This window comes from Rana temporaria, chromosome 6, assembly GCF_905171775.1.
Source record: "Rana temporaria chromosome 6, aRanTem1.1, whole genome shotgun sequence".
NCBI classification, from domain to species: Eukaryota; Metazoa; Chordata; class Amphibia; order Anura; family Ranidae; genus Rana; species Rana temporaria.
In genome coordinates, this window is record NC_053494.1 from 59,658,846 (window position 1) to 59,730,052 (window position 71,207).

At 44.5% G+C, this 71,207-nt stretch overlaps 1 protein-coding gene across 1 annotated transcript; it reads left to right on the plus strand.

Moving 5' to 3' along the window:
- Window positions 1-5,319: 5,319 nt before the first annotated feature.
- On the plus strand, window positions 5,320-48,787 carry GDE1 (glycerophosphodiester phosphodiesterase 1). Its single transcript, XM_040356888.1, has 6 exons — window positions 5,320-5,767; window positions 10,580-10,755; window positions 13,350-13,455; window positions 37,092-37,184; window positions 38,363-38,574; window positions 48,505-48,787. The coding sequence occupies exons 1-6, from the start codon at window positions 5,516-5,518 to the stop codon at window positions 48,650-48,652; spliced, it is 987 nt and encodes a 328-aa protein (XP_040212822.1). The 5' UTR covers window positions 5,320-5,515; the 3' UTR covers window positions 48,653-48,787.
- Window positions 48,788-71,207: the final 22,420 nt, after the last annotated feature.

A 71,207-nucleotide genomic window follows, 5' to 3' on the forward strand; every position in this document is an offset into this window, starting at 1 on the left:
TACGCCAGTCTTACGCCTTGCGGAAACAGCGTATATTAATATGCCGGGCGCAAGTACGTTTGTGAATCAGCGTATCTAGGTCATTTGCATATTTATAATGGGAACGCCGAATGCGTCCAGCATAACTATGCGCCTACGATACGCCGGCGTAGGCAAGTTACGTCGGACAGCTGAAGCCATGTTTTTGTACGTATTTTTCTTTGTGAATCGGCGTAAAGATGCGATGGCGCACATTTGAAATTACGGCGGCGTATCTGGAGATACGCCGACGTAAATGCTTTATGAATCTGGCCCAATGAGTTTAAAACATTTGTGTGTTATATTCTAATGTCATTGGAAAATGTTAACAGTGGCCCAGATTCAAGAAGCACTTGCGCCCGCGCAACCATAGGTTACGCAGCGCAAGTGCTTACTTGCTCCGGTGTAACGAGTGCTCCTGATTCAGGAACCTCGTTACACCGACTGCAGGCTAAAATCTGCGCGGCATAAGGCTCTTATGCCTCGGAGATTTTAGGCTGCATTCTTGCGGGGGCCGCTCCCATTGTGTATCAGCGTGTAGTATGCAAATTGCATACTACCACTGATTCACAAGCTTGCGCGGGCCCCACGCAAGCCAGGTACGGAGTTTCCGTACGGCTACTTTTAGCGCAAGGCTGCCCCTTCTAATAGTAGGGGCAGCCAATGCTAAAGTATAACCGGCCTTCCCGCGCCGTGAAATTTGAATTTCACGGCGTTTGCGTAAGTGAAACGTGAATGGCGCTGGACGCCATTCACGTTCACTTAGAAGCAAATGACGTCCTTGCGACGTCATTTGCCGCAATGCACATCGGGAAAGTTTCCCGACGGAGCATGCGCTGTACGCTCGGCGCGGGAGCGCGCCTAATTTAAATGATTCCCGCCCCCGGCAGGATCATTTAACTTGCGCGCGCTTACGCCGGGCAAATTTGCCGGCGCGCCCTCGCAATTCACGGAGCTACTGCTCCGTGAATCGAGGGCAGCGCAAAATATTTGCGGGGGCGCAGGGCAAAATCGTTGCCCTGCTCCCCCGCAAATATCGCGCAATTCTACTTGAATCTGGGCCACTATGTATATAGATGGTTGACCTCAAAGCTGTCAACCTACTTAGGGCCTTTTCTGATCCTAATACCGATCTGCACTGACTTGCTATAAAGGTATACTAACAGTGGGCTGAAGGGATATTTGCAAGGATAAAATTCAATCTATACAATGTGTTCATTTCCACCTACCACCTAATATAAAACAAATGTTATATGTGGGAGTTTGGTTACCAGGCTGAATAGAACAGTGAGTCATTTCTGAAACCTTTGTTCCATGGCCCATGATAAAAGCAGCAATGTCTTACTCATTGCTGGGAAGAAATTATAGATCACTTGTCCTTACCAATACAAAATACAGTTGAACCTCGGATTACGAGCATAATCCGTTCCAGGAGTATGCTCGTAATCCAAAGTACTCGCATATCAAAGTGAGTTTTCCCATTGAAGTCAATGGAAACGAAAATAATTAGTCCCGCATTGACTTCAATGGGATGCAATAACTAATGCGGCCAGAGGTGGGGGGCGCCAGAGAGCAGCAAAAACGTCCGAAAAGGCCTGAGGAAACTTTGGCTTGTTTCCTGCGCCCCCGTACCTCAGGCCAAATGAGGTACTGCAGGCCAATGTTCGGCTTTTCTCGGCTCCTGCGCCCCTGTACCTCAGGCCAAATTAGGTACTGCAGGCCTATTTAGCTTGAATTCTGCTCATCTTGCGAGTCAACACTCGCAAACCGAGTCAGAATTAAAAAAAAAATGTTGCTCTCAAATCAAAATGCTCTCAAACCAAGTTACTCTTAAACCGAAGTTCCACTGTAATGTCTAATGTAGAAGAGGGTCATAGACAAAACAATATGACTTAGTGGACATTACGTACTAAGGCAAAGCAGATTCTCTAAAGTTCAGAGAGGAAAATTGGCGTTCTCTTTTATAAGGCTATATTGTTCGGCATCCTTACTGCCAGTTTTAACCCTGTAAATGCTGCTTCACTGTGCCCCAACTGTGTGCATTAATCGTGATTGCATTGTGGTTGCTGCATGGCCCCATTCACTTTATTGAGTTGCATTTGGCGGTGGCTTGCCAAAAGTGCCAGGGGGTATAATTTTTGACCTGAAGCAAAGTATCGTATACCCACGGCAGTTGGAAGGGTGGTAAAAATGTGACTCAGCCGCCTGTTTTTACCGCCCATATCCACAAGTGTAAATGAGCCCCAAACCAAAATATTCTGCAGGCACAGTGGAATACTATATTATAGATTATTGCAAATAGCTTTGTATGAATTAAACAAGCAGGTAGAAGCAACAGTGATTTTACTGCAAAGGGAAAAGAAGGTTCATTAATAACTACCCTTCAATGCTCTTCACTTGCTGTTAGGGCAGATGTCAGGGTGTCATGTGATATGCATGTGTAGCGCCATCCCATTGAATATGCGCTTTAATGTTAAATTCTAGTTGCCTGAGCTGTAATTTAGCTCAGAATAATAATGCTAAATTGTTGGTTCTGTTTCAGTTCAGCTGGGTTGCACAGGTCAAGGTTGGAAAGGCAGCAGGCTGGATGCATTGGGTATCTCTTTCCCAGAAGCAGCTCAGGGGGCATGGTCAACCCGCTGTGCATTCTGGGGAGGGGTACTTAAGGGATAGACGCCATTTTGGTGGGGTTCGTTTTGCCAAGGCAGCATGGATGGCCACTGATAAGATGGCACTGATGGGCCCTGGTATAATGTGTGCAGAGTTCTCCTCTCCCCTGGTATAATGTGTGCAGAGTTCTCCTCTCCCCTGGTATAATGTGTGCAGAGTTCTCCTCTCCCCTGGTATAATGTGTTCAGAGTTCTCCTCTCCCCTGGTGTGATGTGTGCAGAGTTCTCCTCTCCCCTGGTATAATGTGTGCAGAGTTCTCCTCTCCCCTGGTGTGATGTGTGCAGAGTTCTCCTCTTCCCTGGTATAATGTGTGCAGAGTTCTCCTCTCCCCTGGTATAATGTGTGCAGAGTTCTCCTCTCCCCTGGTGTGATGTGTGCAGAGTTCTCCTTTCCCTCTGGTGTGATGTGTACAGAGTTCTCCTCTCCCCTGGTATGTGTACAGAGTTCTCCTCTCCCCTGGTATAATGTGTGCAGAGTTCTCCTCTGCCCTGGTATGATGTGTGCAGAGTTCTCCTCTCCCCTGGTATGATGTGTGCAGAGTTCTCCTCTTCCCTGGTATAATGTGTGCGGAGTTCTCCTCTCCCCTGGTATGATGTGTGCAGAGTTCTCCTCTTCCCTGGTATAATGTGTGCGGAGTTCTCCTCTCCCCTGGTATAATGTGTGCAGAGTTCTCCTCTCCCCTGGTATAATGTGTGCAGAGTTCTCCTCTCCCCTGGTATAATGTGTGCAGAGTTCTCCTCTCCCCTGGTATGATGTGTGCAGAGTTCTCCTCTCCCCTGGTATAATGTGTGCAGAGTTCTCCTCTTCCCTGGTATAATGTGTGCGGAGTTCTCCTCTCCCCTGGTATAATGTGTGCAGAGTTCTCCTCTCCCCTGGTATAATGTGTGCAGAGTTCTCCTCTCCCCTGGTATAATGTGTGCAGAGTTCTCCTCTCCCCTGGTATGATGTGTACAGAGTTCTCCTCTCCCCTGGTATGATGTGTACAGAGTTCTCCTCTCCCCTGGTGTGATGTGTACAGAGTTCTCCTCTCCCCTGGTATAATGTGTACAGAGTTCTCCTCTCCCCTGGTATAATGTGTGCAGAGTTTCCTCTCCCCTGGTATAATGTGTGCAGAGTTCTCCTCTCCCCTGGTATGATGTGTGCAGAGTACTCCTCTCTCCTGGTATAATGTGTGCAGAGTTCTCCTCCCCCCTGGTATAATGTGTGCAGAGTTCTCCTCTCCCCTGGTATAATGTGTGCAGAGTTCTCCTCTCCCCTGGTGTAATGTGTGCAGAGTTCTCCTCTCCCCTGGTATGATGTGTGCAGAGTTCTCCTCTCCCGTGGTATAATGTGTGCAGAGTTCTCCTCTCCCCTGGTATAATGTGTGCAGAGTTCTCCTCTCCCCTGGTGTGATGTGTGCAGAGTTCTCCTTTCCTAGTATAATGTGTGCAGAGTTCTCTCCCCTGGTATAATGTGTGCGGAGTTCTCCTCTCCCCTGGTATAATGTGTGCAGAGTTCTCCTCTCCCCTGGTATAATGTGTGCAGAGTTCTCCTCTCCCCTGGTGTGATGTGTGCAGAGTTCTCCTCTCCCCTGGTATAATGTGTGCAGAGTTCTCCTCTCCCCTGGTATAATGTGTGCAGAGTTCTCCTCTCCCCTGGTATAATGTGTGCAGAGTTCTCCTCTCCCCTGGTATAATGTGTGCAGAGTTCTCCTCTCCCCTGGTATAATGTGTGCAGAGTTCTCCTCTCCCCTGGTGTGATGTGTGCAGAGTTCTCCTCTCCCCTGGTATAATGTGTGCAGAGTTCTCCTCTCCCCTGGTATAATGTGTGCAGAGTTCTCCTCTCCCCTGGTATGATGTGTGCAGAGTTCTCCTCTCCCCTGGTATAATGTGTGCAGAGTTCTCCTCTCCCCTGGTATAATGTGTGCAGAGTTCTCCTCTCCCCTGGTATGATGTGTGCAGAGTTCTCCTCTCCCCTGGTATAATGTGTGCAGAGTTCTCCTCTCCCCTGGTATAATGTGTGCAGAGTTCTCCTCTCCTCTGGTATAATGTGTGCAGAGTTCTCTCCCCTGGTGTAATGTGTGCAGAGTTCTCCTCTCCCCTGGTATGATGTGTGCAGAGTTCTCCTCTCCCCTGGTATAATGTGTGCAGAGTTCTCCTCTCCCCTGGTATAATGTGTGCAGAGTTCTCCTCTCCCCTGGTATGATGTGTGCAGAGTTCTCTTCCATGATGTGTGCAGAGTTCTCCTCTCCCCTGGTATAATGTGTGCAGAGTTCTCCTCTCCCCTGGTATGATGTGTGCAGAGTTCTCCTCTCCCCTGGTATGATGTGTACAGAGTTCTCCTCTCCCCTGGTATAATGTGTGCAGAGTTCTCCTCTCCCCTGGTATGGTGTGTGCAGAGTTCTCCTCTCCCCTGGTAATCTCCTCTCCCCTGGTATGATGTGTGCAGAGTTCTCCTCTCCCCTGGTATAATGTGTGCAGAGTTCTCCTCTCCCCTGGTATGATGTGTGCAGAGTTCTCCTCTCCTGGTATAATGTGTGCAGAGTTCTCCTCTCCCCTGGTATGTGTGCTCCCTCCACCTGACATAACACACACATGTATACATCTCTGCAGTGACATCAGCGTCCGTGCGCTCCTCTCCCCGCCTCACTCTCATCACAGGACAGGGAAGAGCCGAACTGGGAGGACTGTGGCGGCCTGAGTGCGGGGGGCAGTATAGGGCGGACTAGGCCGGGCTGTGTCCAGGGGGCAGACTAGGCCGTTGGGTAGGCCGTTGTGGGCAGAGGAGGCCGGGCTGTGTACAGGGGGCACACTAGGCCGTTGGAGGGCTCACTAGGCCGGGCTGAGCCATGCTGTGGGGTGAGGGCCTGTTGCTGTCCTTCTCGGTTCTCTTCGTGTCATGTTTGCTTCTCTCCCGCAGTCCTCTCCTCTCCTGTCTCCTGTCCAGCGGCCTCTACCTCGTCCTACTCTTCTGCCGCTTCCCCCCCGTCCCCGAGTCCCGGGCCTCTCATGTCCTCAGACCCGGGGGGAAGGTGTCAGTCATCGCCCACAGAGGAGGAGCCCATGACGGTCCTGAGAACACCCTGGCTGCCATTCGCCTGGTCAGTACCCTGTGACCTCAGAATGCCGCGCTGTCTGTGTCTTGTTCTATGATATTCTATGAGGTGATATCATGGGAGCTGGAGGGTCCCATTCATACTCTATGGCCTATTTATGAAGGTGACCCGCCTGTGGCTATGGCCGTATAAGTGCAAGTTTATGCAAGCCGTGGTGTAAACTCTACTATAATTGTATATAGCCATTTATTGTATTAGGGGGCTGAGTACTGCACCCCGGATATTTGTGCCCCATGCACGCTCTGCGCCCTCTTGTGGCTGTGTACATGAAGCCTAAAGTGCTCCTTTAGGCCTCATTCACACGAGGCGGACTCCGTCGCTACGGAGTCCGCCTGCTCCCGCCAGCTAAGCGGGAGATCAGGCCGCAGATCTCCGCTGAGCTGGTGGATGACAAGCTTTTCTCTGCTCACTGAGCGGGGAGGGGCTTGTGCAGCGCCGCTGATTCCTATGGAGCGATCTGATGAAAACGGACAGCATGTCCGTTTTCATCAGATCTCACCCGATCCGCCATGGATGGATATGGACGTATCGCCATATTGTCGGATGTCAGCGGACATGTCTGCTGACATGCGACGCTCCATAGGACTGCATGCAGCGGCCGTTCAGGTCCGCCGTCAAAACTGACAGGCGGATCTGAACGGTCCGTCCGTGTGAATGGGGCCTTAGGGCTCGTTCACATGGGGCGCTTTACTGCATCCCTGTGTTGGCACCCTATTTATTTCTAATCAGACACACAGCTGCACGGTCCTAATATGATGTGGGCGCAGGTCCCCCGCATACATGGTGTCATATTAGGAGACATTGGCTGTGCCACGTGTCCCGTGGAGAAATGAATGGTACTCCGGCACAAGGATGCATGCAACAGCTGTATATCCTCATGCCAGGAAAACAAAGACCTGCAGTATAGCCCCCCATGTAAACAAACCATTACGGTCCCCCGCCCGTCAGTTATTTCACACGGGCGGTCTGTCTGACAGACTCTGCTTGCTCAGCGGGAATTGATCCTCTCATCCCCCGCTGGGCAGGTGGATGACAAGTCCATCGCTCGCTCACTGTGCTGAGATGGACCTGTCAGAGCCCTGCTCTGCTCTATGGGGAGATCGGATGTAAACGGATCGCCTGTCTGTTTTCATCCGATCCTCCAGACGGATGGAAAATCGAGTCACCATCCGCCTGGATTTCACGGATCTTATAGCGGCGGATGTCAGTGGACAAGTCACCGCTGACATCCGCCGCTCCATTGAGGTGAATGGAGTGTCCGATCAGTTCCGCCTGAAAAACTGACAGACGGACCTGATCGGAAAGCCCACGGGAAAAAGGCCAAAAGTGGAACTAATACCAGATTTCTTACCCTTTGCTTTAGTGGTTCAGTGCCAGTGTCTTCTCCCCGGGTTATTCCGGGCAGCAGTCTTCGGTCATCCTGGTTGGCCAGAGTGGCATTGGATGATGTCATACATGTTCAGTCATCTTGGTACACAGGCACCGTGCCAGAATGTAAACAGAACATGTAGCTGACAGTAGAAAACAGCTTAAAAAAAATGCACCCAAGCCACACAAACGCATTTAGGTGCATCAAGTGCGTTCATTTCATTGGCCAGAAGATTCATTTATTTAGCCATTGAAATTAATAAATATTCAATCGCTAATAGCTAGATTCAGAGAGAGTTACGCCGGCGTATCAGTAGATACGCTGACGTAACTCGGAATCTGCGCCGTCGTAAGTTTAAGTGTATGCTCAAACTGAGATACACTTAAACCTAGCTAAGATACGACAGCCTGCGCCGTCGTATCTTAGGGTGCAATTTTTCCGCTGGCCGCTAGGTGGCGCTTCCGTTGAGTTCGGCGTAGAATATGTAAATGCCTAGATACGCCGATTCACGAACGTACGTGCGCCTGTCGCAGTAAAGATACGCCGTTTACGTAAGGCGTTTTCCGGCGTAAAGGTATTCCAACAAATAGCTGGCCTAGTCAATGTTAAGTATGGCCGTCGTTGCCGCGTCGAAATTTGAAAATTTTACGTTGTTTGCGTAAGTCGTCCGTGAATGGGGCTGGACGTAATTTACGTTCACGTCGAAACCAATACGTCCTTGCGGCGTACTTTGGAGCAATGCACACTGGGATATGTACACGGATGGCGCATGCGCCGTTCGTAAAAAAAACGTCAATCACGTCGGGTCACCAAACATTTACATAAAACACGCCCCCCCATCGTCATTTGAATTAGGCGCACTTACGCCGGCCCCATTTACGCTACGCCGCCGTAAGTTAGGAGGCAAGTGCTTTGTGAATACAGTACTTGCCTCTCTGACTTAAGGCGGCGTAGCGTAAATACGATACGCTACGCCGCCTTAAAGATGCGGCAATCTACCTGAATCTAGCTATAAATGTGCCTATTGCTTAGGCACGTTTTACGCATGTATGGGCAATTAATACTACTAATGCATTAATTTTTTTTTTTACTTTAGAACCAAAGCAGAAGCATATCTCTTCTGCAATAAAAAGCCTGCCTGCTCGCATTTTATTTTTATACTATAATATAAATGTATACTTTAATTCCAATAATTACATCGTTGAACACCCCCCACCCCTTCCCCATAATTGGATATTCATTTTCCCTATTGATTTTCTTTAGGGACATTTCCTTGCAGCTATTTCGCCTGGGCAAGAATGAAGTCCCAGTTGCCTGCGTCCTCCTGGGATGTGCGACATCAGTATCACCTCTGGCTTCTCTACCACACACGGGCCCTTGCACATCATCAGGGGGCTAGCTATCTAATCAGACTTTTAATGAATTTATTCCATTTTGGAATAAGGCTGTAAGGTAACAAAATATGGAAAAAGTGAAGCACCGTGAATACTTTTTGGATACACTGTATCACAAGTGCGTTTTGCAGTGCTGTATGTATGTGTGTGTGTTGGATTGCCATTCATTTTGAATGGTTCTATCACTGGATTCACACTATAGTTTAATAACAATACTGCATATTTAATAATAAAAACGGATTCAAAATGCTGAAATGTACAGTGCAGAAAACAGATCTGTGCAAATAATGCAGCAATCTTAAAATGCTATCGTGCTAAACGATAAGTTCACTTTAAAAAAATAAAATAAATGCACAATTTTTTTGCAGGTAATAAAAATGTGCATTTACTATAGTTATTTTTATTTTTTTATTAGCCTGGAAAAGCTGTTTGCTGATACCATGCGGGTCTCATGCAGACTGTGGGCCAGATCCTCGTACCTTTGCGCCTGGCGCAGCGTACCTACGATACACTACGCCGCCGTAACTTATTTATTTTATTTCGAATCCTCAAAGAATTCGCGCCGTAAGTTACGGCGGCGTAGTGTATCTCTGGCGGCGTAAGGACGCGGAATTCAAATGGATGTAATGGGGGCGTGTTTTATGTAAATACGTCGTGACCCGACGTAAACAACGTTTTTTTTTAACTGCGCATGCGCCGTCCATGGGGGTATCCCAGTGCGCATGCTCGAAATTAAACCGGAACCAGCCAATACTTACGACGGTGACGTCATTCTACGCAAATTCCTATTCGCAAACAACGTAAAAAATTCAAAATTGGATGCAGGAACGTCGGCCATACTTAACATTGAGTACGCCTCAGAATAGCAGCTTTAACTATACGCCGGAAAAAGCCGCACGCAAACGACGTAAAAACAATGCGCCGGACGTACGTTCGTGGATCGCCGTAACTAGCTAATTTGCATACTCGATGCGGAATTCGACGGAAACGCCACCTAGTGGCCGCCGAAAAATTGCAGCTTAGATCCGACGGCGTACTAAGACGTACGCCTGTCGGATCTAGCCGAGATGCCGTCGTATCTTGTTTTGAGGATTCAAAACAAAGATGTGACGCGGGAAATTTCAAATTACGCCGGCGTATCAATAGATACACAGGCGTAATACCTTTGTGAATCTGACCCTGTCAGTGTAAGCTGTCTTGCCCGCAGGCAGTTTCACACTGACAGGAAGAATCAATGAACTACAGCACCGTGGTAGTTCATTGAGAACTACATGCCGATCTCGGTACTTGGCTGTGGAATGACTTGGCTGTGTGGGTGGAGCCATGCACGGCCGCGCTCTTTTCAATAAGTGACAGCTGGTAAATGGAACTTCTTCCTGTACTGCTGTCACACAGAGGGCTTGGATTGCCTAGCGACTGCAGGAGTGGGAATTTGTTACATGTTCCCGAAGGTAAACGTATCCTTTAATTCAGCCTATAAAACATACAGGAGACCATTTGGTGCAGCAAAATTGTGCCCTTTCATCCGGTGGCTGCTCCCATGGGCAGGCATTGACAGCTATTGGTGGCTTTATATACTCGCCATGATCATCAGAGTTCACCACAGGAAACAATCCATGTTAGCATGTGGACTGGTGTCTGATGTGTATGGGCAGTGTTTTTTGGGTTTTACAATGCAAAACGCATTTTTGTTTTATTTTGCTTTATTGAAATGTCACAAATGACATTTCATTAGAGACCAAATGTTGACTTTAGGTGAGCTGCATAGTGCATTGTGGAAAATGCAATCCACCTCAATGCAGTATTTTGGTGTGAACATGCAGACTAGCAAAGGTCACTGCACATTGTGTGTGAATAAGCCCTTACGCCCTGTAAAAGCGAGATGCCTACATTCTTTCATACTTTATGCTCTTTGGGTCAGACATATGTGTATTTGTCTCTAGGTTTTTATTGCTGGGGAGATTTTTCATCACTTCCTGACTTGACCACTGTAACGCAAGCAATTTGTTAAACTTGGGCCATTGTTTCTTCCAGGCTGCAAAGAATGGTGCAACTGGGGTAGAGCTGGACCTGGAGTTTACTAAAGATGGAGTTCCTATTCTCATGCATGATGACACTGTGGACAGAACAACAGATGGTACTGGCAGTCTAAGGGACCTTACATTTGCAGAGATCAGAAAGCTCAATCCTGCTGCTAAACACAGATTACGGTGAGTGTTGTAGGTTATCACAGAGTGCTGATGATTTGTCACTTTGTGGTGCCTGTTACCTACTAGAAACCTTTTTTTTTGTTTTGTTTACTGTAAGTTTACTTTGAGCTTCTAGAACAGTGCCTCTTCTGCATTTATTTCCAATAGTTCTCAGCAGCAGAAACTTCTCACCATTAATAATTTTATTTGTTGGAATCCAGAAATAAACCCGTATTGCTGGTCTAGAATTAAAAGAGAAGTAGGGGTTAGGGTATTTTTTTTAAATGATAAATCTAGGTGCAGCATTAATCTGACGCTGCATCTGTCCCCTGCCATCACTAAGGCCGCGTACAGACAAGCATACATGTACGATGAAACCGGTCCGCCGGACCATTTTCACCGTACATGTCTGCCCGGGGATTTCTGTATGGTGGCTGTACTCACCATCATACAGAAATCCGTGCGTAAACAATACGCGGGGCGTGTCCGCGCCGGCGACGTGGGCGGCCCTGCCAGTTCAATGCTTCCACGCATGCGTCAAAGTCATTCGACGCATGCGAGGGATGGCGGGCGCTCGGTAGGTCTGTACAGACGACCAAACATGTCCGAGCGGGCAGGATTTCAGCGGGCTGTTTTAAAACAAGTCCAGAAATATTTGCCCGCTGGAAAAAGGCCCGGCGGGCAAATGTATGCTGGAATCCTGTCCGCTCGGGCCTACACACGACCGAACATGTCTGCTGAAACTGGTCCGCGTGTGTACGCGTGGTATAAGGGTGAGAACTGAGCAATCAAACACCGCTGGTCACTCAGTTCTCTCCACCGCTCTGAACTGTCAGTCACCACTGTTGGCTGTGCTTTTATAGATTAGAGCAGCCTTTCTCAACCCTTTTTTTTTTTTTTTTTTTCATAATTTTTAAGTTACCGTTATCACCATTTGCAAAATTGCAGCCAACAGCATAATCCAGTGACACAGTGCTTCAGAAGGGTCCAGAGGCCTGTAGTGAGAATAAACAAACAGGAAATAACGATCTTGTCTGACTAATTCAGTTGAACAGTGTCCTTTCTCAACCTTATTAACATGGAGGAACCCTTTAAATACAGTAACAAGCTCAGGAATCCCCTGCTAATAATTACAATATCTACAGCTTGAGGTACATTAGTGTAATGGCCAGGGGGGTGCTGTGTACATTTGTGGTCATTTGAAAGAATCCCCCTTCAGATGGCAATATGGAAGCCTCCACCTTTCACTCATGACTGGCTTACTTTAAAGGCTAAGTACACCTTTAAAAATAAAAATATATACAATTTTTCTGCATGTAAAAAAAAAAAAAATGTGCATTTATTACTTAGGAGCCTGTAAAGCAGGGGTGTCAAACTGGTGGCCCTCCAGCTGTTCCGAAACTACAAGTCCCATCATGCCTCTGCCTGTGAGAGTCATGCTTGTAACTGTTAGCCTTGCAATGCCTCATGGGACTTGTAGTTTTGCAACAGCTGGAGGGCCGCCAGTTTGACACCCCTGCTGTAAAGCATTGCCTCTGCGACGTATCTGGGCTTTCCAAGCGGGGGGAATGCACCTAAATTAATATTGCATGGGCTTAGATGCCTGTGTGCAAGAGACCCTAGCTCAGGGGTTGACAAATTTGCTTGGAATCTAGGAGCCAGCTAAAAAAGTTAGGAGCCAGAAAACGCGCCCCATCCCGACGAGCTTGCGTGCAGAAGCGAACACGTACGTGAGCAGCAACCGCATATGTAAATGGTGTTCAAACCACACATGTGAGGTATCGCCGCGATTGGTAGAGCGAGAGCAATACTTCTAGCCCTAGACCTCCTCTGTAACTCAAAACATGCAACCTGTAGAGTTTTTTAAACGTCGCCTATGGAGATTTTAAAGGGTAAAAGTTTGACGCCATTCCACGAGCGGACGTAATTTTGAAGCGTGACATGTTGGGTATCAATTTACTCGGCGTAACATTTATCTTTCATAATATTAAAAAAAATGGAAATAACTTTACTGTTGTCTTATGCGCAAATACGGCGTGACAGAAAGTATTGCAACGATCGCCATTTTATTCTCTAGGGTGTTGGGATAAAAAATATATATAATGTTTGGGGGTTCTAATTAGAGGGAAGAAGATGGCAGTGAAAATAGTGAAAAATTACATTAGAATTGCTGTTTAACTTGTAATGCTTAACTTGTAATACCAACGGCCACCACCAGATGGCGCCAGCTTACACATCTGGTGGTAATAACTTGTAATACCAACGGCTCACTACCAGATGGCGCCAGCTCACAATTTGCCCCCCCTTCCAAGCCAAGTCGCCAGGACCCTATTTCTAGTCGCCATGGCGACCTGGCGCCCGGGATTTGTCGAGCCCTGCCCTAGCTGATTGGTTTGTTTTAACCTACTGGGACACCCTGTCTTCATGGTCACTTTATTAGAAAAGATGTTCCAGAAGTGAAATAACCTTTTAAGTTTTTTATTTAGAGGACCAAGTTTTTTAATTCAAATTAAACAGAGTTTTGCATTATTTATGATAAAAAGTAGCATTGCTTTGATATTAAAACTCTCCACTTTTGATGTAATGTTTTATATAATTTCTGTCTCTCACTACAGGCACCTGTATAATAATGAAAAGGTTCCTACACTGGAGGAGGCAATTAAAGAATGTATACATCACAATCTGGTGATTTACTTTGATGTCAAAGGCCATGCCACTCAGGTAATGACAGCATGATCTGACAGGTAGCAAGTAGAGGTGGGTCTGGGTCAGTGTTTGGTTTTCCTTATATTGAGTGTCAATGATCATGCAATGACACAAATGTGCCACGCAGAACAGAGATGTGCTCATATGTAAAGAGTGTTTGCTGTAACAAATGGTCAAACTGCAGCTGTCATTTTTATATTCTAGGAAATAAAAAGAAAAGCTAATTTCATAAAGAAACACACACATGCACAATCAATACATACGTTGCATAAATCTAGTAACCAAAAAAGCTAGAACCTGCTATTCATATATCTGTAGTTTATACTTTTGTCACAAACAAAATTGTTAGTCATCCAAAATATATAATTTTATTTAAAGTCCTTAAAATACGATGGAAAATAATATATAACAAATATACAGTATATCCAACATAGTAATCCTAAGTATGTATGCAGCTACTGTTGTTTTAAGAGAATTTTATGTTTTATATATACACTGTAGTGACCAAAGAATTACATATATAAATATAGTACCATGTTCATAAGAATATACCACCAACAAAGTGCAGTTAGGGGGAGAAGAGTAAGACTTTGTTAAAAAATAGTTTTAGTTTGTAGAAGAGCAGCGTGTATAGTAAGAGTTTGCAAAGATTAAAGCAAGTTCAGGATGCTTTGTTGAAGCTTTTAACCACTTTACCCCCGAGCCTGTTTTTCAGATTTGGCGTTTACAAGACTAAAACTGTTTTTTTTGCTAGAAAATTACTTAAAACCCCCAAAAATTATATATATATTTTTTTCTAACACCCTAGAGAATAAAATGGCGGTCATTGCAATACTTTTTGTCACACCGTATTTGCGCAGCGGTCTTACAAGCACACTTTTTTTGGAAAAAATTCACTTTTTTTAATTAAAAAATAAGACAACAATAAATTTCGCCCAATTTTTTTATATATTGTGAAAGATAATGTTACGCCGAATAAAATGATACCCAACATGTCACGCTTAAAAATTGCGCCCGCTCGTGGCATTATGTCATACTTTTACCCATAAAAATCTTGATAGGCGACGTTTAAAAAATTCTATAGGTTGCATTTTTTGAGCTACAGAGTAGGTCTAGGGCTAGAATTATTGCTCTCGCTCTAACGATCGCGGCGATACCTCACTTGTGTGGTTTGAACACCGTTTTCATATGCGGGCACTACTCGCGTATGCGTTTGCTTCTGCGCGCGAGCTCGTCGGGACAGGGCGCTTTAAAAAAATGTTTTTTTGTTTTCTTATTTATTATTATTGATTTTATATATTTTTACACTGAAATAAAAAAAAAAAAATGTATCACTTTTATTCCTATTACGAGGAATGTAAACATCCCTTGTAATAGAATCAAGGATTCCAAGCGATCCGGCAAAGAAGGCTGCCTTGCTATCAGCCTTGGATCGTCTTCTAGATCAAAGGGTAATCATAGAGGTACCCGTTCAGGGGCACAAGCTAGGCTTTTACTCCAATCTGTTTATCGTTCCGAAACCCAATGGCGATGTAAGGCCCATCCTGGATCTAAAAATTCTAAACTCTTACCTGAGGATCCAGTCCTTTCGGATGGAATCCATACGCTCTGCCGCCGCAGCGTTGCAGCCGAACGATTTTTTGGCCTCAATAGACATAAAGGATGCATATCTTCATGTTCCAGTTTTCCAAGGGCATCAAAAGTTCCTACGTTTTGCTGTCGCGGGGTGCCACTATCAATTTGTGGCTCTTCCTTTCGGGTTGGCTACGGCCCCCCGTGTGTTTACGAAAGTCCTGGCCCCCATCTTGGCCAGTCTAAGGACCCAGGGAGTCTTGATCCTGGCCTATTTGGACGACCTCCTGGTCATAGATCACTCTGCTTCAGACCTGAGTCGAGCAGTAGCCCTGGCGGTTCAGTACCTCAAGGTATTTGGTTGGGTTCTAAACCAAGAAAAATCGGCTTTGCAGCCTGCAAGGCGATTAGAATACCTCGGCATGCTGCTAGACACAAAGCAGCAAAGGGTGTTTCTCCCCGTAGAGAAATTCAGGGGGATCAAACAATTGATCCAGTTAGTGCTAAGCAAAAGGCAGCCCACTATCCGTTTGTGCATGAGATTACTAGGAAAGATGGTGGCCACCTTCGAGGCGGTGCCATATGCTCAGGCCCACACTCGTATCCTGCAGACAACCATCCTGTCAGCCTGGAACAAAGATCCACAAGCCCTGGATCTTCCGTTGACCCTTCCATCAAAGGTCCGGCAAAGTCTCTGCTGGTGGTTAAAACCTCTGAACCTCCTAAAGGGAAAATCGTTCAGTCCCATCATCTGGAAGTTGATAACCACAGATGCCAGCCTGAAAGGCTGGGGAGCGGTCTTGGATGGGCAGATCCAGCAGGGGATTTGGGCAGAGTCGGAAAGACGGCTGCCAATCAATGTCTTGGAGATCAGGGCGGCACGCCTAGCTTTAAAAGCCTGGACATCCAAGCTGCAAGGGTCTCCAGTGAGAGTGCAGTCCGACAATGCCACGGCGGTGGCATATATAAACCACCAAGGGGGCACGAAGAGTCGAGCCGCCCAAAGGGAAGTGAGCTTAATTTTTCTATGGGCAGAAGCGCATGTACCATGCATCTCGGCGGTTTTTATCCCAGGGGTGGATAATTTACAGGCAGACTTCTTGAGTCGCCAGCAGCTGATTTCAGGGGAGTGGTCTCTCCATCCCCAAGTCTTTCAGGAAATCTGCCAGAAATGGGGATTTCCGGATGTGGACATCATGGCATCTAGGTTCAACAGGAAGCTGAACAAGTTCGTGTCCCGATCTAGGGACCCTCTGGCCTGTGGAACCGATGCATTGGTTTGTCCTTGGCATCCGTTTAGTCTGCTGTACGCCTTTCCCCCGTTACAGATGCTGCCCCGCCTGCTGCGCAGGATCAGGGCGGAGAGTAGACCTGTCATTCTGATAGCCCCAGCATGGCCTCGGAGGTCGTGGTACTCACTGATCGTGAGAATGTCAGTAGGGGAACCTTGGACCCTCCCACTTCGTCCAGACCTACTCTCTCAGGGTCCGATACTCCACCCTGCCTTACGGCATCTAAATTTGACGGCTTGGCGGCTGAATCCCTGATCCTCAGGGGTAGGGGCCTGTCTAGCCAGGTTATTTCTACTCTGATTAAGGCTAGTAAACCAGTCTCCAGAGTAATTTATTACAGGGTCGGGAGGGCCTACGGAAGCTGGTATGGCTCCCAGAGATAACTTCCACGCAAATACACCATTGCCGTGGTATTGCGTTTTTTCTCCAGATAAGAATAGATGAGGATTTGACCTTGGAATGCTATTAAAGGACAGATTTCTGCCTTATCAGTATGGTTTTGTTGGTCGTTGGCCACGCACTTTTTGGTTAAAGCCTTTTTCAGGGGATCCTATGCATTAATCCCCCCATCTAATCTCTGGTTTGTCCGTGGGATTTGAATCTTGTGTTGTCAGCTCTGCAAAGCAGCCCTTTGAGCCTCTGGCGGAGGTTCCGTTGGTTTTACTGACTCGGAAGTTGGTAATTTTTTGGTTGCTAGGGCTTCCGCTAGAACAAGATCAGAGCTGGCAGCCTTGTCTTGTAAGAACATGCCTCAATTTGCATAAAGACAGGGTGGTTCTTCGGCCGCATCCGTATTTTCTGTCTAGGGTGGTGTCCAGTTTTCTCTGGAATCAGGATTTGATTTTCCCATCCTTTTTTTTTCCAGAAGCACACTTCTAGAAGGGAAGGCTTGCTGCACACCTTGGATATTGTCAGGGCCATGAAGGTCTACCTGAAAACTACAGAAAGACTCATAGGACGGATACATTGTTCATCCTGCCGGAAGGACCCTAAAGGGTCAGGCTACGGCAAGAGCTACCATCACTAGATGGATTAAGCAGTTAATTAGTCAGGCCTATGGCTTGAAGGGATTGCCCCCTCCTTTTTCAGTTAAGGCCCATTCTACTAGGGCCATCAGCGCCTCCTGGGCAGCACACCACCAGATCTCTATGGCTCAGGTTGCAAGGCAGCAACCTGATCATCGGTCCACGCGTTCACAAGATTTTACTAATTGAACGTAAGAAGAAGGGCCGGCACAGCCTTCGGACAAACAGTGCTGCAGGCTGCGATTTAAGATCCTCGAGATCCGGGGCACCCTTGGTTAATTAATGAATGAATTGAATTAATCAGATTAATTAATTTTTTGTTGGATTTAATTTGGATTTATTATGATTTAAAGAATACTTTCTGAATTAGATCTCCTGCTTGAGATGTCTCCCTCCCCTCATTGTAAGCATTGCTTTGGGACATCCCACATAGTAATGAATATGCCGCTCTGTGTCCCGTGATGTACGATAAAGAAAAAGGGATTTTTTAATACAGCTTACCTGTAAAATCCTTTTCTTGGAGTACATCACGGGACACAGAGCTCCCACCCCTCTTATGGGAAACATTTTGGGAGGCATACTGCTTGCTACAAAACTGAGGGACTCCGCATGGACTCTGCTTGGTCCCGGAAATGGCCCCCCATGTTGAACCCACGCCCGATTTTTGATGTTAAGCGGGGGGTGGGGGAAGGCAACCAACCCTTGTAGGCCACATGCACATACACAGTATGAGGAGGCCCCCGGGCCGGTTGGAGATTGGCGCTCCCCTGCTGAGGAAACTGGTCCTCTCACCCTTATGCCCCCGTTGGGGGGACGGGTGCTCCCTCGTACTCCCACCCCGCGGGGGGGTCGTGAAATGACTCGCCCATGTGGATAACGGGTCATGTGGACACCACACAACAGTCTCCCCTTCAGTGACACTTGAAGCTGCTTCCCGGTGGGGGGGGGGGGATGGGGGTTCCCCGCCTTCGGACCAACGGGTATGCAGAGACGTAGCTGAGCCCTCTAGGGGCCTGGGCGATAGCCATACGGGGGTGAGCTGGGGGGACCTGAGGGATGAGAGGGGGACACAATGGCACCGGGGAACGCTCGGAAGCTGGGAGAGGGAATGCTGAGCGGCTGCTCGAGTTGGTGGGGGAATCTTTCACTGGGGGAGAATACCTCGGTGGTCTCCCTGTGCCTTATTGGACGGGACGAGGAGAGAAGGAGAGGTAGTGTTATTTAAAATAAAGGGGGGGGGGGTGGCATGGATCACCACCACTATGCCAGTTCTAGTTAGAAACAGCACCATGTACATAGAGCACACCAGAGGGGCCCCCCTCACAAGGGGATTAATATCACTTCGTGCTGAGGATTGGAATACAATGCCCTGTTATCTTTGAATTGCTATGATCCATGTGGTGCTGTGTTGCTCCGTTATGCTTGGTTATAATATATTATGAATACTCTGTTGTTATATTGCACCTGAAATGTTTGATGACTTCGATTGCACTGTCAACTTGGGCCCCAACAACAACTATGGTCGGGGGGGGGGGGGGGACGGGGACTCGGGAGCTCGCCTCTACAGACCCTGTCCTACCCACCTACCCACTTAGGCCTGCGCTCGATTCCCAGTCTTCTTTTAGCTGGAGAGCGCCTTTAGCTGTTTAAGCTAACTTAGACTCTTTCTCTTTAGCCACACACTCTGTTGGTGGCCTCCTAACTTGAATCTTCCCTTTCCCCTACTCCCCCCCACCCTCACTGTACTCCTTTACACCCTACCCCCCTATACCAGAGGGGACACACCCCCCACCCCACATCTTCCTACCCCCCGTAGACCCAGGGGGACACACCCCCCTCCGAGTTCGCGAGCATGGACAGGCTGACAGTGGTGTCACTAAACGCCAAAGGCCTGAACATCCCAGAAAAGAGGAGAATGCTCCTAGGTGATATGCGTCGCTTAGGCGCAGACGTGGTATTGTTACAGGAGACGCATTTTAAGGAAGGGAACGTACCTATACTAAAAAGCAGGCAATATCCAACTGTGTACCACTCAAAATATGCGGCAGCAAAATCCAGGGGAGTCTCCATAATGCTCTCAGCTAGAGTTCCCTGGTCGTATGAAGATGCTAAATTAGACACGGAGGGACGATTTCTGTTCCTGAAGGGCAGAATTGGGCAGGTTCAGGTCACTATAGCGAACCTCTACGCCCCAAACGAGCGCCAAGATACTTTCCTATCCAGACAACTAAAACAGTTAATGAGATTCGCAGAGGGACAAATAATTATAGGAGGCGACCTTAACATTCCTTTAATTCCTGAAGAGGACACCTCGACGGGACTCTCCTCTGCCTCCAGGGACTCCCGTAAACGCATACACACGACGCTACACTCGGCACAGCTGGTGGACGCCTGGCGCCTTCTCCACCCTGGAGAGAAGGACTATACCTTCTACTCCAAACCCCATACATCCTATTCCAGGATTGACTACTTCCTGATACCCCACAGACATCTTTCGGCGGTGGAGGAGGTGTCGATAGGATCGATAACTTGGTCCGATCACGCACCGGTCACGCTAGTATATGCCCTGACAGACGCACAGACGGCCCAGACACGTCCCTGGCGACTTAATGAGAGCCTGCTACAGGACGCTGATACCATGACAGAGGTAGTGGAGGAGATGAGACATTATTTTGACTCTAACACCACACGAGACAGTGATGCGGGAGTGATCTGGGAAGCCCACAAGGCGGTCGTAAGGGGGATTTTAATCAAACATGGGGCCAGACTGAAGAGACAGAGAACAGACCAACTCAACAAACTGCTCGATAAGTTAAAGCTACTAGAAATCCGACATAAGCAGTCCCAGACACCCCAAACGAACTCGGAACTAAACACCACTCGCACACAGATCACGGATCTGCTACATTTCAAGGCCAAAGCGGCGATACAGATATGTAGGCGACATGGCTACGAATCGGGCGATAAATGCGGGAGAATGTTGGCGCGAGCGCTCCGTACACAAAATGCAACATCATACATACCGCACATAGTTACACGCGAAGGTCGGAAGGTCTCCACCCCTCAACAGATTACCCAGGAATTTAAAAATTTTTACACAAACCTATATAACCTCCCAGGCCCAATCCCAGAACTTGACCCGAACCAGACGAGGGAGTATTTGAACTCCTCCAGCATGCCGACCTTAACAACAGAAATGAGGGAAGAGCTGGAGGAGCCAATTACCCTATCAGAGATACAGATAGCACTAAAATCCTCCAAACCAGGGAAGGCCCCGGGCCCAGACGGCCTTACGGCCACATACTACAAGACCCTGCTGCCATCTCTGGGGAACCATTTGGTGAGCCTGTTCAATACCTTGGGGACAGAGAGCGCGTTCCATATTTCCACTCTGCAGGCGCAAATAGCAGTGATCCATAAAGAGGGTAAAGACCCGGGTCAATGCGGCAGTTATCGACCCATTTCACTGCTGAACACTGACATAAAGCTATTCACAAAAGTGATCGCCACGAGAATTCAGAAGTATCTCCCTGGTCTTGTTCACCTGGATCAAGTGGGATTCGTCCCAACCAGGGAGGCCAGGGACAATACGACCAAGGTATTGAACCTACTCCACGTAGCTAATAAAACAAAAGTCCCCTGTGTCTTTGTAGGAACAGACGCCGAAAAGGCATTCGACCGGGTGAGCTGGAGCTTCTTGTTCGCCACCTTGGGTCACGTAGGGATAGGTCAGAAAATGATGGGATGGATCACAGCGGCCTATACAAAACCAACGGCCAGGGTAAGAGCAAATGGAACGCAGTCGGACCCGTTTCCGATCACGAATGGGACCAGACAGGGATGCCCGCTGTCACCCCTTCTATTCGCCCTGACGCTGGAACCCTTCCTACGGCAAATACGGCGGAACCCAAATATCACGGGAATAGAGATTGGAAACAACCAATACAAAGTCTCAGCCTATGCTGATGACATGCTGTTCTCCCTGACTAACCCGTCGACGTCCCTTCCAAATTTGATGCGTGAATTTGAATCATATGGCAAGCTGTCGAACCTAAAAATTAACCTGTCAAAGTCAGAGGCGATGGGGGTGGGAATTTCTCAACCACTACTGACCCGACTTAAACAAAGCTTTCACCTAAAATGGACGGACACAGCACTAACGTATTTAGGAACAAGGATCCCGCCACGACTATCTAACATATTCCAACTTAATTTCCCTCCTTTACTTAAGACAGTCCAACAACTGTTGAACCGCTGGACCGTTGGATTACATTCCTGGTTCGGCAGGTGCAACATTCTGAAGATGTCCATTCTGCCCAAATTTGTGTACTTATTGCAAGCCCTACCTGTGCATGTCCCCTCAGAGTTTTTTAAGCAAACACAGGCCGCGTTTGGGACTTTCTTGTGGGCAGGGAAGCGCTCCCGAGTAAACGAAGCTGTCCTCTCATTACCTAAATTATGTGGTGGCCTAGCCATGCCAAACATACGTACGTATTATCATGCAGCACAGTTAAACCGTCTTATAGACTGGAACCGACACAGCTCGCTCAAACTGTGGCCACAATTAGAGCAGGCACAAAGTAGCATCATGCTACGACGTGCTCCGTGGTGCCGTGCCCAACAACAAACTGACATACAGCATCATCCACTGATAGGGAATACCATCAAGGTATGCGCGAGGCTGTTAGAGCAGTACCACCTGACAACGGAGACCTCACCGCTACGCCCAATTTTGGGCAGCCCAAACTTTACACCGGGACTTAGAGACGCCAAATTTGTTGCACTCCGCGACTCGGGGACTTTTCAGGCCGCACACTTCAGTGAGATGGGTAGGTGGAAGTCGTCAACCCAGCTGATGGACCAGTTTGGTCAGTATCAGCTGGACTTTATGAGAGCAGGCCAGCTGGACCACTTCCTCAGAACCATCCCCCCACCACCCACCGGACAGACTCTTACGACTTTGGAGGAGTTGTGCGAGGAGTCAGGAGCGTTACCCCACGCCCTGTCCTTACTACATACGCTGCTGGTGACCCCCGTAGAAAGGGTATCAGGTTCCTAGCCTTGACAGATGGGAACAGGACTTGGGCTATCAGCTAACACCCGCTAAGAGACAGCAGATACTCGCATTTACACATAAATCATCAATTTGCACCAAGGTCCAGGAGACCAATTATAAACTGCTGACAAGGTGGTACAGAACACCAGACCTATTGCACAAACTCTTCCCGGACACATCGGACCTCTGCTGGAGGTGCCGATCAGACAAGGGGACACTAATACATATCTTTTGGTCTTGCCCACTCCTCAAGTCGTTCTGGGAGGGAGTAAGACGAATTACACAAAGATTCACGGAACGCGAGGTCCCAGATGACCCAGCGTACTTCCTACTCCATGCAACCTCTACCCCAGCGAGGGTATACAAAAAGTCGGTGGTGCGCCACCTGCTAGACGCAGCTAAGGCCTGTGTCCCCCTGTGCTGGAAATCCTCCAATCCGCCGACGGTTGCCATGTGGTTACGGAAGGTAGATGAGATAGGGCGGATGGAAGATCTAGTCCTGTCAAAACAAGATAGGGGTGAACTCTACTCCCAGACCTGGCAATTATGGGCTATATTTAAATACTCCGAAGAGGGCCAGGCCCTCAGAGGAGAACCGCTGTCACCCCCTGATCAGAGCCTGCCCTCACACCTGGACACGCGACCCTGACGGCAAAAGCCGCCAAGACAAAAAGAAACCGATGGACAGAGATGCTGGTCCATGCTCGCGAACCTCCCCCCCCCCCCCCCCCCCCCACACTCCCTGATCCAATACTTAAATACCTATCCTTATACCTCTCTTCACCCTCTACCCTTGTACTTTTCTATCTCTCCCCCCTTTGTCTCGGGACTGCTCGCTGAGCAGCACCCAGATCTCTATTTCTATTTTCCTATACTTTACTACACTTAGAAAACGGAAATGGTGGAGGACTGGCACACGGTTCCATAGTTCCCGGCTGCAGAAAGACACCACAAAAGCACAGAAGGTGATGGGGGGCTAGCTTTGGAACTGGGGGCGGTGATACGGGGCGGGTGGCATATAGCCTTCCGTGCCGTGCGCTGCCACACCCAGCCGGGGGAGATGTTTCCATGGACAGTTTTAGAGTATTTGCGAAACTTTTCTCTCATGTAACTGCCATGTCTCATATGTATGCCTCCATATGACAACTGTTGTACTGTTTATTTGCTGTGGTCCTTGTGGGCCGGTCTTCTATTTTGTATAAATAAAAAATTTAAAAAAAAAAAAAAAAAACTGAGGGACTCCTCCTATGGGAGGGGGTTATATAGGGAGGGGACTTCCTGTTTAAGATTGCCAGTGTCCATCACCTGAAGGTACTCCATATAACCCACATAGTAATGAATATGCCGCTCTGTGTCCCGTGATGTACTCCAAGAAAATGATTTTACAGGTAAGCTGTATTAAAAAATCCCTTTTTTTTTTTTTCATAATTTTTAAGTTACCGTTATCACCATTTGCAAAATTGCAGCCAACAGCATTATCCAGTGACACAGTGCTTCAGAAGGGTCCAGAGGCCTGTAGTGAGAATAAACAAACAGGAAATAACGATCTTGTCTGACTAATTCAGTTGAACAGTGTCCTTTATCAACCTTATTAACATGGAGGAACCCTTTAAGTACAGTAACAAGCTCAGGAATCCCCTGCTAATAATTACAATATCTACAGCTTGAGGTACATTAGTGTAATGGCCAGGGGGGTGCTGTGTACATTTGTGGTCATTTGAAAGAATCCCCCTTCAGATGGCAATATGGAAGCCTCCACGTTTCACTCATGACTGGCTTACTTTAAAGGCTAAGTACACCTTTTAAAAATAAAAATATATAGAATTTTTCTGCATGTAAAAAAAAAAAATGTGCATTTATTACTTAGGAGCCTGTAAAGCATTGCCTCTGCGACGTATCTGGGCTTTCCAAGCGCGGGGAATGCACCTAAATTAATATTGCATGGGCTTAGATGCCTGTGTGCAAGAGACCCTAGCTGATTGGTTTGTTTTAACCTACTGGGACACACTGTCTTCATGGTCACTTTATTAGAAAAGATGTTCCAGAAGTGAAATAAGCCTTTTAAGTTTTTTATTTAGAGGACCAAGTTTTTTAATTCAAATTAAACAGAGTTTTGCATTATTTATGATAAAAAGTAGCATTGCTTTGATATCAAAACTCTCACTTTTGATGTAATGTTTTATATAATTTCTGTCTCTCACTACAGGCACCTGTATAATAATGAAAAGGTTCCTACACTGGAGGAGGCAATTAAAGAATGTATACATCACAATCTGGTGATTTACTTTGATGTCAAAGGCCATGCCACTCAGGTAATGACAGCATGATCTGACTGGTAGGAAGTAGAGGTGGGTCTGGGTCAGTGTTTGGTTTTCCTTATATTGAGTGTCAATGATCATGCAATGACACAAATGTGCCACGCAGAACACAGATGTGCTCATATGTAAAGTGTGTTTGCTGTAACAAATGGTCAAACTGCAGCTGTCATTTTTATATTCTAGGAAATAAAAAGAAAAGCTAATTTCATAAAGAAACACACACAAGCACAATCAATACATACATTGCATAAATCTATAAACCAAAAAAGCTAGAACCTGCTATTCATATATCTGTAGTTTATACTTTTGTCACAAACAAAATTGTTAGTCATCCAAAATATATAATTGTATTTAAAGTCCTTAAAATACTTCCCTGTTAAAAAAAGTCCTTAAAATACTATGGAAAATAATATATCACAAATATACAGTATATCCAACATAGTAATCCTAAGTATGTATGCAGCTACTGTTGTTTTAAGAGAATTTTATGTGTAATATATACACTGTAGTGACTTAAGAATTACATATATAAATATAGTACCATGTTCATAAGAATATACCACCAACAAAGTGCAGTTAGGGGGAGAAGAGTGAGACTTTGTTAAAAAGAGTTTCAGTTGTAGAAGAGCAGCGTGTATAGTAAGCTTTTACAAGAGTTTGCAAAGCTTAAAGCAAGCTTCAGGATGCTTTGTTGAAGCTTTTAAAGGAACATTCAGCTCCACTTTGAGAATGTTAAACACAGATCTGATACCTTCTACGGATTGTAATAGACTGTTTCCCTGGTCCAATTCCAGGATACATGTTAAATTCTGCCGCTGAGCCAAATTCATGTGGATGTGAGAGCATGCATGCGAAAGAGACCACACTGAAATACACGGACCAGTACAAGTTCCTTCTCAACTCCAACAGGTCTTTTTTCCGGGTCCCAGCCCTTTATATAAATAACGTGACATAAGTAAACGTCATAACATATGTGTGTATCTTATTGGCTCATCCATATATGGCTCTTTTCCTGTGACATCTGTTTTTGCCACGAGGAATTCCAAAGAGCTTTCAGACATTTCTTTGCACGGTGGGAGGGGCAGGAAGGAGGGGGTCAAAGGCGTGGAGGAGTGGAAAGACATCTGTTCCTCGTCTTCACTCTGGGATGATTAACTCTGTCATATATTTCATTCAAGTAAAATAATACTAATGTCTCTCACGTTATCACCAAAACACATATATATGTAGGAAACAAATAATAAAAATAATGAAAGAAAATAATATTTGAGTGGTTAGAAGAGAGAGAGACAACATGGAGATAATATAGTCATTTTATCAACTCCATCACAGTATGTGTTTCAGTGCAATTGCAGCTGCAAACCTGTTTAAAAATTAATCTACAGCCTCTGGTCTGTACTGGCAAAATAAAAAGTAGGTGTGTCAGGCTCAAATACCTGTTGCTATAGCAGTAGTGGAACTACCACCACCAGCAGGAAAGGTAGACAGGCAGTCACCCTGGTGAATGATGTGGGCTCAGCTGAGGCGCGGAGTCGAAGTACTAACCAGTATTCATCAGAGCTCCTGATGGTGGAGATTTTTCTGTGTGTTAGTACCAGGTCACAGTCCTCAGGATCACCCCATCAGGAGGTGAGAAAACCGGGGGCCAGTAGCAGATAAGCAGGGATCAAACAGAAGTGTAGTCGGTAAAAAAGCCAAGTAGTTGTGGGTTGGGATCTGGCAGAAGCATATTTGAGGAACAAGCCAAAGGTCGATAACAAACGTTGGCAAAATATGGACGGCAGCAGGGAAGACGGGAGCGAAATTCCGTCTGGAGAGAGAACAATAATCTGGCCAAAAAGGAAGTGCAGAGACATGGCTTAAAGCGGGGGTTCACCCTATAAAAAAAAAAAAAATAATAATAATTTTATTCTAGCATTACATTCGGCATGGTAGCGCGAGCTACAGTATGCCGGTCTTACATTTTTTATCCCCGTACTCACTGTGCAATTCCACATTGAAGATTCCGGGGAATGGGCGTTCCTATGGTGAGAGAAGGTGATTGACGGCCGGCCCTGGCACGTCACGCTTCTCCGGAAATAGCCGAAATAGGCTTGGCTCTTCACGGTGCCTGCGCATAGCCTGTGCGCAGGCGCCGTGAAGAGCCGAGACCTACTCCGGCTGTCTTTGGGGAGCGTGACGTGCCAGAGCCGGCCGTCAATCATCCTCCCTCTCCATAGGCACATTCCCCGCGGGAGTCGGAATCTTCAATGTGCAATAGCACAGTGAGTACGGGGATAAAAAATGTAAGACCGGCATACTGTAGCTCGCGCTACGATGCCGAATGTAATGCTAGAATGATGTTAAGGAGGGTGAACCACCGCTTTAAATCAAGAAGTTCAGGGTTCAAGACAAACAAGGTTCAAGACAGAATCATTCAAGGAATTGTCCAGGGAACTGTCCATCATTCCAGGTGGCTCAAATCCAGGCCCTGACAGGGTGGCAGCCTGTAGGTGGGTACCCTATTGGATGTTTAAAGCAATTAAATGCCCTTTGCTATGTGTATCTCACCAAAGGCCATTTGACTAAAAGGACAATGATCATGAAAAATTTATTTTGTTAACTAGTGATCATATTTGAGTATATACATTCCTTTTTAATTTCACTCGCTTTTATATTTTTCTCCACATTTTTATACAGATCAATGTGTCCAGCAAAAATGACAGTGTTTGATGCAAGAAAATAACATTGCCTGGTGAATTTTAGGATCTATTTAAATCTGTGCATTTTGCGTACCATGCGGTTATAGTGTTTTGAAAAGCCTTGCTTGTTGCATCTTTAATGCAATTTCAAGCAAAATAAGGATTACAGACAAAGGAATGGTATTGCATGAAAAATGCATAGTCACCACACCGACATTAAGCCAGAATGCTGACGTGTGCTTTACTAACCCACTAAGAACAAAACAATGACTTAATCAGGGCATAAAACCAGATGCTCTACAGGCATCTGGCAAAAGAAGTGGAAGAAGCAAAGATGACAACCCTGGAGTGGACTGGATACTAAATAAACCAGGAAAAAGGCAGTACAACTCTCCCAAGAATGGTAACTAAACAAGGATTGAGAGTGTACCCTGGGTAATTGGTACCTCCAGTGACATGTTTTTGAGCTGTGCCACTTCAGTTGTAGCAACTCCAGTGAGCACTCATCACAAAACAAACCAGAGTTGTCAGATAATGACAGCAGGACCATGTGGATGGCAAACAAGAGAAATAAAATAATATACCTATGTGAAGATTCGTTTTCCATGAATTCACATTTGAAACATAATTTTCAAATTTTCCAAATTATCTGTTAAAAGTATTTTTTTTTTATATATAAATAAATAAATAAATCATATATATATATATATATATATATATATATATATATATATATATATATATATATATATATACAAATTCAAATGGTACAACTGAATACTCACAAAATATGAAGGTAGATAATAAATCCAAAAACAATACAAATTCTGTCAAGTGTCCAAACTTGTAAATTGTAGCGTGTAATAACCCAAACAAACCACTAGGGGTCACCGCCAACCTATTATGGACAGTGTTAAAACTGGAAGAGAAAGTTGTGGAAACAAAATAGCAATTTGTAATTAAAGGGGTGTTCCAGCCAATTTTTATGTTTATTAAAAGTCAGCAGCTACAAAAAGTGTAGCTGCTGGCTTTTAATAAACATACACTTACCTGCTCCAGCGTTCCAGCGACGCGCCGGCCGGGGCTTCGCTTCTCTCCCCCCCTCCCCGTCTTCATTTCAACTGTGGGCACCCGGCCGTGACAGCTTTCGGCTTCACGGCCGGGCACCCACTGCGCATGCAGGAGCGGCACTGCGCATGCGCGCGCGGCCCGGCGCTGCGCCGTCTGATTGGACAGGAGATCGCCTAGGGCCTGTGACGTGTCCTAGGCGATCGCCTACAGGGAGGGGCTGCTGTAGGCGATTAAGCTTAATCGCCTAACCAGCCTCTCGGCGGAAGGAGGATGTGGGACAGGAAGTCCCACTCCTCCTGAAGCCCCCACTCCCCCCCCCAAAAAAATTACATGCCAAATGTGGCATGTAAGGGGGTGAGGAGTGGGATAAGCGGAAGTTCCAATTTTGGGTGGAACTCCGCTTTAAAGTGTGCCTAGTAACTAAACTATAATTCCTACCAACCCCCCCCCCCGCCCCCCAGAAAAAAAACGATATTTTAAAGGAAACTATCACAATAAAATAACACTGTAACGGTCACCACCGTTTACGACCTTCCATCCCAGTCACGACAGCTTATCGACACTCCAACCGACAGGACCCGATCCCATTTCATTTGCCCAGAATCAAGACGAGACACAGCTCTGTGCTTGTTCCAAATGTAATGATAATTTTAATGGTTTTTTTTTTTTCTCAGCTTTTTATACAGTACAAGCATGTGACAGTATTCAAAAGGGACAATGAGATCTCCACCCCCCTAATCACACACTAAGGCTAATTACTAAACATTCCTTAATTAATAACAACAAAACACCTTCACCCACTCCGTCTCCGCAAGTACATTCCACACATAAACAGTATACATAATGAGAGGGTCTAGGAGCCAGCCTGACTCTTAGTTTCAATGCACAGAAGCAGTCTTCGTTAGCATCTCAACAGCCTCACACAATGGAAGGCCTTTCAAGAGCTAGCCTCATTTACAACTCACTAGGCTATCCAGAGAGATGAGTCACTATTGACTGGTTGGGGTCAACATCCTGCAGTATCTCAAAAGCCTGCAATACGAACTATCGGTGATGTCAAATCTCATGTAATACATGAATTATGATTCACTTGCCACTCCATGCCCAAAGGGCACAGAGTGGACTCAGACCCAAGAGTTATCAGTGACGCTGACACAGGAGTATCCTCCATCCTCACAAAGTCTTGGGGTGTCATGGGTCATTCCGTTACATCTCTCCCCTTTCGGTGGGAGACTGACACAGGAGGAGACCCCGAACGGGTTGACTCTGAAGTCAGTCAGTAGATCCAGTCCTCCAATGCTGGTATCCATACCGTACCCCAAATAAATGGCTCCAAACAGAGCATTACTCACCCAGCCAACCTCTGTCTCTCTCAGAGAATCTGCCTGCCGCTGGGGAGAGGCCTGGACTGGCCCTTCTCCCTGGAGTCCTTTCAGCCGCTGGAGAGAAGACAGGGTGACTGGGCTCAGTTCATCATGCTGCTGGGGATCTGGGCCAACTGGCCACCATTCCTGGGGTATACCAGTGGAGACTGAAGTCCCATCCACTGGTAGGTGAAAATCCCCCGATGCTTGCAAAGCCAAGCCGACATCCTCCTGTCTCGGTGACGCACCATTTTCTCGGGCTGTGTCAGTGGAGACCACAGTCCCATCCACTGCCCCAGGAACTCCCTCTTCCATTAGTAGAGAGCAGAGGCTTGTGGCACTCTGCTCTGTTGCCAGCTCTTCTGCTGGGTCGCTTTGAGTGGAGACCACAGTCCCATCCACTCCCACAGGAACTCCCTCTCCTGCTAGGTGAGAGCAGAGGCTGGTGGCGCTCTGCTCTGTTGCCAGCTCTTCTGCTGGGTCGCTTTGGGGGGAGACCACAGTCCCATCCCCCGATGTCAGCTCAAGCTGCAGTTGTGTGCCGCAGCCAGTATCATCCTGCCCTGCTGCCAGGGATTCAGCTGGGGGTAAATGCTTTACCACCACAGCTTGTTGCTGGGGAGAGGGGCCAATTGCCCCGGCTCCCTGGAACTCCACTTCCATGGTGACTGGCATCTGTACCTCTCCCCTCTCTTCAGTTGGTGCTGCTATGACTTCTGCTGCTGCAGCACCTCTTTGCTCTAGCCAAGTGGCATCCACAGACTCTATAACCCGGTCTATGATCTCCGGTGGAGGATTAGGTCCATACTGTGCCAGTCCACGTCTAACAGCCCGGTCCCAAAACTCTTCATCGGGTGTCCTGTCTGTTACGCTGGGCCTCTCAGCTCTATCCATTTCGACAAGTTGTGCGATAATGTCCCTTCTCTTACGGTTGCTGGCCGATCTGCCCCGGCTCTCCAGTAAGTCCTTGAGGGAAGAGAGCTTCAGCCGTTCATACAGCGTCTCCATCGTCCTGTGTCCTTGTAGCCGTCCTTTAAGGGATGGAATTATCCCACTGCTGTGCCACCACTGTAACGGTCACCACCGTTTACGACCTTCCATCACATCCAAGACAGCTTATCGACACTCCAACCGACAGGACCCGATCCCATTTCATTTGCCCAGAATCAAGACGAGACACAGCTCTGTGCTTGTTCCAAATGTAATGACAATTTGAATGGTTTCTTCTCAGCTTTTTATACAGTACAGAAATATAATAATAGTGATTCAGCGCTGGAAATATATAAAAAATTAAATTAAAACTAAATTGCAAGCCAGCACTGCAGATATAATCCAAAAATATCTCAATGTGAATAAATAAATAAATAGTGCAGCGCAAATAAATCTAAAATATATGAATAATCAAAAAACATAATCATAAAGTCCATAAAGTGCAAAGTGATAAAGGTGCTCCAAAAATACAATGGTGATAAAAAGTGCAGAAATCTTCATCAGATCTGTGACCCATAGGACAGGATAATCCTCCACCAAGGCTAATGGATGGCCTCTCACCTCAGCAATTCGACCTGTGGCTAGGTCAAAAAGCAATAATCATATCCTCCCAAGTGGCAAGCAGCTTTCAGGGCTCAACTCCAAAAACGTCCACCAGATGGAACCAGCAAGCAATGTACAAATACTCCCATAGATCAATCAATGGACCGAGAAAGTAAAAGGACACACTCTAAGTGTTCACTGCTTAAAAGGTTTAATATTCGAAACACAAACAAAAGAAAAACACTCACATTGTAGTGCACTCTAAACCGAGTGCAAGGATACCGGCTTGTACCGCAGCTCGCCGCCCACGCTGATGAAGTCCCGCCCACATTGAGGACGTAACGCGTATGAGGGGGAGGAGCTACGACGACGTCACCCACGTTTGCCTCACTGAGACCATCACACGCTGTCTGTACTGAACCGGGCCTCCGAGCTGCGGTACAAGCCGGTATCCTTGCACTCGGTTTAGAGTGCACTACAATGTGAGTGTTTTTCTTTTGTTTGTGTTTCGAATATTAAACCTTTTAAGCAGTGAACACTTAGAGTGTGTCCTTTTACTTTCTCGGTCCATTGATTGATCTATGGGAGTATTTGTACATTGCTTGCTGGTTCCATCTGGTGGACGTTTTTGGAGTTGAGCCCTGAAAGCTGCTTGCCACTTGGGAGGATATGATTATTGCTTTTTGACCTAGCCACAGGTCGAATTGCTGAGGTGAGAGGCCATCCATTAGCCTTGGTGGAGGATTATCCTGTCCTATGGGTCACAGATCTGATGAAGATTTCTGCACTTTTTATCACCATTGTATTTTTGGAGCACCTTTATCACTTTGCACTTTATGGACTTTATGATTATGTTTTTTGATTATTCATATATTTTAGATTTATTTGCGCTGCACTATTTATTTATTTTTTTATACAGTACAAGCATGTGACAGTATTCAAAAGGGACAATGAGATCTCCACCCCCCCTAATCACACACTAAGGCTAATTACTAAACATTCCTTAATTAATAACAACAAAACACCTTCACCCACTCCGTCTCCGCAAGTACATTCCACACATAAACAGTATACATAATGAGAGGGTCTAGGAGCCAGCCTGACTCTTAGTTTCAATGCACAGAAGCAGTCTTCGTTAGCATCTCAACAGCCTCACACAATGGAAGGCCTTTCAAGAGCTAGCCTCATTTACAACTCACTAGGCTATCCAGAGAGATGAGTCACTATTGACTGGTTGGGCTCAACATCCTGCAGTATCTCAAAAGCCTGCAATACGAACTATCGGGGATGTCAAATCTCATGTAATACATGAATTATGATTCACTTGCCACTCCATGCCCAAAGGGCACAGAGTGGACTCAGACCCAAGAGTTATCAGTGACGCTGACACAGGAGTATCCTCCATCCTCACAAAGTCTTGGGGTGTCATGGGTCATTCCGTTACAAACACTATGTATGAATCTTCTTTAAAGTGGTTGTAAACCTTTTACTACCACTTTTACCAACAGGTAAGCCTATAATAAGGCTTACCTGTAGGTACTGTGAATATCTCTTAAACTTGTACCGTTTAGGAGATATTCACCGTCTCCGCATGTGCCGACATCATCGGCACGTGATCACTGAAGAAACGGTTCGCTTGTGCCGTTTCTTCAGTAGCTGTGCCATGACTGGTGGCACCCACGTGCATGCGAGGGAGTGACATCATCGCGGCTCCGGCCAATCACAGTGACGGAGCCTGCTAACCTGGAAATAACTGAGACATGTCGCCAGTCACAGCGGTGTACAGGGACCGCTGCAACAGCTTAGTTCTAAGTTAAGTATTTCATATTGAGCTAGTATGCGATGCATACTAGCTCATTATGTCTTTGTCTTGTAGGTTGTTGTTGTTGTTTTTTGTTTGTTTGTTTTGTTTTTTTAAAGCATTTACAACCACTTTAAAGTGGATGTAAACCTGATTCATGAAATTTGAGCTGAGCACATATATCTGCAGTGTTTTCTTATCTCTCTTCAAAGTACTGTGTCCTGTAGCTTTTTCCTGCTCAGTTCTTCTGTTATCAGCCTGATAACTCCTGACAAGTTCTCAGAGACTGGAGCCTGAAGTTTGTGTCAGGGTGGTTGCTATAAATAGATTAGCTGTCTCAGTCTCTCATAATGTATAGCAAGAATCCACACCCACATGAAACGGGAAGAGAAAAATCTAACAGGACGTGCACGTAAACAGTATAAAAAGCTGAAGACAGCAGATATACATGCAAAACTTATGTAAGGAGTACAGTGGAAGAGAGGATGTTTTTAAGTTTTTGGGTGTAAACATATTGGTGACAGGCTTACAGAAAAACCTTACACAGGTAAAATATTATTTAGAAGGGGGTCCCTTTTAGAAATACCCCAATGTTTATCTAGCATACCATAGGGATGACTTTTGTTTTATACTGTGTGCATAATCTGATATTATTCTGAACATGATTCTAGCCCAACAAAGAGGAATCTTTCTTGGCAGATCCAGAAAAATATTTGTTAGGCAGTTTATAAAGTGAATTCTATGTAGTCTTTCTCTTTAACCACTTCCCGCCCGGCCTATGGCCGATTTACGTCCGGGAAGTGGTTCTGAAATCCTGACAGGACATCCATGGACGTCCTGCAGGATTTCATGCCGCGAGCGCCCGTGGGGGCGCGCAGCGCGGCGATCGGTGATGCGGGGTGTCAGTCTGACACCCTGCATCTCCGATCTCGGTAAAGAGCCTCCGGCGGAGACTCTTTACCACGTGATCAGCCGTGTCCAACCACGGCTGATCACAATGTAAACAGGAAGAGCCGTTGATGGCTCTTCCTCACTCGTGTCTGACAGACGCGAGTATAGGAGAGCCGATCGGCGGCTCTCCTGACAGGGGGGGTTCGCGCTGATTGTTTATCAGCGCAGCCCCCCCCCCTCGGATCGCCACACTGGACCACCAGGGAGGCCCACCCTGGACCACCAGGGTGGGCCAAACAAAAAAAAAAAAGCATTGAAAAAAAAAAAAAAGTCTTAAAAAAAAAAAAGCTTTTTTTAAAAAAAAAAAGATGCCAATCAGTGCCCACAAATGGGCACTGACTGGCAACATGGGTAGATCAGTGCTGCCCCACAATGTCCATCAGTGCCACCCCACAGTGTCCATCAGTGCCACCCCACAGTGCCCATCCATGCCCAGTGCCCACCTATCAGTGCCCATCTGTGCCACCCATAAGTATCCATAAGTGCCGCCTATGTGTGCCCATCAGTGCCGCCTATGTGTGCCCATCAGTGCCGCCTATGTGTGCCCATCAGTGCCGCCTATGTGTGCCCATCAGTGCCGCCTATGTGTGCCCATCAGTGCCGCCTATGTGTGCCCATCAGTGCCGCCTATGTGTGCCCATCAGTGCCACATACCAGCGCCGCCAATCAGTGCCACCTCATCGATGTCCATCAGTGCCATCTCATCGGTGCCCATCAGTGCCGCCATATCAGTGCCCGTAATTGAAAGAGAAAACGTACTTATTTACAAAAAAAATTACAGAAAAAAATAAAAACGTAATTTTTTTTTCTAAATTTTCAGTCTATTTTTAGTTGTTGCGCAAAAAAAAAAATCGCAGAGGTGATCAAATACCACCAAAAGAAAGCTCTATTTGTGGGGAAAAAAGGACGGCAATTTTGTTTGGGAGCCACGTCGCACGACCGCGCAATTGCCATTCAAAGTGCGACAGTGCTGAAAGCTGAAAATTGGCTTGGGCGGGAAGGTGCGTAAGTGCCTGGTATGGAAGTGGTTAAACATATCCAATATCTGCTCTCAAAGGCTGTAATCATGACCATTAGACCCTTAAAGGCCAACTCTCCCTTGCACTGAAGCTGTGTCTGCACTGCAGGAGCGAACTGCTCTTTTATGTCTAGAGGACATTCACGTATCTGATCCTCTGCTCCCCTGGCAAACTACACACCCATACATTCTAACAGTAAACTGCCTTCTTTTATTATTCATTACGGGTACTTATATAGCGCTATCAATTTACGCAGCACTTTACATATACATTGTACATTCACTTCAGTCCCTGCCCTCAAGGAGCTTACAATCTAAGGTCCCTAAAGTCACATATATACACATAGTAGGGCCAATTTAGACAGGAGCCAATTAAATTACCAGCATGTCTTTGGAGTGTGGGAAGAAAGCCGGAGTACCTGGAGGAAACTCGCGCAGGAACAGGGAGAACATGAAAACTCCAGGCAGGTAGTGCAGTACTTGGGATTTGAACTGCAAGATAGGATTTTTACTTTTCCCAGAGTTCAGCTTGCATTTGTTACTGCAATCAAAACTTGGTGGAAAGTGGTTTAAATGGTTTCAAAAATTGTATCATATGTTGTAATCTTCTTTGGTCTTCATGGAAGAGGGAGATCTTTTGGCAGCATTTTATTGTTCCATTATATTGATACAACTGAAAGAACTGTATGTCCCTGGTGTCCCTGCTCTTTGCATGCAAAAGATAAGGAGGCATCCATATCTAAACTGAAGCAGAACAATGCCATTTTAAATGATTGCTTTGTTTGTTTCTGGATTAAGATCTCTTTCCAGAAGATCTTACTAAAAGTCTATTTGGGAATTTTAACCTCTTGACCACTGGGCACTTAAACCCCCTTCCTAACCAGACCAATTTTCAGCTTTCGGTGCTCTCACAATTTGAATGACAATTACTCAGTCATACAACATTGTGCCCATCTGAAATTTTTGTCCTTTTTTCCCCACAAATAGAGCTTTCTTTTGGTGGTATTTGATCACCTCTGGGTTTTTTATTTTTTGCGCTATAAAAGAAAAAACACTGACAATTCTGTAAAAAAAAAAAAAAAATATTGTTTCTGTCATATTAGCGGGTATTGCGGAGTATGGGGGGGGGGGTATTGCGGAGTATGGGGGGGTTATTGCAGAGTATTGCGCAGGGAAGGATGGCTGGATCTGTGACTGCATTTGTCACAGATCCAGCCACAGCAGCTGCTGCCTCTGCTCTCCCCCCTTTCCTCTCACACTGTACCGATCGGTACAGAGAGGAGAGGGAGGAACCGGCGTGACGCCGGTTTGTTTACAAGTGATCGCTTACAAGCGATCACGTGGTAAACCGCCGCTATCAGCTGCGATTTACCGCGATCTGTGATGCGCCGGGTCTTCTAGACCCGGCGCTCACAGATGATTCCGGGAGGGGGCGCGCGAGTGAAGGATTCTGGGAGGACGTCCCAGAATAACTTCACCCCGCTGTAGATGTCTTTTGTCTATAGCGCGGTGGTAAAGAGGTTAACCAAGTTCAAGCCCTGATGAAGGGGCATTTTCTGTTGATTGTGTCATGTATTTAGAGTCATGTAGCTCAGTGTTGATTGGTGGAGAGGAATAAGGTGAAATGCCGTATGTTCAATAGTATTTATTTTTCCTTTGTTCTATCAAAATACCACTTTAAAGCCCCATGCAGTTCCAGGTTTGCCCCCTATGCCAGATCAGCCAAGTATAAGTTTTGGGTACTGTAATGTGTGTACATTAGAGTGGCAAAGTAGGCAGATGAAGTTTAAAAAATAACTGTTTACAGGAATGTCTAATATGTGGAGTAATGCACTTGCTTTACTGTTTTCTGTATATTATTGATTTGTATACTGCTGATATAATACAAATGAATGTCCTTTTATTGAAAATAAACTTAAAATTGAATGAAAAAAAAAAAATAACTGTTCTGCTTGTGTTTGTTCCCTAGGCTGCTGAAGCCCTCAGACAGCTGTATATAGACTTTCCCAATCTGTATAACCGCAGCATTGTCTGTTCTTTTGAGCCAAGTGTTATCTATAAAGTGAGTATAAACCTGCAATAAACGCTTTGGTTTTATGAAGCATCACACTTATTTAGTATGTACTGTTTAATAATGTTTGATTTGTCATTGTAGGAATTATTGAAATGTTTATCACAGGCCCCTGGATGCATTTAGGTAGATTCACAGAGAGCAGGCGCACATTACGCCGCCGTAGCGCAAACAATGTACGCTACGCCAACGCAGCGCAGAGAGGCAAGCATGGAATTCACCAAGCCAGTGCTCCCAACGCTGCGCTGGGTTTCGAAAGGGGTACACCGGCGTAGGTGGAAGTGGGCGTGAGCCATGCAAATGAGGCGTGACCCCATGCAAATGATGGGCCGAGCGCCACACAGATACGTATCACGAACTGCGCATGCGCTGAGACGTGGACGCATCCCCCTGCGCATGCTCACAACCACGTCGGAACAACTGCCTAAACTACGCCGGATCACTGCGTACGGCGTGAACGTAACCTACGCCCAGTCAGACACGTCCAACGTAAAATACGTCGGCTTGTGTTCCCTGGTGCAGACCTTTGCATGTCTGCTGCTGGGTTACACCTCCTTTATGGGGAATAACTTTACGCCGGACGTACAACTTACGCGCACTGCTTCAGCGCACGTATGTTCGTGAATCGCCGTATTTCACTAATTTGCATATTTGAATAGCTAATCAATGGGAGCACCACCATGCGTCCAGCCTAAATGTGCGCCCACCCTATGCCGGCGTAGGCAAGTTACGTCGGCGGGATGAAGCCTGTTTTCAGGCGCATCTTAGTTTGTGGGTCTGGCGCACAGATACGACGGCGCACATTTGCACTTACGTCGGCATATCTTGTTATACGTCGGCGTAAGTGCTTTGTGAATCTGGGCCATTGTCTTAATGTTGTATGGGATTCCATGCATTATTTAGGGTTACGATGTAGCTTCAATACATTTCTTATGTACTGTCAGATACCCTATGATTGGTATTTACATACAAACATGCTTTCAGCAGGTTAATAGGGAAACTTCAATTTTGTTTTCAAATTATGATATTGTCTCAAATTTTGTGGGTAAAAACAAAAGGGTCCCCATTGGCCATGTTTACACATTGTTTGGTCTTTCTCTATGTGATATATGAAAGGTTCTCATTCATTAGCACAGATTAATCAAATGTGATCTCTGCTTTATTTTCAGATGAGGCAAGCAGACATAAATGTAGTCACTGCTCTAAGCCATAGGCCATGGAGTCTCAGCTATTTAGGTGATGGGAAACCTCGTTTTGACTCCATGTGGAAACATTATTTCTATGTATCAATGGATGTTCTACTGGACTGGGCATTACACCACATTTTGTGGAACTTTTGTGGCGTGTCAGCTTTTCTGATGCAAAAGAATTACATCTCAAAGTAAGTTTATTTAAGTTGTGGTAGAGGCCAGCCTATCTTGCTGACATGTAGACCCATTCCTGGACATAAACCTACAGATTTCTAAAAACATGCTTGTTTACACATAACCAGTCAGATTCTGTTGATTTTTAAAACCATTGCTGGTAAAATGACAGCTGCATTCTGGTTGCTTTGTGTAGACAAAAACAGACACTTGTATTCTGTCAGATTTTTACACAGCAGTTACAGTATATACTCGAGTTTAAGCCGATCCGAATATAAGCCGAGGCACCTAAGTTTACCACAAAAAACTGGGAAAACGTATTGACTCGAGTATAAGCCTAGGGTGTCCATGTGCATGCCTCACTGTGTCCATGCCTTACAGCTCCCATGACTAGACTGACGCTTAACATGGCCGGTACCGGGTCCCCAAAGTCACCAGACTTGGGGACTACATGTGTGCCAAGTTTGGGGTCCAGGGGACTTACAGCCGGCCGGTACTGGGTCCTCAAAGTCCGGGAGATCAGGCGCAAAAAGGTGACTCGAGTATAAGCAGAGGGGGGCATTTTCAGCACAAAAAAATGTGCTGAAAAACTTGGCTTATACTCGAGTATATACGGTATGTCACTTTAGCTATAGCAACCACAGAATGTGCAAGAAAAATTTCCTTGTACAGGTGTATTCAAAGTGAACACAGCTTTACCTTGTTCATGACCATTCAATATGCAAAGTAAACATACACTTGCAAAGTCAAAATTTACTTTGCGAAAGGAAACAGCCTCCGTTCTTTTAGACTATCAAACCCATGAAATCAAACAGGTATGTGTATAAGATGCCTTCCATTTCCTCGATCCTTGACTGCAGTTGATGTGCATATACAGACTTCCTGTATGTGAACATTGGAATGTTTACAAGGACTTGGGCATCTAAAGACTCTGATTGTCTCCTCTGTGCTCCACTAAATGTAATGCAATGCAGATTGCATTGCATTACATTCTTTTATGGCATTCATGCTGGCTAGGGAAACTGAGTAATGTCAAACACATCTCTCCTGAGTCGCTAACAAGAAGAGGAGGAGAGAACACGTGTCTACTCGGCTCCCTCCCCTCTACCCGTGAAGCAGAGCTTAGGATATATGTCACTCACAGGGGGCGGGGATCTGTTACAGGGGGTGTGAAAGTAATCGGGGGTTGCCAGACAACCTTCATCTGACAGGCGGCAATCTGCTTGTCAGATTTATACACAACTCTGGTTGCTGCAGCCACTGCTAATGTGTTTAAAACCCCACTGTCAGATCCATACGACGTACGGACATGGCAGCGAAAGGGTTAAGGAAAGCTCTTGTGTTTTTTAAAAGTATCTCCTTGAACCAGTTACTCTCGAAGACTATTCTCTAGAAGACTAATTACAGGTGGATGGATGTGGTGGGTGGATGGATGGAGGGGGTGGGTGGATGCAGCGAGAAAGGCGATAATTTAATGATCAGGAGATGGTAGATCTGCCTGTCAGTGTTCTTTTTTTTCTCTTTTTTTTTTTTTTTCTTTCCACTTCAGACTAACCCCAGCAAGAGACTTGCTCATGATTTTATTCATAATTCTGTCTCTCCTTCCGGTTTTGCATCATTTGTGGTTTATATGCTATGTTTTTATGCATGTTGTTCTGCTTTGTATATCTTATTTCCCCTTTTTTTTTTTTTTTTTTTTTTTTTAATTATGCCTACCATTTCATTGTCCCTCTACTTGGGACTAAGGCGTTTAACACAAAGACCGAGTTACAACATGTATTTATCCTCAGTGGGCCAAAAAAAAAAAAAAAAAACATATATATAATCATCCCCTCTCCCCAACCCCCCCCCCCACCCCCCCGACCATCTCACGACTCCACCTGAAGAAACTATTCCCTTTATTCCGACTGTTTCTCTAGACCTCTTTCAGGTTTTCTGCAAAACTCCAAGATTTTTTGAATTCTAACCAAGAAACCCAGCTGCCCTTGCACTCCTGCTTGTTTTTATCTGTACCAAATTTTAATTTCTCCCTCCTATATGTATCCTCGACCGAGTCGATCCACTCCCACATTTGTGGGGTATCCGACTCCCTCCATTTTAGCGGGATCAAGCGTTTCGCTGCGTTCAACAGGTGGGGGATCAGTGAAGCTTTATATTCTTTAACTGACACCTCCCCCCCATGAAAAAGAACTACCCATGGGTTATCTTCTACTTCTTTTTTTGTTATGGTTTTTATCAGGGACAGTATTTTTTTCCAATACATTTTTATCTTTGGGCAATTCCACCACAAATGTGCCATTGTTCCCCTGTGCCCACATCCTCTCCAGCATTCCTCTGACTCTCCTTCTCTGAATTTCCCCATTTTGTCTGGGGTGGCGTACCATCCCGTCAGGCATTTAAAGTTCATTTCCGCGGTTCTTATATCAACCGCCGAGGTGTGAGTTAAATTCAAGATTCTTCCTATAGTTATCTTTCCTCTTGGGACATTCAGGTCTCTTTCCCACTTTTGAATGTATTCTAACGTATCCGTCTCGTCCATTTTTTGCAAATATTTATATATTTTAGAAATATTCCCTTTTGAGCTTTTGGTGCTACACATTTGTTCCAATATCGTGTACTCCTCCCGTGACCGTATAGGATGTGGAAGATGATTGACGAATGATGACAACTGCAGGTACCTCCACTCGTCAAGCATCATAAAATCTATCATTTGTTTAATTTCGTGAAATGTCATTATTTTACCTTGTAGTGTTATATCTTTTAACTGAACTCTATTTCCTATCCAATTACCACCTACTTCCCTTGTCCCTGGTGCAAAATATTTATTTTCTTTTAGATCTATGAAAGGCGAGTTGTATTTTGTTTTTAATTGTTTGTGTACTCTCTCCCAGATCCTCAAAGCGTTGTGTGTGATTGCATGTGCTGACGTGTGTATATATCTAAATTTTGGTGGGTTCCAAATCAATCTCCCTAACTGTGCTCTAGCTAGTGAACATTCAATACTTATCCATCTTTTATCCTGTGACTCTTTAGCCCATTCTATAACCCTTGAGAGAACCGAAGCGTTATAATACATTCTAATGTCTGGAACCGCTAGGCCCCCCTTATCTTTGGCCCGTTTTAAGGTTTGAGCCGAGATCCTATGTCTTTTGTTGTTCCAAATATAATTCATAATAAGAGAATTGAGTATTTTAACATATGGTGGAGGTAGATAAATTGGTAGCATTTGAAATTTGTATATGATTTTAGGAATTAAAATCATTTTCGCAACATTAATCCTTCCGAACCACGAAATAGGTCTATTATAAATATTTTTGATTTCCTTTTTTATTTCGTCGAGCAGAGGGATATAATTTATTCTATAAATTTTTTTTAGGGTATTTGCCAATTTAATGCCCAGATAATTTATCTCTTTCTGCCAAGAGAAGCTATATTTTTTCCGCAGGTATTGTTCTTCCTCTTTGTGGATATTGACATTCAAAATTTCCGTTTTCGCTGTGTTCATTTTGAAGTTGGAGACCTCCCCATATTGTCTTAAGGTAGCTATTAAATTTGGAAGGGTGACTCTTGGGCTACATATAAAAAACAAAACGTCATCGGCAAAAGCAGCCAGTTTATGCTCCTCTTCTCCTACTTCTACTCCATATATTTCTGGGTTTTGTCTGACCATTGCCAATAAGGGTTCTAATGTTAACACAAAAAGGAGGGGGGACAAAGGGCATCCCTGCCTAGTCCCGTTTCTCATCTCAAAAGGGGCTGATAGGGATCCGTTTATTTTTATCCTAGCACATGGGTGCTGGTAAAGAGTTTTGATCCACCCTAACATCCTTGGGCCTAGTCCTATAGTTTCTAGTGTTTGTATCAGGAACCCCCAGTCTACCCTGTCGAACGCTTTCTCAGCGTCTACTGACAGGAGCAGACCGGGGGTCCCGCTTTCCCTCAGCTGTTGGAGAAGGAGCAGAGCCCTGACCCCGTTATCTTTACCCTCCCTTCCCGGGATAAATCCAACCTGGTCTGGATGGACCATGTCCGTCATCACTCCCTTCATTCGAACAGCCAGAATTTTCGCGTACAACTTAGTATCCGCGTTCAGGAGCGAGATAGGTCGGAAGCCTGAACAGGTCGTATTATCCTTCCCCTCCTTTTTTATCACTGTAATCGTTGCTGTTAATGCCTCTCTACTCATCTCGTAGTCTGATCCCAGTCCATTAAAGTATTGACAGAGTCTAGGCACTAAGATAGTGCTAAATCTCTGTAGATACACAGACGAAAAGCCATCAGGCCCAGGACTTTTCCCCTTGGGAATAGTTTTTAGTACCTCACTTATTTCCTGCTCCGTTATAGATTCCTCCATTCCTACTATCTCATGCTCTTCTAGCTTCGGGAGATTGGCTTGCTGTAATACTTCCCTGGTCTTATCTCTTTTTTCCCTTGGGTCCCTGATCTTTTGTTGGACACCATATAATTCTCCATAGTAGCTTCTGAAGGCTTCCGCGATTTTATTTGTAGCGTAGACTAAATCTCCATTCCCATTCCTGATTTTTTCAATAAAATTCCTAGTTTTCTTTTTTCTTACCATTCTAGCCAGATTTTTACTAGGTTTGTTTCCCCAGACATATCTTTCTCTCTCTGTCCTGTCTATATATTTCCTAGTTTCTTGTTCCGCCAAGGCTCTATATTCGTCTCTTGTTATAATTAGCTTATGGAGTATTTCCCTGTTTTGCCCCTGAGATTTATGTTTCTGTTCTAGTCTGAGAATCTCCTCCCTTAATGTTTTTAATTTATTTGTTCTTATTTTGTTTTTCCTTATCCCTTCTGCAATAAAGATCCCTCTAATATAGGCTTTATGAGCGTCCCAAAGGGAAGCTCTTGAGATACCCTCCTTATCATTCTCCTGGAAGTAAAGTTCCAGCTCTTTCTGTATCCTCTCAACCACATCCTCGTCTCCCAACAGACTCTCATCCAGTCTCCATTCTGGTGGAGAAGCTCTTGGTATAGAGGTAACTATTTTCATGGTTATAGGAGCGTGGTCGGAAATCGTCATGATCTCGCACCTTACTTCAATCACACTCTCCAAAAGTCTATGGTCAACGAGGACGTAATCGATCCTCGAGTACGTCCCGTGAACAGGTGAAAAATACGTGTAATCCCTAACCTTGGGATTAAAGATTCGCCAAACATCCACCATTTGGTTTTGTGTCATTTGTCTTGTCAATATCTTTAGCTGTTCACGATTAGTCCCCTGCACACCGGACGTACTATCAAGGTTTGGGCACATGCAGAAATTGAGATCACCCATTAATACTATGTGGCCCTCTTCAAATTCTTTTAATTTTCTCAGAATTTTACTTATATATTTAACCGCATTTACGTTAGGAGCATAGACATTTGCCAAGGTATATACCTCCCCACCTAGTTTTATTTTTAAAAACAGGAGTCTCCCCTCGGGATCTGTCTGTCTGTCCACCAATGTGAATCTTACTCTACTAGCAAACCCTATTGCAACCCCGCGGGATCGGGATGAAATTGTGTCTCCATAATACCACACTGGGTATTCTGGTGAATACAACTTTATGTTGGACTCCAATGTAATATGGGTCTCTTGTAAATAAGCAATATCCGTTTTATATTGTGTTAACTCACTGAGAATGTTATGTCTCTTACTATGAGAGTTTAAACCTTTTACATTGTAAGAGAGGAACTTAAACTCTGTCATATAACTTTTTTTTTTTTTTTTTTTTTTTTGCGCTTTAAGGAATTTTCCTGTGGAGTCGTTCAGATGGTCCCCCTCCCTCCCCCCTCCCTCTCCCCAGCCACCCCCCCCCCCGATTTCCTCCCACCCCTCCCCCTACCTACCCTCCCCCCCCTCCCTCCCCCACCTCGGCCCGCTCTTGGCCTGGGAGCCGCTGGTAGAAGACTCTTCGCCTTCATCTTTGGCTCCTCGATCGTGGTGGTGCTCAAGAAAATCCCCTGACCCCCCCCCCCGTCTCCTCCCCCCCCAGATCCCCATCTAAGCTGTGCCCGACTAATCCACCCAATCTGGGAGTTCAGGTATTGTTATGTCCATTCTAGAGCAGAATTCGGTCAAATCCTCCGGGAACCTTAATCGTGCTGTTTTACCTCCTTTTATGCCTATGAGGCACGCCGGAAAGCCCCAATGATATTTTATATTTTGTGCCCGCATGCGGTCTAAAAGGGGTTTCAAGTGTCTTCTTCTAGCCAACGTTTCTTTAGACAGATCTGAAAATATTTGTAGCTCAATATCTCTATGTCTCAGGGGAGGTTTTCCTCTGAGCCTTCCCCAGATTTCTGCTTTGTCGACATAGTTCCTAAAACGGACCACCACATCCCTTGGGCCGTATCTTTCTATCTGTTGGGGATTCCCCACTCGGTGTACCCTCTCGATCTTGAGGGACTTAGATTCAGCTGCTCTCTCTAATAGAGGATTAAAGATTGTGTTCATGGTGTCTCTGAGGTCCTCATCCTTTTCTTCTACAATCCCTCTGATTCTAAGGTTCTGTCGCCTATTGCGATTTTCCTGATCCTCAATCCTGTATACCGCCAGTCTCTGGTTTTCAGTCAGGGTCTTTACTTGTTTTTTCAAGAGGCTTATTTCCTGTTCCTGCTCCTCAATTCTCCTTTCCGTCTCTACCACTCTGTCGCTGAGCCCCCCCAAGTCTACTCTTATCTTATTGATTTCTGTCTTGATGATGTTTTCCATGGAATTTTCCATCCTCAATAGCATTGCATTCATCTCTGCCTTTGTCGGGGGGAGCGTATCTTGGGCCATCTCCTGTACATTATATTGCTCTTCTTCACTTTCAAGTGTCATTTCACCTCTAGAGCTCTCGGCGCTACCTGTTCCTACCCCCTTTTTTGTAACAGTCTTTTTTTCAGTTTTTTTTGCAGAGCCTGGGCTTTTGAGGGTCCCTTCTGGCGTCATGTATTGCTGTATGGAGCTATTCCCCAGTTTATTCTTCGTTGGTTTTGTAGTACCCCCTCTCGTTGATCTATTCATTTTGTTGGCGGGTCTAATTCTCTTCCCCAGTTTGGAAGTGAAGCTACTAGGAGGGATACAGGGCAGAGTGGCGAGAGAGAGATAACCCCCCGCGACTAGTCAGATCCGTTTTTCCAGGCGACCTTGTCTATTCACCTTAGAATTACAGGCTCCCTTACTGCTTTTGGGCTGCGTTTTCCTCAATTTACCAGTTTGCCCTTTTATAGTAATACTACCTTCAGTATTTACCAGAGTTATCTTCCTGTGTTACTTCAGCCCGATTTTCCTATATATTCCTGGGGCAGGGTAGTCGCCTATGTCAGGGGAGGTTCTTAATATTTCTTTTCACAGTCCCTCTTTCATCAGCCCTATGATTTTACTCACTTCTCTCAGTCACTTGTGGGTTTTGTATCTTTAGTGTACCTGTAATAATAACCCATTCACCGATAGGGGTTTTTCCTCCGGGTGCTGATGCTACATTGCCCTGGCCTGTTGGAAAAATGATAATTCAACTATAGAGAAGACTCCAGCGGGAAATCAAAATTTAGATCCACTCCCAAGTTGTCTCCCTGCTTATCTCCCAAGACGGGTATGCTTCCCTCCAGGCTACTTCTTATAGTTCTATTCGATAGAAACAGGGGGCCAGACTCTTAATATATCATAGGCAGTCAGCAGTATGAAGATAACACGGAAAGAGAAAATATATCGCATTAAGCGGATTGCTATATTAGTCCAGATATGCATCCAGTTCCTTTTCAATTTCACTTATAATACAGCTCTGACAGGTAATGTCCCCTTTAGTAGTCCAGAGACTAGATGTAATTCCTTTTCCTTTTTTTTTTTTTCTTTTTTCCCCTCCCTTACCCTTACACAGAGGTCCCTTTTGTGCTGAGGGGGGTCACACCCCTGGGGGGGGGAATACAATTACTGTACTTTCCTTTCGGCAAGGGGGGCCCTACCATAGATACCAGTTCACCTCCTGTAGTCTGTTCGACCTGCCCCTATAAACACTTGTAAATTACAGTCCCATTTTATCACTAATCACAAAAAAAAAAAAAAAAAGAGGCAAGGAATCAGTGGGAATCAGTATGCGCAGAGATCCAAATTTTCCTTAACTTCATCTGCTCATTTATGTCCCTCTTTTATAGTCAACCATATTGTGAGAGAAAGCATGATCTGTAGAGGCAAAAACTGAACACCCTCACGTGCGTCACATCCGCATGACGCTCCCAATACACAAATCTTAATAGGAAATTACTGTTCATTCATTAAATGCATCCTATGAGAACCGACCATAGTTTTAGCAGATAGGTATCTACATCATTTGCATTAAAGATTTGCCTTTTTCATTTAAGGTATATAGTCTATACTCCAGGGACAATAAGAATACAGGGGGGTCTGGGGGGGGGGGAGACCCGACCTAACTCGGCTCTGCTGAGCGCCTCACCGGACCCATGGGTTTCCTCCAACCGCTGCTACAGACCATGAGCGTCCAGGCTATCTCAATAGGGACCGCGCTGTGCTTATACAGCATGTCCCCCTTAGAATTTTCTGCTCAGCAATCTCCCAGCCGTGTAGGACTCCCTCTGTCCGTGCAGCTGTTCAAATTTCCCGCACAGCGCGGCGCCTCACGTGGGGACGCCGAGTCACTGGAATATGTCGGGTCCTGGGCAGGGATGGATCACCCGCTCGATCCTCGCAGTACCCGGCCTCTCACTCCGGTGTCTGCGGGGTCTCGGAAGACCGCGTTGGAGCCTCGTTGCGGCGGGTGTCTCCTGGAGCCATGGAGCCATCCGGCACCTCCCACCTCACTCACGTCACGTCCTCCCCATCGGCCGTTGACGAAGTGTCCTGTGCCTGTCAGTGTTCTGATCCAGAACAGATCAGTGTACAGTGAAGGAAGCTTGTCTTCCCCTCCTGTCCTCCCAGCACAATGTCACCATACCATCCAGTATGATCAGATCCCCCCCCTGCCAGGGAGACGCTCTAAACTCTGCTCTCAGACTGGGAGTAAATGCAGCTGGGGGAGAGGAGAGGAGAAGATGGCCCAAACAACTAGCATAACATTACCCACTGTGTGCCAGGCTGCCCCTCCCCTACCTGCCACACATTAACACTAGTAGCCCCATCCAGATGTACTGTCCTGGGAATGCGCTAAAAGGTTCTCAAACCTTCACTGCCTCTGTACTCCCCCCTCCTCCTCCCCAGATCCACTACACAGGCAGCTGCTGCGATCACGCTGCAGGTCTAAGAGCACAACACAAGTGTGCTCTGCTCAATCTTGCCTCCTAGCAACTTCTTCAGATATATGCTCCGATCACCGGCCGACTCCTGCTCATGTCTCGTGTTCGGACCATCCAGGATGAGTCACTCAGAAAACCGGGAGTGATTGGCTGGTCCGATAAAAGCACCGCCCTATGTCCTACGGACCTGTCAATCACTAACCACCACAGGACACATAATGCCAGAGTGGGAGTGTGGAGAGTGCAGAGCTTTGCGCTCCATGGGCAGTCTAAACGCCAGCCGATAGATTTGCTTGCCCGCAATCACATAATTGCGATAATGTAATGCTTCCCATAGCACCTCTGTGTCCGGCGCCTGCCCCCCTGCACACACTTAAAGGGACATGTTTAAAAAAAAAAACATTTAGTTTTTCTTTAATGAGTAACTTTGGGTGGACGGCGCCCCTGCACCCCCCTATAGACGTGGCCGCTACTGTCCTACCAGCCATTTTATAGTGAGGAGCTGTCTTATGCCAAAAGTTATCCCGATGAATCTGTACATAAACTCAGAGCTGCAAATCTCAAACTTCCATAATTCGCTGTGAACCCAAACCTCATCCTTTTAATGCTCTGGGTCTTCTAGAATTATATATTGACAGTTGAAAGTAAAAGTGTGCTATCCAGTATCCGTCAAGTATAAAACTTAAATGTGCTTTTCTCCCTTGCAGAAACTATGTGGAGAAGTGGAATAACAGAGGCATTGAAGTTGTGGCTTGGACAGTTAATACAGCCACTGAGAAGTTATATTATGAACACCTCCTGCACAGTAACTACATCACCGACAGCATGGTAGAAGACTGTGAGCCTCACTACTAACATGACCACTGAGGGGAAACCTCTAAGCCTGTTTTCTAGGGTGCTATTAAAGAGAAGAATCTCTATCACTTAATTTATTTTGTGCATATGTCCAAGTGAACTTTTTAAGCCCTTTAAAGTGTATAAACTTTGAAACATACCTGGTAAAGTGCAGCGATTTGTGGTGCCTGCAAGCACCTATAGCAGGTGCTTTGTGCCTGGAGATGATCCATTTTCTGGAGTTATGCCCTACCACTTTTATTCAGATGTCAAATGCTACAGCTTTTTATAGCCAAAAAGGTTCTGGCATTTGTAAGTTAAATTCCATGTGGTGGGGCTTGGCTGTAGGGGGGGGGGGGGGGGTAGGACTAAGTTTCAGAGAGAAACTATGGCACCTAATACAGCCTGCCCTCGCTGATATATAGACCGAGCACTGAAATTTGTCAACACTTTACCAATGATGTGAGTATGTACAACGCTTTCCTAGATATAAAGGGGTTTATTTATTAAAGCTAGAGAGTGCAAAATTAGTCACTATTCTGCAGACAAACCAATCAGCTTCCAGGTTTTATTGCTAAAATATAATTCAACAAGCACAGTTAGAAGCTGATTGGTTTCTGATTGGTCAGAATTGTGACTCATTTTTGCACTCTCTTGCTTTAGTAAATTAACTCCAAAGTGTCCATTAGAAAGTCTATTGACAGCTATTAATCCAACCAGTATGTTGACTTTTTATTTTTTATTATTGACCAATGGAGAAAATGTGGTTGCTTTGCAAAAATAAATTTAGAGAAATGATGTAGGAAAACAATTTATTAGAATGAAAACTCTCTACCTAAAACCTGCTTTCCTAGTCATCCTCCTCAAATAACATAGCAGGTAAAATGACATCAGATGCTGAGGGACCATATTTTTTACTAACACCTTTTGTATTTAGAAGCTTGCTGGGAGCTGGATCTTTCAGAGTCAGTGTGCATGCACTGTACATGACCATGGGATATAAAGAGAGCTCAAGCAGAGAAACATTCACCATTTTTACTCTATGCTTTGGTGTTGGAGTATGCTTATCACTGCAGAGGCCTCTCACTACCAGGATGCTTACACAAATTGGTGGCTTTGGGTTACCCCTGCATTTGAAGCCTGTTTACTATATAGCTAATGTTTTGTGTACATTTCATTTTTTTTTTCAATAGATTTTTATTCAAAAATGTTTCAATTTAACAAGTTTTGTTAGGATAAACATAGTATATCAGTACAGAATGATCAATACACTCTTAAGAGGTAACCGAAAGTCCAATCCATATGACTGTAGTGTAAAAAACAATTATATCAATAATTATAGATAAATAAGGCTACTGCCCGCTGGAACCTGAGCGGAGTACTGATAACTTCTTGGTAACGTTGGATCAAGTTGTAGCGCCTTTAATATAGCACAAGATCAGGGCCCTTAGTGTGTACATTTAATTTTAATGAGTCTTAATTTCGGTTACCTCTTTCACAGGAGGTTTTGTAGGAAAATAAAACTAGTATATGCTTTTTAGATTGGAAGGCTACTATGAAGTATATATAAAACCCCCAAAAAATATATATATTGCAGTTTACTAGCTCTTAAATGTGGTGTCTGCATTTGTGTCCTTTTTTTAAGGCTTTTTTTTCTTTTACATTTGGTAATCCAGCCAGTAACACACTTTCTGTTTTAGGGCAGCTCCACTCCATGGAGAAGTAATAGAGCCACCTCTGTACAGCAGCATTGTCAACCTGTGTAAAGAGCAGTGTTAGATGCGCAAGCAAATTTACATGGACTGGACCAACAAATTAAAGCTGAATGCCAGCAACACTTTAAAGTGGTTGTAAACCTCTGATTGTGACTTTTACCTATAGGTAAGCCTAGAATAAGACTTGCCTATAGGTAGTGGAAATATCTCCTAAACGTGCAGGTTTTACATAAATGTATAAAAGCTGAGGACCAGATTCACAAAAGAGATACGACGGCGTATCTCCTGATACTCCGTCGTATCTCTGAGATCCGCCCGTCGTAACTATGCGCCTGATTCATAGAATCAGGTTACGCATAGTTCTCACAAAGATCCGACAGGTGTAATTGACTTACACCGTCGGATCTTTGGCTGCAATTCTAGGCCGGCCGCTAGGTGGCGATTCCATTGCGGTCGGCTAGTGACTAGTTACGCCGATTCACGAACGTACGCTTTTCCTGTCGCTCTAAATTTACGTTGGTTCCGTCGAGATACGTGGCGTAAAACTAATGTTGCCCTCTAGGTGGTCTAGCCAATGTTAAGTATGGCCGTCGTTCCCGCGTTGAAATTTTAAAATTCACGTCGTTTGCGTAAGTCGTCCGTGAATGGCGCTGGACGCCATTTACGTTAACGTCGAAACCAATGACGTCCTTGCGACATCATTTAGCGCAATGCACGTCGGGTAATTTTACGGACGAAGTATGCGCAGTACGTTTGGCGCGGGAACGCGCCTAATTTAAATGGTGCCCGCGCCATTTGAATTAGGCGGGCTTGCGCCAGGGGGGATTTATGCTACGCCGCCGCAAGTTTACAGGCAAGTGCTTTGTGAATCAGGCACTTACGCTGTAAACTTGCGGCGGTGTAACGTAAATGGGATACGTTCTATGTGAATCTGGCCCTGACCTTGTAATCATGCTTGTCAGTGTTAAATGGTTTGTCTTGACCTAGCCAGATCAACAAGTAAAAAAAAAAAAGGTTAAAAGCCTAAAAAACAAATGCAGCCACAACATCTAAAGATCAGTAAGCTGTCAATGTAGTACATTTTTCCTTTTTGGCTTTGAGCTTAAAGCTTTGTGTAAGTGTATGTAAAGTGTATGAAAAGCTGGAGTTCAGCTTTAAAGGATCACTAAAGGATTTTTTTTTTTTTAGCTAAATAGCTTCCTTTACCTTACTGCAGTACTGGTTTCATGTCCTCATTGTTCGTTTTTGCTTTGAAGTTGCTGTAATTCTGCTGTGATCTCCACACTTCCTGCTTGTCTGGCTCCTTATGAAAAATCTCATAGCAGCTTTTTACTGTGGTCCAAGCTGTGTGTCTAAAACTCCTCAGAACCAATCAGATTCATTTTAAAAACAAAACACTGCCCTGGATTTGTTTGTTTTTGTTCTGTGGGTCTCTTTACTTCACATAAACATGAAACCAGTTTAAAAGTGAAAGTGAAACTAGAGGCACATTATATGATTGAATTTAATCTATTTTTAATCATTTTTAAAAGGAATCAGTTAACTTTTATGTCTCTATACCCTGTAAACAGTCATTTCAGCAAAAAAGTTTTTTCCTTTAGTGACACTTTAAGTTTACCTCACTTGCCAAGTTCCTCCTTCTTATAAAGTACAATCGCTCAGCTCTTGTGCCTCTTGTGCTCTTAGAAAGATTCCACCCTAAATGATTTGGTCTCTGATGGACAAAAATCAGGGTGGACAAGAGGAAGAGACTGCCATTACAGCAGGGCTCTGGAAGATAAATATAACATTACACACAAGGTGGCCTTATCCACTTTAAAATTGTATTATTTGTTTTTGATAGAATTCCTTAGTACAGTTCTGAGGCGTCTCTCACTTCTTGTGTCTCTGAAGCAGTCTCTGTAGGGGTCTCTGCTATTTTACAGACCAAAAGCTATAATTTGAGGACAAACTAGTTCCTCCTGAAGAGTTTGCCAATAAGGGTCTCTTGGATATCTCCTCCTGCATACTTTTTGGCAGTCTGGGATAATTGACTAATTTAGAAGGTCACATGTTTGAAGGGAAAGAGAGCTGAGTGCATATGTTTCCTCTAAATCGCTCAGTAGGGTATGTAATCCAATTTCTCCTGATACTTGGGTCTATTCATAATTTCGCCATTCATTACATTGGATTAAGTTGGGATCTAGAAAGATGGTTTCACTTTTTACCAATAGTGTAACACCTGGCTGATATGAATGCGTTGCAAAATTGATGCTTGCCCTCTTTTTTTTATTTTTTTTTATTTATGCAATTCGTCATTCTTTTTACTGCAGGGCAGTCTAAATACAATTTGCTTTCAGACCGTCTGCTTTTGTCTACCATTGTGAACCCATGTTTTTTTTAATCTTCTAATACTAGCTGGACTAAAAGTACAACCATCTTTCAGCAGGAAGAGCGTAAGGCCATCAGTGCAGTTGTAAAGAGAAGACAACCTTCACACTATTACCCAATAATTAGGCCTATAATGTACATATTATTTCTAGCAGAATCTACTGTGAATTATTGTTAATTGTTCTGTTAACATAAAATGTCAATGATTGTGTTCAGAATTTTGGGTACAGCATTTGTCTCGTAAAGGTTTACATTTTTGGTTCATTCGGGCTTCGTTCACGGCACAATTTGTGTGTTCCAGTGAGTGTCTACACTGCCTTCTTATGTGTGCTCTCAGGAGTGCACAGCTGCACGATCTGTGACTGCTGTGTCTACAGGACACTGAGGATCACGCACAAATACCCCCATTCACTTGAATGGGTCAAACCCTGCCACCGATGCGAGCAAAACATTGTAGCTGCGGTATGTCTACACCCCTGGCTGCTGCCTCTGCAGCTGACGGGGGTTGCGGTTGAGGGGCTTTACAACTGCGGCTCAACTGCAAGGTTTTATCGCCCCTCCCTAAACCTCACATGTGAATGAGCCCTAATAGTGCAGCCAGTCACAGTTCTCAGCTCACCACACCCCCAGTCAGTGTGTCACCAGAAACTGTGTTCCCGATCACTGCCACACAAGGGCAGTGTTGCCTTTGCCTGTTGCCTTTACTGATACTGGCCTGTTTATTGACCACATTTCTGCTTGCTCCCTGGACGAATCCTCTGCTTGTTTGCGGACGATGTCACTGCCTGAACTGACCTATCTGCACGTGCGACTGACTACATTCCTGTCAGATAACATTCCGAGCCATCTCCTGCAGACAGCTGCACTCCTGGAATGACATGAACTCTTTTATTTTTGCCTTCTTTAGCCTCTTGTACTTGCTGGCCAGTGAATATGGCATTTTTGGGGCAGCCATGTACCAGTAGGCTAGGCTTGCTTGACTTATAGGTACAGGGACTGCTATAGGTGATGTTACACTAAGTTATATTCCATGACCACTTGTACAGACGCGACTATTGCAGTACAATTATTTTGACACAATTGGTTGATTTGTGTGATACACAAGATAAAATGTCTGTTATCAGTGCAAATAGTGAAAAGCAGAATGTATTTTGGGATGAAATTTACAAATTGACAACTTTGTGTAAAAATAACAAATAAAATAAATTGATTTTATTTCTGAATTTTTCAAAAGTTTTTGACCAAAAATTATATTTTCAAGAAACTCATTATGCCTTTAGAGAATATGTTGGGGTGTTTGCTTTCCAAAATGTGGTCATTTTGTTGGTGTTTCTACTGTCCTGGTGCTCCAGGGCCTCCAAAAATGTGATAGGTAGTTTGGAAACTAGATGCATCATTTATGCCTCTAGAAAGCCTGAAGGTGCTCCTTGGATTTTGAGCCTCTTTATGCCTCTAGGCTGTGAAAAAGTCCCACACATGGTATCCCCATTCTTGGCAGGCGTAGCTGAATGCGTTTTGGGATGTAATTGTAACTATGCCTATTCTGTGTATGAGAAATAACTTGTTAAAATGATAAGTTTGTAAAAAAAAACAAATTTTATTGAATTTCTTAATTTTCCATAATTTTTTTTTTGTGCAAAAAAATTACTTCAAAAACCTCACCACGCCTATTATTATAAAATATGTACTGCCTACTTTCCAAAAAAGGTAATTTGGGGGGTAATTTTTTCTGTCCTGGCATGTTTGGGCCTCAAGAAATGAGACAGCTAGTACATCAGAACTGACCAGTTAAAAAAAAAAAAATACTGTGTATGTGTGTGTTTATATATATATATATATATATATATATATATATATATATATATATATATATATATATATATATATATATATATAATATATATATATATAATATGTATATGTCACAAAAGTGAATACACACCTTTTACATTTTTGTAAATATTTTATTATATCTTTTCATGTGACAACACTGAAGAAATTACACTTTGCTACAATGTAAAGTAGTGAGTGTACAGCTTGTATAACAGTGTACATTTGCTGTCCCCATCAAAATAACAAAACACAGCCATTAATGTCTAAACCGTCGGCAGCAAAAGTGAGTACACCCCCTAAGGGAAAATGTCCAAATTGGGACCACAGTGTCAATATTTTGTGTGGCCACCATTAGTTTCCAGCATTGCCTTTACCCTCTTGGGCATGGAGTTCATAAAAGCTTTACAGGTTGCCACTGGAGTCCTCTTCCACTTCTCCTTGACGACATCATGGAGCTGGTGGATGTTGGAGAACTTGCATTCCTCCACCTTCCGTTTGAGGATGCTCAATAGGGTTTGGGTCTGGAGACATACTTGGCCAGTCCATCACCTTTACCCTCAGCTTCTTTAGTACTGCAGGGGTCATCTTGGAGTAGTGTTTGGGGTCATTATAATGTTGGAATACTGCCCTGCCGCCGAGTCTCCGAAGGGAGGGGATTATGCTCTTTCCTTATTATGTCACAGAACATGTTGGCATTCATGGTTCCCTCAATGAACTGTAGGCCCCCAGTGCCAGCAGCACTCATGCAGCCCCAGACCATGACACTCCCACCACCATGCTAGACTGTAGGCAAGACACATTTGTCTTTGTACTCCTCACCTGGTTGCCACCACACACGCTTGACACCATCTAAACCAAATAAGTTTATCTTGGTCTCATCAGACCACAGGACATGGTTCCAGTAATCCATGTCCTTAGTCTGCTTGTCTTCAGCAAACTGTTTGCGGGCTTCCTTGTGCATAATTTTTGGAAGAGGCTTCCTTCTGGGATGACAGCCATGCAGACCAATTTGATGCAGTGTGCGGCATATGGTCTTATCACTGACAGGCTGACCCCCCACCCCTTCAACCTCGGCGGCAAGTCTGGCAGCACTAATGCCTCTATTTCCCAAAGACAACCTCTGGATATGATGCTGAGCACGTGCACTCGATTTATTTGGTCGACCATAGTGAGGCCTGTTCTGAGTGGAACCTGTCCTGATAAACTGCTGTATGGTCTTGGCTACTGTGCTGCAGCTCAGATTTAGGGTCTTGCCAATCTTCTTAAAGCCTAGGCCATCTTTATGTCGATCAGCAATTCTTTTTTTTTTTTTTAGATCCTTAGTTCTTTGCCGTGAGGTGCCATGTTGAACTTCCAGTGACCAGTATGAGAGAGTGAGAGTGATAACGCCAAATTTACCACACCTGCTCCCCATGCACACCTGAGACCTTGTAACACGAGTCACATGATACCTGGGAGGGAAAATGGCTAGTTGGGCCCAATTTGGACATTTTCACTTAGGGGTGTATTCACTTTTGTTGCCAGTGGTTTAGACATTAATGGCTGTGTGTTGCGTTATCTTAACCACTTCCCGACCGCCTCATGTAGATATACGTCGGCAGAATGGCACGGACAGGCACATCAACGTACCTGTACGTGCCTGCCTAGATCTGGGTCGGAGGTCCAATCGGGACCCCCCCCCCCCGCTACACGCGGCGGTCGGGTTTCCTCGCGGAGCGATCCGGGACGACAGCGCGGCTATTTGTTTCTAGCCGCTCCGTCGCGATCGCTCCCCGGAGCTGAAGAACTGGGAGAGCCGTATGTAAACACAGCTTCCCCGTGCTTCACTATGGCGCTGCATCGATCGAGTGATCCCCTTTATAGGGGAGACTCGATCGATGACGTCATTCCTACAGCCACACCCCCCTACAGTTGTAAACACACACTAAGTGTACACTAAATCCTACAGCGCCACCTGTGGTTAACTCCCAAACTGCAACTGTCATTTTCACAATAAAGAATGCAATTTAAATGCATTTTTTGCTGTGAAAATGACAATGGTCCCAAAAATGTGTCAAAATTGTCCGAAGTGTCCGCCATAATGTCGCAGTCACGAAAAAAATCGCTGATCGCCGCCATTAGTAGTAAAAAAAATAAAAATGCAATAAAACTATCCCCTATTTTGTAAACGCTATAAATTTTGCGCAAACCAATCGATAAACGCTTATTGCGATTTTATTTCATTTATATTTCATTTATATTTGCCAAAAATAGGTAGAAGAATACATATCGGCCTAAACTGAGGAAAAAAAAAATGTTATATATGTTTTTGGGGGATATTTATTATAGCAAAAAGTTAAAAATATTGAATTTTTTTCAAAATTGTCGCTTTATTTTTGTTTATAGCGCAAAAAATAAAAACCGCAGAGGTGATCAAATACCACCAAAAGAAAGCTCTATTTGTGGGGGAAAAAGGACGCCAATTTTGTTTGGGAACCACGTCGCACGACCGCGCAATTGTCTGTTAAAGCAACGCAGTCCCGAACTGTAAAAACACCTTGGGTCTTTAGGCTGCATATTGGTCCGGGGCTTAAGTGGTTAAGGGGACATAAAATTTACACTGTTATACAAGCTGTACACTCACTACTTTACATTGTAGAAAAGTATAATTTCTTCGGTGTTGTCACATGCATACTGCATATGCCATAGTTTGTAGACTATAACTTTCACACTAATTTGCGTTATTTTTCCCAAAGAAATGTAGCAGCATAAATGTTGGCTTAAATTTATGAATAAAGATATTTTTTTTGGTAAATTTCATAACAAAAACCGAAACTTTATTTTTATTTTTTTCAAAGTTTTCTGTATTTTTTATACAGGTAAAAAAAAGTGGGGATTAAAGTGGTTCTAAAGGTGTTTTTTTTAAACTAAGGCCCCTTCCAGGGCAGGCAGATGGCTGGTCCGTGTCCGCTCTACTTATTCAGAGTAAACACAGCCCACTCTCCTCTGTGGCTGTGGATGGTCAGATTTAAACGGATCACATCCCCATTCCTCTGTTTTTATCAGGTCGGATGTCAGCGGGTGTAAAAGGACACATGTCTGTTTACACCCACTGCTCCATAGAGAACAATGGAGGGTCTGATCGGGTCCACCTGCAAAACTGATAGGTGGACTTGATCTGTCTGCTCTTGTGCCTCAATGTTATCTCTGCATTAAGGTAATAAACCTTCTGTGATTAGGATCCTCCCCCCAACCAGCCCTTTCCAAGTACTTTCCTGAGTCTGATCTCAATCCAGTGCTGTGCCCGAGAGCAGCGGCTCTCCCAGCTCTCTCTCTCCTCACAGGACAGAGAGGCAGCAGTGGGAGCCATCTGCTCTTGCTGCTGTCAATCCAATCCTATAAGAAGAAAGCAGGGGCAACACCTTGTTATAGGGGAACTCGCCTATAGAGGAGGAGCCAGGAGTGTCGGCAGGGGAACCCAGAAGAGGAGGTTTAAGGCTGCTCTGTGCAAAATCATTGCATACAGCAGGTAAGTATGACATTTATGCTTATTTGAAATGATAAAAAAACAAGGTTTGGAATCACAGTAAATATAACCGAAAGAAAGCCCTGTCTCGAAAAAATTGCGACAGTGCTGAAAAATGACATGAACTGAAAGGAGGTGAAACAGTCCGGACATGAAGTGGTGAAGTGATATGAAACCCTCAGTTTTTTTGGCACTTTTAGCAGTTGATTTAATCACCTACTGAGTGTTCAATATTTTCATCCTTTAACCCTTGCCTATGTTCCTGTTTAAGCTGGTGCCATGACTGCTGTCTTAGGTTTTAGGGTGGCTCCTCTCTCTTGCAGCATCCTTTGGAGCCACCTTTGCATGTAGGGGCTAGACTTGTGTCTCTTTGCTGAGTCGGGAGGCGGGTGGAAGATGAAGTGATGAGGAAATTGTTGGTGGCCCTTGAGGAGAACCACTGCAGAGCAGAGCAAAGAGGACAGTGTGAGTTCTTCAGCATGGTCAAGAACTTGACAAACTGTCACATGTAGCAAGCCTTTTTGGACAACAGTGTTAAAACTTTCCTTTACCTTGCCCTGGGAAATCTTCAGTAGCAGCCAGGTGGTCTAGTAGTTCCTGAGGTCAGTGTCTACAGTACAGATGGAGTCACTCTTGTATGCAAACTACAACTTGTGCTTCTTTCAAAAGTGGAAATTATTTGAAAGGGGCTATCAGAGATTCCTGGGAGTGAGATCAATCAGGGTTGTACATAGAGAAGTAGAGGAGATCAATCTGAGTTGTACATAGGAAGGAAGTTGTCCCTGATTTGTGTTGCTATCAAGTTGGGCATCCCATAATTCCTATTCCCCATCCAAATTACTACCCCTATTAAAACATAAAAAAACAAGCTCAAATACTTTTCCTTGTATTTGGGGAAAGTGTCGAGAATACCGTATTTATCGGCGTATATCGCGCACTATATTCCCCTTAAAATAAGGGGAAAATCGTGGGTGTGCGATATACGCCGATAGCCGCTTCCCGCGCTCAGTTTGAAATCCTGCGCCGACATATACCGAGTGCAATACACTCGGGTACATTCGGCTAGGCTCGGCTTCGCTCGTGCTCACGCATAAACCTCACAGAGCGCGAGCGACGCCGAGCCTTGCCGAATGTACCCGAGTGTACTGCACTCGGTATATGTCGGCGGAGGCGTTCGAACTGAGCGCGGGAAGCGGGGACTCGACTTGAGGGGCGCGCTGGAGAAGCCGGGAGGACACCATCGAGGCCGCAGATGGACGCCGGACCAGACGATGGACGCTGGGAAGACACCAAAACTGTAAGTAATAAAATCATATAACATTTTTTTTAACAGGAATTTCGGGGGCAACTTTAGGGGTGCGCGGTATACGCGGGAGCGCGTTATACCGCGATAAATACAGTACGTGTTGCCTGACTGTAGAATGGGGAACCTGATCACCAGTGGCTCCTTCTGGGTGAGCGCTACACATGCCTTCTGTTCTCCTTGACGACTGCACCCTCTATTCTTATATAGATGTTGCAGAGACCAGAAGTAAGGGAAAGTCTCATCAGTGGTATTGTAGACAGAAATATAAATCTGACAGACATTTATAACTTTTGTTATATATTTTGCAACTAATAAAACACCTTAAAGAAACTATCCAATAGTAATGAATAACATTTTGCCAATACCTCTGCAAGTACTTTGTATATTTACCATATCCCACTGCAAAATCATAGTGGCAAGATGCTGAAGTTGAAACCACTGACCCCTCTGAGTTCAATTCCTACCTTGACTTCAGTGGTAATTATCTCCTAGGGCTCACTTACACTAGCTTTAAATGTGGCACTGGATACGCTTTTTCAAAGCAAGATGGAGATGTCATGTGACGTAAATGGGCATGGTTATGCATTTTCGGCCGTGGCCTCTTTGTTTAACCTAGTGGAAATGCATAACCATGCCCAATACACATTTTTGATCCAGTGAAGTCTATTGAACAAAAAAAATGGAAAAAAAGTCCCTTGCCCTTTCCATAAAATGCACAGATGTGAACTACATCCATAGGAAACCATGTTAAATAGACCGTAGTGTAGTTTAGAGAAACTGAAAATGCACTAAAAAATGCATAGGTGTGAACCAGGCCTAAGAGTACCTTACCTAAGGTAACTTCCTAGATGGATTTGCAAAGGAATTCTCCAAAGATGATTTTGCCATCAAAGGGCATGCATAGAAGATGTTTCTTACAATTTTGTTCAGTAGACCAAGCTTTGAGCCACAAAATCCTGTACATGTGCAAACAGACAAAAGACATTCTTGAGACTTGTCAAATGACATTTTCAAGAGCATCAAAACACAATATGACTGAAGGCATCATCTGTAAGTTTTCCAAGAGAGCAGGGTCTCTTAAAATTACTTCAACAGAATCTATAACGTGGTTATAAAGGGTGTTCTCTTTCCCTAAAATAAACGTGTTATATCTACCTACTAGACATGTGCATTCCCAAAAAATTCATTCGTATTTTTGCTTTTTTCGAAAATTGGGAAATTCAGAATTTTAAAATGTTCTAAAAATACGAAATTCCAAAACTCGAAAATCTGAAAAAAAAGAGATCAGTAAAATTCGAAATAATAGCTAACTAATTAATAATAACTATTAAATTATAGGTATTGGCATTTCCTTTCAAATTTGGCTGTTAGTGAATGTAACGAATACAAATTTATCTGAAGTTACGAATTATGCGAAATAACGAATACCGCATCTAAACTAATGGAAAGGAACAAATTAATAATAAATAATAATAAAAACTTTTTATTATTATTTATTATTATTAGATCATTACGTTCCATTCTTTTAGATGAAGCATTCGTTGTTTTGGATAATTCGTAACTTCGGATGAATTCGTATTAGTTACGTTCACTAACAGCAAAATTAGAAAGGAAATTCCAAAATCGAATCTACAAATTTCTGAAATATAGATTTTCGAATTTACAAAATTTAGAATTTTCCAAATTCCGAATTTCGGAAATCCGAAAATCCTGAAATTGAAAAATTCGGACATTTCGGAATAAACAAATTTGTCGGAACTAAACGAATTGCACATATCTAATACTTTATACTTACACACCAAATTGCCTGATTGTATATAACTTACAAAAATAAATAAGAATAAGACATTCAAAGAAACAGTGAACATATATTAAGCTATTATTTTAATAAATAAAGTAATCATATCAGATTACATTTTAAACTATCTGCACATCATGAAATTGTTCCTAGAAAACATGTAAACAAGTTAACTTTCCGTGCAAAAATATCAATTAAAGCATATTTTACCCAAAAACAAAAATGTAATGTATTCCATCTTGCCAATCATTAGATGTGGTGGCTGCTATGGTTTTCCCTTTTAGTTTTTTTTATTTTAGTTTTACCTGCTGATCCTGCCAGTAAAACACTTCCTGTCTTAAGGTGGCTACACTCCTCCACCCTATCTATGGAGGAATACTGTAGCCACCATTAGACAGCAGTATTACCAACCAGTTGAGAGAGGAGTGTTAGATGGGCTAGTAGGTTTATATGGAGTTTACAATTTAAAGCCCAACCATAGCTAACATTTTCTAAGCAGTTATAGAAACTATTTATCCCAAAAGTTTTTTCCTTTTGGGATAAAGGTTTTACATAAATTAATGAATGCCAACCATTGTAAGCACCTTTGACAGTGTTAGAATTTTTATTTTAACTCTTAAATGGAGTAGCTATGTATAGTAACCAGTTTATATCTTCTGCTTGTTCAGTTGTTCAAAATTAAAGAAATAAGCTGATTGGTTGCCATACACAGCTGTCCCAGATTCTGTTCAGTCTTCGGTTCCTTTCACACTAGTGCGCCTTCAAAGTCACGTGATTTTGCCGCAATTTCAGGGAATACCTGTGTAAGTGGCATCAAAATCGGACCAAAGTAGGGAAGGGATTACTTTGAAGTCGGAGTGACTTGAAGTTGTACTAATATGAATGGTTGTCATTGGAAAGCATGGGAAACAACTTGTCATGGTACTTTGCCATCACAAACCGTGGGACAAGTCGTATAAGTGTGAAATGGGGCCTAAGTAAATTCCCTTCTTGTCTTTTAAAGGATGTTGAAAATAACAGACTTACTGACAGGATCAACAGGTGATAAATTCTGGGCGACGCAGAAAATCAAGAACTGCTTAAAGTGGAGGTTCCCCCTAAAAAAAAAATTCTAACAATACATTGAGAAGACTGATTACACTGCGGGTATGCTGGGATTTTTTTTTTTTTGTACATACCTCGTTATCGCCGTTTCATCCCTCGGCTTCCGGGTATGATTCTTGCTGGACTGGGCGTTCCTAGTTGATTGACGTTCCTCCGACCGGCACGTACTGTGCGTCACGACTTTCCGACAGAAGCCGAACGTCATTGTGCAGGCGCCATATAGAGTCGGCTCTATACGGCACTTGCGCAGCGACGTTCGGCTTCTTTCGGAAAGTCGTAACGTCAAGTATGCGTCGGTCGGAGGAACATCAATCAACTAGGAATGCCCAGACCCGCAAGAATCATACCCGGATACCGAGGGATGAAACGGCGATAACGAGGTATGTACGGAAAAAAAAAATAACAGCATACCCGCAGTGTAATCAGTCTTCTCAATGTATTGTTAGAATTTTTTTTTTAGGGGGAACCTCCACTTTAAGGCCCCTTTCACACAGACGGCTGTTCTGCCACAAAACAGATCAGATAACCCCCAGAGGAACCCTTGAAATAATTTTCAGATCTCAGAAAACCCCTCTAAGAAAAAATGTATTGGTGGCCAGTGGAGAAAATGCCTTTTACATTGGTGGCTAATGGGAAGGATGCCATCTTTGAAGACAACTAAAAAGATCATTGGTGTCAAGCAGCTGGCTCTGCCACATGGCATTTACCCTTGGCCTATGCAGGCACAGTCAAATGGGAGGTCAATCAGCCACAGCTCAAGTAACCCCTCTGTAAACTCTAAAGGAACGGCTGGACTAGATGAATATTTCGTTTTTAATTGATCAGCTCGTTTTGTGTAATTTAGAAAAGCCCTAGATCATGTTTGATGGACTTCATTAAAGGCCATTTGCGATTGAGTACTTACCAGTCAACCCACACTTATGCATTTTAAAGCTGAATTCAAGGTAGGGCAATTTTTACATAGTAACATTGGTCCAGCTTGGACCAATGTAAGTACACGCCATACCGGTGGGATCCCCTTGGAAGCTGGAAATCACTGCTACAACAGTGATCTCCACTAGCTTCTGGATCCTGTGACAAGCAGCTGCAATGCTGCTTACTGAAAACAGGAGGTGGCCTGCTTGGCACGAGCACCATTCAGAGAACACTTTCCATTGCACAAAGTGGAGATAGTCACGCCACCACCCCGCCTCTCCACATCATCCACTCATAGAACGCTTGTATTCATTGAGGGGATGCAACTTGTTCCCTGAATGCCACACGTGCACTGCTAGTGACCCCCTGTGTTGACAGTACAGTGCGGTAGCGGCTCGGCACGGGACTGGAAGCTAAAGAAGATCATTGGAGTAGCGGTGACTACTACAGTGATTTCCAGCTTCCAGGGGGACCCCACAGGTGTAGCAATACATACATACTTACATTGACCCAAGCTGGACCCATCTAACTATGTACAAATTGCCCTGTCTGGAATTCATAGTTAAGGCAAAATGCATAAAGAGAGCTATTCCATTATAGCCAATAACACTGAAGAAAATGTATTAACTATAATGGCGCAGGTCTTAAAATACAATTTGCATACAGTTTATGTCACATCACCAATATACACAAGTATAAGACCTATTCTTGTGGGCTTTTATCTTCAGAATAAGAATGCCTTGACTTATAATTTTTTCGCCACTAATTTTGCTGTCATAGTCATTGCCTAGCTTTCTGTTGCTGCTTAGCTCTTTGTTGCATCTTGTTTTCTTCCATATGCCCGACTCCCATTGTAATCTCTATAGCATCTGTTCAATAGTTTTGTTGCTGATCCTCAAATTCAGCCTGCTGCCTGGCTCCCATTGCCATCTCCATAGCATCTGTTCAATAGTTTTGTTGCTGATCCTCAAATTCAGCCTGCTGCCTGGCTCTCATTGCCATCTCCATTGCGTTTGTCGCATAGTTTGGGTGCTGTTCCTCAAATTCGGCCTGCTGTCTGGCTCTCATGACCATCTCCATAGCATTTGATGGTCCTGTGTTGTCCCGTGGCGGTTGCTCTTTGTATACAGCCTGATTCTTGCCGCTTATTACCCTGTCTTTAGCACTTGGTTCTACAATGTAGCCTGGTTGGTCTGTATCAATTTCAGCTTGTTGCCTTGCCATCTTAATTTGAGCCATTGTACTGGAATCACTTGGTGTTTTTCTGTTCAATGGTGGGGAGTCCCCTTCTAGTTCTGCTTGTTGCCTTGCCCTCATAACTAATGCCAAGGCACTGGAGGCACCATTACTTTGAGGAAACTCTGATTCAGTTTCTATGGGGAAGAAAAGTGCATGTTTGTTAGGGAATGTCACAGAAAAAATAGGAACCACACTCACAAATGAGGTATGATAAAAAAAGAAATGTGCAGCTAAAAAATGTTTAAATTGTAAGTTCACCTTTACAGAAGTGGCGAGGTGGGGATCCTGTGTAAGTTTATCTTTACAGAGGTGGCGAGGTGGGGATCCTGTGTAAGTTCACCTTTACAGAGGTGGCGAGGTAGGGGTCCCGTGTAAGTTCACCTTTACCGAGGTGGCGAGGGAGGGGTCCCATGTAAGTTCACCTTACAGATTTTTCTGTAAAGATGACCTTACCCTTTAAAGATCTGAGCCAAAGGACTAGATGTTAACACCCTCCACACACATGCATATGCATTCTTGGATATATGCTTCAGTCTGATTTCCAGTTTGTGAATACATTTAAAGTAATTACATTCTGTTAAGTTGATGGTAAATGCTCACTCAGCAAAATAATAGTGAGTATTACATTCTTATTTATTTGAAGAATACTTCAAAAGTGTCTTCAGCAGTTAACTAATGCCTGGTACACACAGGGCTAAAGTGGGCTAAACGAAAAAAAAAAAAAAAAAAAACGACATGAGGAGCTTGCTGTACTAACTATGTGATGCTAGTACAGAAATCTCCTGCCGAGCTATTGTTTTCTGAGGGTGGGCTGCCCCTGCCAGAACGGTCAGCGCTACTAGCCATTGCTGATTAGCTGCTGGTTTTCCAGCATGCCTCCTTTGACAGAAGCCGGACAGGCTGCTGTACACACTGGACGAATGGTGGCCAGTTTCTGTTGAATCGTCCGATACCAGCCGATTTCTGGCCAATGTGTGCCAGCCTTAAGTGTCAGTGAGCACTGACACCTTTATCTTTTGCAAACACATACTGTATAAGGTGAATTAAGTTTTAGGTATATACATACACTTTTTTACAGATATGGAAAAATGTACTTTCCAATTCTAAATTGTCATAGGCACAAGCTCCGAGTTTTACCACTTCAGCATACTTTTTACTTTTCTTTCATCATGTCTGGGTACTTTAACATACAGCAGATCAGTAAATTATGGGAGGAAGGACTGTACATGGCCACTTCAAAGGGTCATTAGTTCTGTGGAACAAATAAGATCTAGCCCCATACTCTATCTCTGCAGGCTGTGGAGTAGTAGACTGTACAGCAGAGGTGCTCAACCTTTTGAAGAGCAAGGGCCACTTAAGGGATTTGGTAACCGGTCGCAGGCCACAATGAACTATGGGGTTTTACTGCCCCCCCAAACTCCAACCCCCAAAACCCTTACTGTCCTGAGCCCCCTATAAGGCTGCTTTCATGCTGATGTGATGTGATTTTCCCACACCGCGGGTACAGTGAAATGAACCTGCGGCTTTTCTGTGGGTTAGATGCATTGAGCCACAGACTTCTATTACATCTTATGGGTGTGGTGCACTTTCTGAATGTGCACCAAAACTTCTGCATTTCCTCTTCCAGCTTCTGCAGGCATTGCTCTCTAGGCTGCTAGAAAAGTCCTAGGAAAGTGGACTTGGTATCACTCCACCTGGGACAGGAGCCAGTGCTACAGAGGGAGCATTGACTTATGTGAGTCCTGCCCACTCCATGGCTGCCTGCTTCCTCTGCTGCCGGTGTCAGCTCAATGCACTCTGATGCTCTGTGATGGCGGGTTGGCAACCCGTAGATTACAATCTGGGCTTGCCGACCCCAATCCCAAAGCATGGGCATGCGCTTCCCTGGCTTAGGGTCATGGCCCACTTTAGTGGGCTCCATGGGACACATGTGGCCCCCGGGCCACCGGGCCACCGGTTGAGCACCCCTGCTGTACATTATATAGAGCATCGGTTGGAAAAAAGATGTCTCTCATTCATGTATATTAATAGCGGCATGACTGCTAAATACAGCTCTGTATACACAAGTCTCTTGAGTAAAGCTGGCCATACACTTACATTACATACAGTTAGTGGGCCGAACAAATAAAAACTCACATGTTTGTGTGGATAGAGGAATCCCCCCTCCTGGTGTTATGGATTGTTTAATACTCTAATTAAATGACTATTTGTATTCATACCATATACATGCTAACCTCCTTACTCAAAATGACCCCTCCAGACACCCCCTCCCATCCATGAAACAGGAATGCTGAGGCAACCAAAAAGACTGAAGAAACCCGGATGAATCTGGATAGAAGACACTTAGATAAGGGATCACCCAATCCATGAATGACAGCACAAGCTACGGCTATGATACTGCATTGCAAACAATGACTCATGCTTTACTATAAAAAGGACTATATGTCCAAAGCAATAAACTTCTGTTGAGCAGGGACCACCACACACTGATCGGAAAAATGCCATCAATCTGGTCCCTACTAAACCAATGTATGGCCAGGTTAGGAATTTCTAGCCAAGTAGTTTATGTAACTTACCATTAGCAAACTCTGTGTCTTGAGATTCACGTACAGACTGAATCTAGAAAACAATAACATATTTAATACAGTTGATAGTGTCCACCATACAAATGTTAGTAGTTGGTAGGTAGGGTAAGTATGTAACAAGTTATGCCTGTAAATTCTGAACTCCCCTCCTGTACTAGAAAGTGACCTGGATCAGCGTGACAGGCGAGAAGCTTGTACCTCTTATTTGTCAGCAATAGCAGCTCATGTGTTTTTATACTAAGTGGTTTTCATTAATGAATTCCAAAGACATAATAAAACTGTACCTGCCTGCTCCATGGTAAAAAATTAAAAGTTTTACACTGTTTGTGTATAGCGGAACAAACACAATATAAGCAGCAGATGTATTACTGCTATGCATTGCTGTACTATCAATCTGGGAGACAATCCTAGCTAGTAAAGTCATCAAGTTGGGCACAATTTGACTGAAATAATGCCTAAATATCTCTGAGATAACACCTATATATCAAATTAAAATGAATTAGCTTTTGTTGTCCAAGCAGGAGAGCAATCAAAAAATTGCATTACTTATCCAGGAAACTTGAGGCCAATGCAACCACATTCAAAGCTCAACTTAATTTCTAAAAGTCCTGTGCTTCCATACTCCTGGTGAAGAAAAATAATGTTTATTTGCTTTAGTGCTTTCCTCTGCACTCTCTCCATCCAGCAACACTGGTCAGCTTCCTTTGAGCTCGGGCCTTCATGGATACACCCTCTGGAGATCACGTCAGCCTTGGCTCACAGTGCCGACGTCATAATGTGAGGGCTGTTCTTTGCAGCATTGAAGACCACCAATTACCAGAGATGAGGACCTCTGGTCATGTGACTAAACAAAAGACAGCTGGAAAACTAGTATGTATAATACAACGTTTTTAAAATTTATTGTGTGTGGAGTGTGGGCGTAGGGGGGCATTACTGCCCCCTCAAATGCCCCCACATTAGTGCTAGTGCTGCAGTCAGGAAATGCTAACCAGTTAACTTTCAGAGCTCTGTCGTGACTTTATCACAGAGGAGAGCATTGTATTTTTGGCACCTCAGACACAAAACACCCTAAGTAAGGCTATCGAATATTGACAGAGTGAACCATTGGTACACCTGTTAAATTGTTTGGTAACACAAATTGCTAATCAGCCAATCCCATGTCAGAAACTCAATGCATTTAGGCATCTAGATGTGGGGAAGGCAACTTGCTGAGCATCAGAATGGGGAAGAAAGGGGATTTAAGTGACTTTGAACGTGGCATAGTTGTTAGTGCCAGGCGGGGTGGTTTGAGTATTTTTTTTAAAACTGCTGATCTACTGGGATTTTCACGCACAACCATCTCTAAGGTTTACAGAGATCGGTCTGAAAAAGAGAAAACATCCAGTGAGGGGCAGTTGTATGGAAGAAAATGCCTTGTTGATGTCAGAGGTCAGAGGAGAATGAGCAGACTGGTTTGAGATAATAGAAATTCAACAGTAACTCAAATGGGCACTCATTACAACCAAGGTATTATCTCTGATTGCACAACAGATTGAACCCTATACAAAGATGGGCTGCAGCAGCAGAAGACCACAACGGTTGCCACTCCTGTCAGCTAAGAACAGGAAACTGAGGGTACAATTCGCACAGACTCACCAAAATTGGACAACAGAAGATTGGTAAAACGTTGCCTGGTGTGATGAGTCTTGTTTTTAGCTGTGACATTCAGATGGTAGGGTCAGAATTTGGCGTAAACAAAATGAAAGCATGGATCCATGCTGATTTGTATCAATAGTTCAGGCTGGTGGTGGTGGTGTAATGGTGTGGGGGATATTTTCTTGGCACACTTTGGGCCCCTTAGTACCGTTTGAGCATCGTTTAAATGCCACGTTCTACCTATTATATATATAGTATTGTTGCTGACTATGTTTATTCCTTTATGACTACAGTATACCCATCTTCTAAAGGCTATCCAGCAGGATAATGCACCATGTCACAAAGCTCAAGTCATCTCAAGCTGGCTTCTTAAATATGACAATGAGTTCACTGTACTCCAATGGCCTCCACAGTCCCCAGATCTCAATCCAATAGAGCTCCTTGGTGGAATGTGATGGAACAGGAGATTTGCATCACGGATATGCAGCCCACAAATCTGCAGCAACTGAGTGATGCTATCGTGTCAATATGGACCAAAATCTTGCAGGAATGTTTCCAGCACCTTGTTAAATCTATGCCATGAAGAATTAAAGTACAACTAAAGGCAAAACTTTTTGTTTTGTTTTGTACGGAGTGGAGAGGGATTAGAACATCTGTCAGTTTTTATTACCCTCTCTATATGTCCTGTTTACTATTATTGAAAGTGAAAGTAAAAGAAAATCCCAAATTTTGGGTTGTCCCCAGAAAAGTAATAGAGGGGAAATCTTCCAATGGGGACATTGGGCCAGATTCAGGTACAAGTGCGGCGGCGTAATGTATCGTAGATACGTTACACCGCCGCAAGTTTTCATCGCAAGTGCCTGATTCACAAAGCACTTGCGATGAAAACTACGCTGGCGGCCTCCGGCGTAAAAAACGCGTAATTTAAATGGGCGTGTGCCATTTAAATTAGGCGCGCTCCCGCGCCGGACCTACTGCGCATGGTCCGTTTCGTAACTCCCGCCGTGCTTTGTGCGAAGTGACGTAATTTTTTCGAACGGCGACGCGCGTAGTGTAATTCCGTATTCCCGGACGTGTTACGCAAACGACGTGAAATTTTAAATTTCGACGCGGGAACGACGGCCATACTTTAGACAGCAATACGTTTGCTGACTAAAGTTAAGGCACCAAAAACGACGACTAACTTTGCGACGGGAAACTAGACTAGTGGCGACGTAGCGAAGGTAAAAAAACGTTGTGGATCGCCGTAACTCCTAATTTGCATACCCGACTCTGGTTTACGACGCGAACTTCCCCCAGCGGCGGCCGCGGTACTGCATCCTAAGATCCGACAGTGTAAAACAATTACACCTGTCGGATCTTAGGGATATCTATGCGTAACTGATTCTATGAATCAGTCGCATAGATACTCTGAGAGATACAACGGCGTATCAGGAGATACTCCGTCGTATCTCCACTGTGAATCTGGCCCATTGTTTCTAGTGACTTTGCGTCCCCAAGGAATTCCCTTAATTTGCAGGTATTTCCTCTAACTTCCTGTGTGGCTATGGGACAGGAAATTAAGGTAAATCTGAGCAATGGAACACAGATGATGAAAAAAAACTATCCAAAATGAAAAAAAAGAGATTTTTAATACAGCTTACCTGTAAAATCTTTTTCTTGGAGTACATCACGGGACACAGAGCGGCATTCATTACTATATGGGTTATATGGAGTACCTTCAGGTGTAGACACTGGCAATCTCAAACAGGAAATGCCCCTCCCTATATAACATAGGAGGAGTACCTCAGTTTTGTAGCAAGCAGTATGCCTCCCAAAATGGTCCTCAAAAAAGAGGGGTGGGAGCTCTGTGTCCCGTGATGTACTCCAAGAAAAAGATTTTACAGGTAAGCTGTATTAAAAATCTCTTTTTCTTTATCGTACATCACGGGACACAGAGCGGCATTCATTACTATATGGGATGTCCCAAAGCAATGCTTACAATGAGGGGAGGGAGAACATCTCCAAGACAAAAGGATTTAATTTAGAGATATACTCAAATCATAATAAATCCAACTTAGTTGAGAAAAATAAAATTTTTAAATTTAACTCGAACAAGAGGAGCCCCCGGAATCCGAGGGTCTCAAACTGCAGCCTGCAGCACTGCCTGCCCGAAGGCAGTATCAGTATTCCTTCTTACGTCCAACTTGTAGAATTTTGTAAACGTGTGGACAGAAGACCAGGTTGCCGCCTTGCAAACTTGAGCCATAGAGATCTGGTGGTGTGCTGCCCAGGAGGCGCCCATGGCTCTAGTAGAATGAGCCTTTAATGATACTGGAGGAGGCAACCCTTTCAAGCCGTAGGCCTGAGTGATTAATTGCTTAATCCACCTAGAAATGGTGGACTTTGCAGCTGCCTGCCCCTTCTTGGGCCCATCCGGTAAAATGAACAGCACATCTGTCTTCCGGATCTTCTTTGTAGCTTTAAGATAGGCCTTCATGGCCCTGACAATATCCAAGGTATGCAGCAACCCTTCCTTTCTGGAAGTAGGTTTAGGGAAGAAGGATGGTAATACCAAATCCTGGTTCAAAT

Bases quoted from the DNA above. Each gene is read 5' to 3' on its own strand.
- GDE1 (XM_040356888.1), top strand. From the start codon at position 5,516: ATGCTGTGGGGTGAGGGCCTGTTGCTGTCCTTCTCGGTTCTCTTCGTG. The intron at 5,768-10,579 runs GTCAGTACCCTG...TGTTTCTTCCAG, and splicing joins CCCTGGCTGCCATTCGCCTG to GCTGCAAAGAATGGTGCAAC. The intron at 13,456-37,091 runs GTAATGACAGCA...TTTGTTCCCTAG, and splicing joins TCAAAGGCCATGCCACTCAG to GCTGCTGAAGCCCTCAGACA.